Source organism: Chenopodium quinoa, unplaced genomic scaffold (genome assembly GCF_001683475.1).
Source record: "Chenopodium quinoa cultivar QQ74 unplaced genomic scaffold, ASM168347v1, whole genome shotgun sequence".
Classification (NCBI taxonomy): domain Eukaryota; kingdom Viridiplantae; phylum Streptophyta; class Magnoliopsida; order Caryophyllales; family Amaranthaceae; genus Chenopodium; species Chenopodium quinoa.
In genome coordinates this window covers 909,244-980,770 of record NW_018743697.1, presented here as the reverse complement: position 1 = coordinate 980,770, position 71,527 = coordinate 909,244, and the positions used below count along the sequence as shown (strand labels likewise).

General features: G+C 35.3%; 7 protein-coding genes, 1 long non-coding RNA gene, 1 other non-coding gene and 1 pseudogene across 9 annotated transcripts; 9 read left to right on the top strand and 1 right to left on the bottom strand.

Moving 5' to 3' along the window:
• The first annotated feature begins 7,704 nt into the window (after nt 1-7,704).
• LOC110684037 (scarecrow-like protein 33) lies at nt 7,705-10,975 on the top strand. Its single transcript, XM_021860430.1, has one exon. The coding sequence runs from the start codon at nt 8,223-8,225 to the stop codon at nt 10,491-10,493; it is 2,271 nt and encodes a 756-aa protein (XP_021716122.1). The 5' UTR covers nt 7,705-8,222; the 3' UTR covers nt 10,494-10,975.
• A 140-nt stretch (nt 10,976-11,115) lies between these two features.
• TRNAP-AGG lies at nt 11,116-11,187 on the bottom strand. The gene has a single exon. It is a non-coding gene; the product is annotated as a tRNA-Pro (tRNA).
• Nucleotides 11,188-12,161: 974 nt separating this feature from the next.
• On the top strand, nt 12,162-16,292 carry LOC110684041. The gene is made up of 4 exons (XM_021860433.1): nt 12,162-12,650; nt 13,077-14,526; nt 14,614-14,790; nt 15,707-16,292. Exons 2-4 carry the CDS (start codon nt 13,732-13,734, stop codon nt 15,914-15,916), a joined length of 1,182 nt encoding a protein of 393 aa, XP_021716125.1. The 5' UTR covers nt 12,162-12,650; nt 13,077-13,731; the 3' UTR covers nt 15,917-16,292.
• Nucleotides 16,293-19,033: 2,741 nt separating this feature from the next.
• On the top strand, nt 19,034-21,502 carry LOC110684452 (scarecrow-like protein 30). The gene is made up of 3 exons (XM_021860910.1): nt 19,034-19,421; nt 19,784-19,977; nt 20,064-21,502. Exons 1-3 carry the CDS (start codon nt 19,034-19,036, stop codon nt 21,222-21,224), a joined length of 1,743 nt encoding a protein of 580 aa, XP_021716602.1. The 3' UTR covers nt 21,225-21,502.
• Nucleotides 21,503-27,036: 5,534 nt separating this feature from the next.
• LOC110684040 lies at nt 27,037-34,189 on the top strand (annotated as a pseudogene).
• An 11,412-nt stretch (nt 34,190-45,601) lies between these two features.
• Nucleotides 45,602-48,529, top strand: LOC110684038 (scarecrow-like protein 30). The gene has a single exon (XM_021860431.1). The coding sequence runs from the start codon at nt 46,063-46,065 to the stop codon at nt 48,127-48,129; it is 2,067 nt and encodes a 688-aa protein (XP_021716123.1). The 5' UTR covers nt 45,602-46,062; the 3' UTR covers nt 48,130-48,529.
• Nucleotides 48,530-48,960: 431 nt separating this feature from the next.
• LOC110684042 lies at nt 48,961-50,773 on the top strand. The gene is made up of 2 exons (XR_002503723.1): nt 48,961-49,496; nt 49,786-50,773. It is a non-coding gene; the product is annotated as an uncharacterized LOC110684042 (long non-coding RNA).
• A 5,108-nt stretch (nt 50,774-55,881) lies between these two features.
• LOC110684039 (scarecrow-like protein 30) lies at nt 55,882-58,713 on the top strand. The gene has a single exon (XM_021860432.1). It carries the CDS (start codon nt 56,358-56,360, stop codon nt 58,395-58,397), a length of 2,040 nt encoding a protein of 679 aa, XP_021716124.1. The 5' UTR covers nt 55,882-56,357; the 3' UTR covers nt 58,398-58,713.
• Nucleotides 58,714-60,021: 1,308 nt separating this feature from the next.
• Nucleotides 60,022-60,795, top strand: LOC110684036 (ABC transporter G family member 31-like). The gene has a single exon (XM_021860428.1). It carries the CDS (start codon nt 60,325-60,327, stop codon nt 60,691-60,693), a length of 369 nt encoding a protein of 122 aa, XP_021716120.1. The 5' UTR covers nt 60,022-60,324; the 3' UTR covers nt 60,694-60,795.
• Nucleotides 60,796-61,634: 839 nt separating this feature from the next.
• Nucleotides 61,635-69,352, top strand: LOC110684035 (ABC transporter G family member 31-like). Its single transcript, XM_021860427.1, has 22 exons — nt 61,635-62,190; nt 62,359-62,443; nt 62,927-63,089; nt 63,367-63,443; nt 63,541-63,685; nt 63,794-64,095; nt 64,184-64,465; nt 64,693-65,009; nt 65,112-65,272; nt 65,355-65,458; nt 65,553-65,703; nt 65,837-65,899; nt 65,992-66,104; nt 66,199-66,531; nt 66,622-66,912; nt 67,000-67,083; nt 67,225-67,358; nt 67,465-67,692; nt 67,935-68,106; nt 68,254-68,341; nt 68,517-68,683; nt 68,786-69,352. The coding sequence occupies exons 1-22, from the start codon at nt 62,165-62,167 to the stop codon at nt 69,050-69,052; spliced, it is 3,753 nt and encodes a 1,250-aa protein (XP_021716119.1). The 5' UTR covers nt 61,635-62,164; the 3' UTR covers nt 69,053-69,352.
• Nucleotides 69,353-71,527: the final 2,175 nt, after the last annotated feature.

Genomic DNA, 71,527 nt, shown 5'->3' with positions numbered 1-71,527 from the left:
TCGATTTAAGTCAATAATTTGCGGGTTAGAATCAGGTCAGGTCATTCTCGGGTTTGAGTCGAGTTCGGTTCAAGTCAATAATTCACTAGTAGAATAAATGTAATGAGAAGTCCCAAATGGCAAGCGGTTATGCAATTCCGCTTCCAAAATTATAAATGGCAAGCGGTTTGGGCTGAACCGCTTGCATAATTGTAAATGGCAAGCGGTTTGGGCTGAACCGCTTGCAAAAGCCCAAATGGCAAGCGGTTCGTACCGTGAACCGCTTGCCTTTTAAAAAAAAAACCTACCCATTTTAAATACCAACTCCAGCCGCTTTCTCTCTTCCTCTCCCTCCTCTCTTTCTCGGTTCTCACTCTCCCCTCTGCCCTCTCAATCTCTTTCGTTCTCACTCCTCCCTCAATCTCTTTCGTTCTCACTCCTCCCTCAATCTCTTTCGTTCTCACTCCTCCCTCCATTTCTCACTCCCTTCATTTCACTCTCCTCTTTCAATCTCTATTTCTCATTCTCCTCGACCAAAACCCGCATAAATTTCAAACAAATTCGACCAAAACCCATATAATTTCGACTAAAATTCCGAGCAGCTTTGGAGCAAAATTTCGAGCAATTTTTGAGCAAAATCGTGCAAATCGTGTGGGTTTTCAAGTTTTTTAGGTCAAATTCGACCATGAAAACTCTAGATCTAGTGTTTTTCATTGTCGAATTTGACCTTTAAAACCAAATTTTCAAGTCAAAATTGGTGTTTTCTTGGGTGGGTTGCGGGTTAGGGACGGTGGAGGTGTGGGGTGGTGGGTGGGTACGGGCTGGCTGGAGGTGTGGGGTGGTGGGTGGGTTACGGTTTGGGTGGAGATGTGGGTTTTGTTTGGGTGGGTTGTGGGTTACGGAGGGTGGAGGTGTGGGGTGGTGGCTAGGTACGGGTTGGGTCAGGGTCAGGGCTTCTGGTGTTAGTGAGGGTCGTGGTGGGTGGTGGTGCTGATATTTGTGGGGGTCATGGTGTGGATTGTGGTGGGTCGGTGGTGTTGGTGGTCGTGGCTGGTGTTTTTTTTTTTGAAAGTATTTTTTTTATTTATTTTTATATAGAGCTAATTTTATTAGTTGTATTAATTTTATTGTTGTATTTTTTTTTTTTTTGATGTAAATGTAATATTACAACAAATAATTAATAAAAATATTAATGTTTTTACATATATTTGGTTTGTGTATCAATTTATGTGAAAAAAACAAAAAAAAAATTAATTTTGTATACCCATAATGGGCAGCGGTTTGGCGCCAAAACCGCTGCCCTTTCTCTAGTAATGGCAAGCGGTTCTGAACCACTTGCCATTTAAATGGCTATTGGCAAGCCCCCTAAGCGCATGCGGTTCAAAACCGCTTGCCAATACGTTTATTCTACTAGTGATTTGTGGGTTATAATCAGGTAGGGTCATTCTCGGGTTCAAGTCAATAATTTGCGGGTTATAATCTGTTGTGTCATTTCCAAGTTGGGTCATTCTCGGATTCAAGTCGGTTATATTCAAGTCAATAATTTGCAGGTTACAATCAGGTCGAGTCATTTCCAATTCAGGTCATATTCGGGTTCCACTAACTATAAAATAGATAATTATCATTTTTATCAAGCTAATTATTTCCTTTGAATATAATATATATGGCAATATAATAGGGAACTATAGTTTATAATTTAGGAAGATAATTATCTCCTTGGACCATACAACATATATATACTACTATATTTAACTCTTAAATTGGAGGATGAAGCTCCTTTTTTTTTTGTTGGCCTGGACCGACTTGGTCACCCTAGACAAAATGCTTTGATAGACAATAATAAGGTGGTCTAAATTGCATTTAAGGTGATTTGAAATCGGATCAGGAACAATTTGGGTTGAATTTTTGTCGGGTCAATAACAAGTCGTGTTGATTTCGAGTCGGATTAGTAACAAATCGGGTTGAATTTATTATTCGGGTTAGTAATAGGTCTGATAAAATTTGGGTCAAATTAATAACAAGTCGGGTTGAATTAGGTTCAGGTTTATAACAAGTCGGGTTGATTTCGAGTTTGGTTTGTAACGGGTTGGCTTAAATACGGGTCGGGTTAGGAACGGGTCGGGTTGAATTCAGGTTAGGTTAGTAACAAATCGGGTTAAATTCGGATTTTGACGGGTTAAAACGGGTTTAAGTCAATTTCGGTTCAATTCGGGTTCAGTGCAAGTTAGTTAAATTGGTCGTTGTAAACCGGTAAATCGGTGCAAGTTGTAAACTGAAAAATTGGCCGTTTAAAAGAAAATTGAATGGTTCAACACACCCAATTGGACTCACAGAGGGTATTAGGGACCATGGTAAATATTTCGGGAATTTTTATTTTCAGGCGAAAAAAAGTCAAAAAAAATCCAAAATTAAAGGCTAATATTCACGCTTTTTGAGAAATTTTGAAGGTTTCGGGGCCCGATGTCCAAAAAGTCTTGAATTTCTATGGGACACATCTTGGGGGTCATATAATGCCGTTTAGAACCATATATGATCATTATTTGTTGTCATAAATGTTCGTGGTAGGCTTGAATTAATGAAATCGATTCAAGTTGTAAACTGGTAAATTGGTTGTTTAAAGGTAAATTGGATGGTTCCACCCACCCAATTGGACTCCCGAAGGGTATTAGGGACCATGATAAACATTTCGGCAATTTTTTTTTTCGGGCGAAAAAAATCAAAAAATTTCAAAATTGAAGGCCAATATCCGCGCTTTTTGAAAAATTTTAGAGGTTTCGGGGCCCGTTGTAGAAAAGTATTAATATTTTAGGGGATACATCTCGGGGTCATATATAACGTTTGGAACCATATATGATCATTATATGTTGTCATAAATGTTTGTTGTAGGCTTGAGTTAATGAAATCCGTGCTAGTTGTAAACCGGTAATTAAATTGGCCGTTTAAAGGAAAATTGGATGGTTCCACCAACCCAATTAGACTCTTGGAGGGTATTAGGGACCATGGTAAACATTTCGGAAATTCTTATTTCTGGGCGAAAAAAGTCAAAAAATTCCAAAATTGAAGACTAATATCCACGTTTTTTGAGAAATTTTGGAGGTTTCGGGGCCTGGTGTCGAAAAGTCTTGAAATTCTAGTGGATACATCTCGGGATCATTTAATGCCATTTGGAACCATATTTGATCATTATTTGTTGTCATAAATGTTCGTGGTGGACTTGAGTTTATGAAATCGGTGCAAATTATAAACCGGTAAATAGACCGTTTAAAAACAAATTGGATGGTTTCATCCACCCAATTGGACTCCCGAAAGGTATTGGGGACCATGGTAAACATTTCGACCATTATTATCTCTGGACGAAAAAAGTCTAAAAATTCCAAAATCAAAGGCTATTATCCACGTTTTTTGAGAAATTTTAGAGGTTTCAAGGGCCTGGTGTCGAAAAGCTTTTAGATTTTAGGGGATACATCCCGGGGTCATATAATGCCGTTTGGAACCATATATGATCATTATATGTTGTCATAAATGTTTGTGGTAGGCTTGATTTAATGAAATCGACGCAAGTTGTAAACTAGTAAATTGGCCTTTAAAGGCAAATTGGATGGTTCTAGCCACCCAATTGGACTCTCAGAGAGTATTAGGGACCATGTTAAACATTTATGCAATTTTTATTTCTGGGCGAAAAAAGGTCAAATATTTCCAAAATTAAAGGCTAATATCCACGCTTTTTGAGAAATTTTGAAGGTTTCGGGGCCTAGTGGGTTGAGATTTTAGGGGATACATCTCGGGGTCATATAATGCCGTTGGGAATCATAAAGGATCATTATATGTTGTCATGAATGTTCGTGGTAGGCTTGAGTTAATGAAATCGGTGCAAGTTTAAACTGGTAAATTCGCCGTTTAAGGGAAAATTAGATGGTTCCACCCACCCAATTAAAAATCTCGAAGGGTATTAGGTACCATGGTAAACATTTCGGCAATTTTTATTTCTGGGCAAAAACAAGTCAAAAAATTCCAAAATTACAGGCTAATATCCACACTTTTTGAGAGATTTTAGAGGTTTCGGGGCCCGGTGTCGGAAAGTCTTGAAATTCTAGGGTATATATCTCGGGGTCATATAATGCCGTTTGGAACCATATATGATCATCATTTGTTGTTATAAATGTTTGTGGTAGGCTTGAGTTAATGAAATCGGTAAAAAATTGTAAACCGGTAAATTGATCGCTTAAAGGTAAATTGGATGGTTCCACTCACCAAATTGGACTCCCGAATGATATTAGAGACCATGGTAAACATTTCGGCAATTTTTATTTCTAGGCGAAAAAAGTAATAAAATTCCAAAATTGAATTCCTCACTTTTTGATAAATTTGGGATGTTTCGAGGCCCGGTATCGAAAAGTTTTGAGATTTTAGAAGATACATCTCGGGGTCATATAATGTCGTTTGGAACTATGTATGATCATTATAAGTTGTCATAAATGTTCGTAGTAGGATTGTGTTAATTTAATCGGTGTAAGTTTTAAACCGGTAAATTGGTCGTTCGAAGGCTAATAGGATGGTTCCACCCACCTAATTGGACTCCCGGAGGATATTAGGGACCACGGTAAATATTTCGGAAAATTTTATTTGCGGGCGAAGAAAATATAAAAAAAATTCCAAGATTGAAGGCTAATATCCACGCTTATTGAGAATTTTTGGAGTTTTCGGGGCACGGTGTCGAAAAGTCTTGAAATTCTAGGGAATACATCTTGGGGTCATATAATGTCGTTTGGAACCATATATGATCATTATTTGTTGTCATAAATGTTTGTGGTAGGCTTGAATTAATGAAATCAGTGTAAGATGTAAACCGGTGTATTGGTCGTTAAAGGCAAATTGGATGGTTCTACCCACCCAATTGGACTCCCGGAGGGTATTTGGGACCATGGTAAACATTTCGGAAACTTTTATATCTGGGTGAAAAAAAGTAGAAAAAATTCCAGAATTGAAGGCTAATGTCCATGTTTTTTGAGAAATTTCGAATGTTTCGGGGCCTAGTGTCTAAAAGCATTGAGATTTTAGGGGATACATCTCGGGGTCATATAATGCCGTTTGGATTCATATATGATCATTATATGTTGTCATTAATGTTCGTTGAAAGTTTGAGTTAATGAAATCGGTGCAAGTTGTAAACTGGTAAATTGGCCGTTTAAAGGCAAATTGGATGGTTCTACCTAGCCAATTGGAGTCCCGGAGAGTATTAGGGACCATGGTAAACATTTCGATAATTTTTATTTTCGGGTGAAAAAAAAGTAAAAAAATTCCAAAAATAAAGGCTAATATCCACGCTTTTTGAGAAATTTTGGAGGTATCGGGTAGAGTTGTTAGTTCGGGTAAATGGGTTGGGTTTTGTTAGGGTAAGAGTGGGTCGGGTCAACTCGGGTCGAGTTAATTCAGATTAATTCCATAACCTATGCGGGTTGGGTTTGGGTTGGGTCATGCTTGAGTCGGGTCATACTTCTTATCGGGTTTAGGTCGGGTTAATAACAGGTTGGGTTACAATCGGGTCGGGTGAACAATAGGTCAGGTTTAATTCGGGTTTTCACGGGTTAGGATAATTCTCAGGTTTGAGTCGGGTTCGGTTTAAGTCAATAATTTGCGGGTTACATTCGGGTCGGGTCATCTCCATATCAGTTCATGTTCGGGTTCGGGTCTCACATACTCGGGTCAACTCGGGTCTAGGGTTGGTTTTTGGTCGGGTCAGGTCGGGTTTGGGTCACCATTTTTTCGGGTTCAGATGGATCGGTTAATAATCGGATTTGAGTCGGTATTTCGGGTCGGGTCAAGTTTTGACAACTCTACTCGTATGAATAGGGTTTTAATCGTTCCATCGTGAAAATGACAGGCTTTGATTAACGGCTCAGAAAATCACATGTAAGGTGGTTTTAGACTTCTAATTCAAAGGTAATTTTAACAACTACGGGATATTTACAAAACCGCTATAAATAATAAAACTATATAATTACCAACTACGTTGGCCAAGTTTTGTTAAGGATATATATAGATTGTCAAAGATAAGTTTCTAGCACATTGTTTTACGTAGAAGTACTATATCTCTAGTGTTAAAAGTTGATTAGTTTCGAGATTAAACAATGGTAAATTGATTACTAAATTTCAACGATGTTTATTGATTTTCACCATGTGCTCTGTACCTTTTCTTTATAAACAGTGGACGTTAATTATTATGTCAAAGAAAATCTGGTACAGTATAGTCAAAATACTGGAACACATTGTACAGTAGCGATTAATCATGAATGCATGATTGTGATAATTGATTAATATACTCCAAGTACAATTTGATATTCCTCAAATATCAAATATTCATTGGCTTACAATCAAAGTACTAGTATATCAATTAGATGGAAACATTAGTAGATTTTAATCATAAATTTGTAGACAATATATTGTATATTAACAAATAAAATTAGCCATTTCTTGATTCAAACATATTATTTTCCGCAAAATAGCAGGACATGTTTCTATTCTTCATAGTTTATTGATAATCAATCAAATCTAAATTTAAGATTATGTGCAGTAATGATGGTACCAGAATATCGCAAAGAATGACATCGATTCCTTCAAGGGGGATGAGGCTTGGGTGGTTGTCAAAGAAGTGAGGTTTGGACTTAGTTCAGGTTTGACCTGAGCATGGGCCCTGTTGACCAAGCCCTGTCAATTCTTTTGGACTTTTGGTATTTACTAAAACTAAAAACTAATCAATAATTTGCTCATGGCCTGCTTTAAAGATCTAATGTTGTCGTAATAACCTGTTTTGCAGGCGGTAATAAATGACGATAATGAGATCGAAGTTCAATTGTAATTTGAGATTTTGAGAATGAAGTTATCATCTTAATGTCTTTGGTAATGAACCATATCTTTAGCTAGACATGTTTTTAAAAGGATATTTATAACTTTATAAGGCTTTAATTCTTTTTTCATTTAAAACACTCTGTAAAATGATGAGATTGTATCAAATAACTATGAGTAGATAAGTTCTTACTTTTCATTTTAAAAGTCGCAATGAGAGTACTACGTTTTCTGTCGCATTCTCCTTATATATGAGTGCCAAGGACTGAGCTTAGTGGTGACGACTATATTTAGAATGGTCATTGGTGTTATCGCCTAGGGCTCAAGTATATTAAACAACGGTGCTTCCTATAAATTTCATGTCTTTGATTATGTAGCATAAGTGACCTAAGATTAAATCTTAAATAATGCATTTTTAAGGTTCATATTCAATGTCATGCACAATAAGACGAAACTTGATGACAAAAAAGCATAGGATTATCGTGCCTTATGAAAATGATTCCTCCTAATACTTTGACCAAGCAAGTGCATGCATCCAAGCAATTTTTGCAGTAGTTAATTTCTAATCTCATCAAATCACAAGAGAAATTAATTAAAGCAGAGGCCTAATCCCCTTGACTATGACAATAATATACTCGATCGTAATAATAATTAACTAAAGAGAGCTAATTCTAAGCTTCTTATGTAAGATTACTATCCTTAATTACAGAGATTAACTAGTTTTAGTCAAAGATGCTTATTTTTAATTATCAACAATGGTTACTAATCATGCCATTGGCAACCCCACAAAATTAAAATCAAATCAGAGGGAGATGGACAAGTTTGTCAATAACTAGAAACAAAAGGAGTAGGGGTCAAAAAGATAGATAAGGTGGAGTGGAACCAAAGTGGAAGATTATGCTTGTGAAATCAACAGGAAGACTCAGAAGACCCACCCCTTTTCCTATCATATCTTTCCCTTTCTTCCTTTCTTCTTTGAACCTACCTAATCACAAAGGCGGGCTAGGGCCAACTCACACCTTAATTAAATCTTCCATTTTCTTTTTTAATCTTAACTTGATTTTCATAATTTATCTTTCTATCATCTTCCTCCTTTCTCTCTGTTGAGGTAATCTTTGTCTTTTTCCTCTTTGCTTTTATATAGTTATTGTTGTTTTCCATAAACAATTTGAGTTTATTTTATTCATTTTCCACCATTTTTTACTTTAATCTGAACTGGGTATTAGTTATATATGCTGATTGTTTGAGAAAGTTGGTTTCTTGAATTGGGTTTGTTTTTTTTTTGCCTTGGATGTTCTTTTATGGGTTAGGGTTTTGGAATTTGTCCTGTTTCTTTTGATTATTGATTGATTTAGGATTATTTTGATTTTGATTTTAATTTTTCAAGCAAGACAATATTCATGGGTTCTCAATATGGGGAAATTTCTGATAGTTTTGTTAGTGAAATTGGGAACCAACCTGTTAATGGAATGATGTCCCCTGATTATGATGAATCTCTAAACTATGCCAATTTGTTCAATTACAAAGACCCTTCTCAAGACCTCTCTTCCTTGAACCTCCTAAACCCTTTAGCTAACCCAGATGCACTCAACTTCAGCTCGTTTTCGGTGGCGAGCCAAGGGGGGGTTGAATTATCGGATGATAGTGATTCGGATGATGTTCTTAAGTACATTAGCCAAATGCTTATGGAAGAGGACATGGAGCAGAAACCCTGTATGTTCCATGATCCTTTAGCCCTTCAAGCTACTGAAAAACCTTTTTATGATGCATTGGGTCAGAAATACCCCTCTTCCCCTAATCAACACCCTCTCATTGATCATGGTGTTGATAGCCCGGATGACCGGCCTTGGAGCTCATCTACTGATACTAGTGGCAGCACTTGTACTTCTAGTTCAAATTCAACCAATTTTGTGGAAACAACTATGGTTACTGATTTGAGTGATCATAGTAAGCCTTTGGTAACTCAATCTCATCCGATTAGATCATATTCCCAGCCATCAACTCTTCCTCAGTGGTCATTTAGCTCATCAAGCTCCTTTGGTGGAAGCATCTCTAATGGTTCAACATTGTCCGCTTTTGGTTTGCCAGTAGATATGAATTTCTTTAGTGAGAAAGAATCCATAATTCAGTTTCAGAAGGGGATGGAGGAGGCTAGTAAGTTTCTTCCGAAAAACAATAATATTGTCATTGATCTTGACAACATTAACTTTCCTAATGAGTCAAAGCATGATGCTTCAGCTGTAGTTGTTAAGAAGGAGAAGGATGAAAATTCGCCTGATGGGTCAAGAACAAGTAAGGTTCACTATCGTGAGGATGAGGATCCAGATGAAGGCAGGAGAAGTAGCAAGCAGACAGCTGTTTCCATAGATGAGGCGGAGTTGTCTGAAATGTTTGATAAGGTTTTGCTATGCCATAACCCTGGGCAAAGTTGTGGCATCAATAAAGACTCTGAGAAGAGCTTACCATCACCGGCTAGCCAACCACAGGGACCAGAGGTAGGGAAGGTTCGTCCTAGGAAACAGGGTAATATAAAGAGTACAGTGGATCTAAGGACTTTGTTAACACTCTGTGCGCAATCTACTGCATCAGATGACCGTAGAACGGCTGATGAATTGCTGAAGCAGATTAGGCAGCACTCTTCTGCTGGAGGGGATGGTTCGCAAAGGTTGGCCCATTATTTTGCTAATGCTCTCGAGGCCCGCTTGGCTGGAACCGGGTCACAGATCTACACCGCCCAGAGTTCCACAAAGACATCTGCTGCTGACATGTTGAAAGCATATCAGTTCTTCATTCGCACATGTCCGTTGAAGAAGATATCTATTGGGTTTGCTAACCATACAATTATTAAAGCAGCTGAAAAAGCTTCAAAGCTTCACATCATAGATTTTGGCATCCTTTATGGTTTCCAATGGCCTGCTCTTATTCAAGGCTTGTCAAATCGAGATGGTGGCCCTCCCAAACTGTGTATTACTGGGATTGATCTTCCCCAGCCTGGATTTCGTCCAGCTGAAAGAGTTGAGGCAACAGGACGTCGCTTGGCTAAGTATTGTGAACGGTTTAATGTGCCGTTTGAGTATCATGCAATTGCACAAAAATGGGAAACAATTAGAGTTGAGGACTTGAAGATAGAAAGTGATGGGGTTGTCGCAATTAACTGCCTATACCGGTTCAAGTACCTCCTTGATGAGACAATAGTGGTTGATAGTCCAAGGAGTGCAGTTCTGAAGTTGGTGAGGAATATAAAGCCTAATGTGTTTGTGCAAGGTGTTGTGAACGGGTCCTACAATGCTCCCTTTTTTGTCACGCGTTTCAGAGAGGCTCTGTTTCATTTCTCCACCCTATTTGATATGTTTGATACCAATGCCTCCCGGGAGGATCCAGAGAGATTGATGTTTGAGAAGGAATTTTATGGGCGAGAGATCATGAATGTTGTGGCTTGTGAGGGCACAGAGAGAGTTGAAAGGCCAGAGACATACAAGCAGTGGCAGGCCAGGAATATCAGGGCGGGGTTCAGGCAGATGGCGTTAGATCAGGAGCTCATCAACATGCTAAGGTGCAAGGTTAAGGGACATTACCACCGAGACTTTGTCATTGATGTTGATGGGCAGTGGACATTGCACGGATGGAAGGGGCGGATAACCCGTGCCATCACTGCATGGGTTCCAGCTTAGGTTAGGTCTTTCAGAGCTTAATCCATGGATGAAAAACTGCAGATGATACTTGGGTGTGGCTGCAAGATGTCAGTGTTAAGAAGGCTTAGTTTAGTAGGAATGAGTTAGGTGAAGCTAATTCGCAGAAACTTGTAATTTTGCTGCTATCAGAAAATCTCGACGTGATGATAACCAAACAGTGTGAACTTGCTGCAGCCCAGTCAATCAAATGGACACTGCTTCGGATATTATTTCTATTTGGTGAGCTTTCGTATTGTCAACTTTGGGATGTAGATATCATACAAATATAGCATCAACTTTGGATATTATTTCTATTTGGTGAGCTTTCGTATGTTAGATTTGTGTTGTAATTGCTAGACCTTAGCTTTTAGAATGGGTGAATTAGAGCAGTAATTGATTATGTTGTAATTTTTTGCTAGTAGCAAATACATATAATTCGATCAATCAAGTATTGTATACTAATTTCGCACAAATTTGATTTACTTCTTTGTTACTGGTTTCAGATTCTAATGTCGAAACTGGCTCAGGCTAAAAATAAAGATTTAGGGAAATTTATAAAAATTTAATATTTGGCCGTTGTACTCAGAGCGAAGTGAGATTTACCATAAAAATCACGGAGTATGGGGCATTCCGAGAATTGAACTCGGGACCTCTCGCACCCTAAGCGAGAATCATACCACTAGACCAAATGCCCATTTTTTACTTCTTCACGTCTCACGTAAATACAAAGCAATCCTAGATTTGCATTTTGTGTTTTTTTTTTTTTTTAATTTTTATTATTGTTTAGCATTTTGTGCTCATACAGCTCTTCTTGTTTTTTTTGTAAATTTTTTTTATCTCTGATGTACTTCGTATATTATTACTAGACCAGCATATCAAATATTTAGGGAAATGAATCAATGATACTATCAAATTGTATGACTTGGAGGGATTTGTATATATTCTAGTTGAACGAAGAAAGGAATATATTACTCCGTACGATTTACATATAAAGCACAATAAAATAAATAGATACTTCTTCCAAAAAAAAAAAAAAAAGATGTGGTTTTAAAAGATAAAATTAAAAAAGATACGTGTCTTCAAAAAGATATTTTTTTGACAGTCTTCAGAAAGTTACAAATTTGTTGAAAGCTAAACGGGCCCTCGAATCTCTAACTAACGTCCGCAAAATAAACTAAAATTACAAATTTACCCATTTTATCAAAAAAATTACCCCCTCAATTTACCCCCTCTTCATACTACTATACCCACCACCACCACCTCCTCCTCCTCTTTTAACCACCAACTCTTTACCTCCGGTTTTACGATCTACACAGTCGCGGTAATGACAAGTAAGGACAAAGGAAAGTCGGCCGCCGATGGAGAAAATGTTTTTTTTTTTTTTTAATTTGCGGCAAACGCCTAGATTTTTCGTACGTCCTAGGCTCAAACGTCTAGTTCTTGTGAACAACCGTGTGGTTGTATGAAAAATATGGGCGTTTGAGGTGAAACGCCTAGTTTTTTCGAATAGCCTAGGATGTTTCGAAAAAACTAGGCGTTTCAGCCTAGGGTATTCTAAAAAACTAGGCATTTCAGCCTAGAGTATTCTAAAAAACTAGGCGTTTCAGCCTAGGGTATTCTAAAAAACTAGGCGTTTTCTAGGTTTTGAATCTTTTTAAAAAATTTATCGCGACGTACCGATTTCATACGGTTTGACGAGCCTTCTACAAGCGTCTAAGGTTGTGTTTCATGTATTTCGTCGTTGTCCATAAGATCTAACGAAATTGATTTTGTAAAATTTTAAAAATTTGTTTGATTTTGAAACTCACGGTGGTTTGGGTGGTTGTTCGATGAGCGTTGGTGGCCGTTGACCACTAGAGAGAACGGTAAAAAATTTTGTGTATAGTAAAAGTGTGAAATTGAGGTAAAATTAATTATTTTTTATAATCATTATTATAAGGATAAATACGTAATTTTATTTTATTTTGCGGGCGTTAGTTAGATATTTGAGAGCGATATTTAACAACCCTTTTTTTTTTGTTTTTTAATATTTGGTCGTCTTAAAAAATATACGGTTTGTTTTTAAAAAAATAAATAAAAACTGTCAAACTGTTTCTCTGAGTGCCCATTGAAGCGCGACTTCACATATTTGTATCCTCCATTGATGCAGCTTCTGAGGTAAGATGGTTTTCTTTTTGTAATCATCGAATATCAATTTACATTCTATGGTTTATTGTTAATTTTTTTTTAGTATGCTCAATTTAAATTCGATTATTGAACTATTGGTATTTTTCTGATAGATCATAACGATTAATTTTGTTGCTAGAGAACCAAATTATGGGTCTTTTCGAGATTAATCTCAAATTTAGCTTTGATGTTTTTGGATGAAACTATGAAATTGGACTTTTTTCTCTTACCTAAAATTATACTTGTTTGATTTTTGGATAGAAGTGTGTAATTGGATTTACGAGTATGTTTTTACTTAAAATTATATGATTTTTTGATCCTAATTTGATAAAGGAATTAAATTTACATGTGATGTTTGAATGGAAGTGTCTAATTGTACCTTTTTGGAGCCTAATTTGACAATGGAATTAAATTTAGGTTTGGTGTTTGGATGAAACTATGAAAATGGTGACCTAATTTATTTTTCCAAAGAAAACGAGATGGAAAAGAGAGAAGATCGGGTAGCTTTAAGGTTATGTGAGAAGAGGATGTGCGTTATGAGCAAGAATGAAAGTGTGGATCGGATCTCGTGGTTGCCGGAACACGTTCTCCATGTTATACTTGATAAGCTTGATCCATTGAAAGATGTAGGTCGAAGTTCCGTATTGTCCAAGACCTGGAAAAGTGTATGCAGTTCATACCCCATGGCCCCCTTTGTAAATTTGGATCATAACTTATTCGGACTGAAATTGCTCCAAAGCAGGCAACAGCCTGATAATGATGAAATAAGGGTGAATTTCATGGATTTTGTGGATCATCAATTGTCCCAACTCATACAAAATAAATTACGCGTACATAAGTTAGCATTGTATGTGGCAGTCAGTGATCCCATATGTTTCTCCCGCGTTGATCACTTGATTGAGTTGGTCACCAAACTAAGTATGGTTGAGGAGCTGTGCTTGTTTGTACAGACACAACACACCGGGTGGAATGAAATCGATGATAATTTTGTTTTTACAATATTCCCTTCTCTGTTCTGGCTTCAAAAGGATTGCGTTCCCTTAATGTACATGGATGCAAGTTTTCTAGCAACATGTCCATTGCCTTTTCCTCTCTGCAGCACTTGTCCTTATTGTATGCTGTGATTGAGGACGATGATGTAATGAATCTAACGCACTCTTGTCCTGCAATTGAAACTTTAGAGTTTGATCATTGCACGTTTTGGATTAATACCCTGGAGCTTTCAGTGTTTCCTAGGCTAAAGAAAGCTACTTTTCTTGATCGTTATGATTATCTCATTGATACTGTTCTTGATCACACTGGTCTTGAGAGTTTCACATATAAAGCTGGTGCAAGATGTGTGTTCGCTGCAGCTGTTTATGCTAGTATCAAAGAGCTGACCTTGTCCTATGATTGCACTATAAGCGCGCTTAATCTTTTTGTAGACCTTACAGACACTTTCCCATTCCTTGAGGAAGCTGATCTTACTTTAAGATTGCAATACGTGGATGGTGGAGATACTTTTAAAACTTTTAGAGCAGCTAATCATCATCTCAGCAAATTATCTATTTCCATTCCAAATGCTGTTCAAGTGGAGGAGATCAATATTAGTTGTCCAAATTTAGAGTGGTTCAAGTTTCATGGTTGCGGTCTGAAACAGATTTGCATTAACTGTCCCAGCCTAAGGCAGTTCCACTACGTTGGGAATGAAATCCCTGTGTTGCCTTTATTAAACGCATCACCTACTGGTATGGAGGATATATATTTCCAACTTGGTAAAATTTATGATTTCAGCAATCTATGGTTCATCCAGATGAGGGGATTAATTGAACAGATGGCTCGAGTAGGACGTGTGTTTCGTCTGAGTCTAGATTATGATGTAAAGATGGTGAGTAGTGTGTTTGAAATCCTCTGTTTCTTAACATTTTTACAACCAGTGGTTTATTTGTTTCTACTTTTATTTTGATTTTGCAAGGTTGATTTTGTTCCAAAGCAATATGGACCTATTGAGGCTATACAACAGCCCAATGTTCACTTAGAAATAAAATTTGAGGAGCTTATGAATCCAGCTGCACTCGTTGATGGCTTGATTTGGAGCACTCGTCCAACCACTATAACTATATACAGTTTTCATCAGCATGATATTGTCAAGGTAATAGTTTTCGTCCATTTATTTAAAGCGTGTAAAGCAAGTTAGTGGTTATCCACTTAATATTGTCATTCTTATGTTTATTGTTATATCTCGATAAATTATTTATTTGAATATTCACGTTCATTGTCACATAATGCTCTTGCTTGGTTGAAAAACTGAAAATGTGAAATGTTATTTGAATTGATTTTTTTGAATGAATTTGAATTGATTTTTTTGAATGAACCACACAAGTTAATATTATATAAGGTTCATTACATGATAGTATTATGTTCTCTATTAATATTATACGAAGTATTTTTTTTTAAAATGTGAAATTCAATCATTAACAGGTTCCAAAAGAATGTCGTCATATACCTCAATGATCCTGCTATTTCAAAGTAAAATGTAACAATTTTTAAGGACTTTTGTCAATAATAAACCTAAAATTTATGAAAAACTACTGAATAAAAATAATTTTGTAAAAAAACTACCTATTAAAAGATTATATATGGATGGGTTTGCATCGTTGACCTAATTTTTTGACATTGTCACACCATAAATCACCCCTAAAACCACCCGCTTTCATCCTATAATGAACACGACCCGCTTTGATGGTCAATGTTATATCTCGGCAAATGTGTTGGTTAAACTGATTCATTTTAAAAAAATACAGGGGAAGTATAATGGAGATTGATATAGAATATAAATAACAAATCAATCATTTAATTAAAGAAAAATTCGTTTGATTTTTTTTTGTTGGCACATGTACTTTATATTTTGTATACAATATTTATTTATTTTTTTGTACCAAAATATTCTTTTCGTTTTTTTTATGCGTTTTAGTAATTAATAATTACGTGTATCATGCACGTGGTACACTCGAGTTTATGATTACATAATATATTAGCTGTGTAGCTAATTATGTTTCAATTTTTAGGAAATTTGTCAAAAATTAGCCAAGAGATCTCCAGAAAAAACTTGTGAGAGAAGTTGCAACAAATGTTGGAGGCATCACTTACAAGATTTTGAAGTTGAGAGCTCCATCAAAGATGAAGAAATTATGTGTCATTTGGCAACTTTTGTAGAGAGGGATCCATATAGGCCATATAGAACTAAGTCTTCATTTAAATTATGCTGGCGAAAATAAATGTAGTTCGGACCAAGCTAAGCTTGGTTTAGGGGGAAAGATTGTACCCTTGAGGTTGGGGGTTCAATCCTCACTAGATGCACTTTGAGGGTGGAGATCTCTTACCCTTCCCCCTCACTCTCAAAGTGTTTAACCCGTAAATACCGGACCAAAAAAACCATGAAGATTGAGATTCAATTCGGTAAGGGTCCTTCTCCTTACCGTAAAAAAAAAAAAAAAAAAATGTAGTCCGGGGTGTACCGCGGTACGCTGTTTGGTTTGTTGCAATTTGGCACTTTAATCAACCCAAACTGCAATAGTGCAGTCAACCGCACCAACGAGATTGTATCCTAAATTTATATACTCCATAATATATGATAAAGCAAACTTAATTTAATGATTACACAATATTAAATAATTGTATTGTAAATTTGTAATGCTAGTTCTTTATAAACCTTTGATTTTATAAAACAAAATTATATAGTGAATACGGTTTATGCTTTGCAATTTGCTGTTTAAATCACAAACCATTAATATTCCATTTTCCTATGATCCTAATTTTGGTAATAATGATAACTTTGGGTCTACTTTTGTTAGAAGTTTACCTATGAATGAATCAATATCCCATGGGGCGGGAATGGCCCTAGGGAATTTGATTGGGGGAGGAGAGTCGGTCCACTTAAATGAGGCCGGTTTTGGATTTATAATAAATGACAGTAATTACCTTTTGCCAAGTGATTGGTCATAGTACAAGTAAGGTGGGGAATTCGGAAGCACCAATTTGTGAAAAAGGTGATCAAAGTTATACTCATAGTAGGGGAAGGAAGCATGATAATGAAGAAAATGATGATCAGAGAAAGAACAAGAATATAACACCTTGTAATGATGGAAGTTATTGAGCAAATTGAGCAATATGGTGATTTGGAGCACTCGTCCAACTACTATAACTATATACAATTATCATCAGCATGATTTTGTTAAGGTAATATATTTTCCATTAAATGATTGAAATGTATACATATTGCTCTTGATCATATACGGAGTAATGTTCCTTGACTGGTACTACGTATTATGGGAAAGGAGATAGATCAATTTTTATTTCCGAAACCAGGATATTGCTTTGCAACTTATCTTTGCCTCTTTGGGGAATTGATCAAGTTTAACTTTGTCATAGACTCATAGCTAACCATACAAAATGACACCAACTTGAGTCATCCTTTAAATGAGGTGCACAGCTACTGACTTGCAAGTTGCAACTTATGTATGTATATTTATTGCATGACTGCATCAAACTTTGTTTAACACATATGTTAACAAGTGTTTCGGTATAAACAATGTGGACTAGAAAGGGTCCTTATTCTAATAGGCTGAGGACGGGTCTCGGTCCAAAGATTTTGGGTTGAGGGTTTCCTGCACAACAAAGTCCATTAACTAGCCTCAAGGGTTGTCTTTTCCATGCCTAAGTCAGTCCTTTTAATGTCAAGAAAAAGTATTAAGAACTGTGCAACTGTTTAAGAGAGTAATTGCTTCTGTTTTTTTTTAGAGAGAGAGGAGAGAGTAATTGCTTGAAGCTAATAGCGACATCTGATTATGGTAGAAATTGGACTATTTATACCTATGGGGTAGTGAATAGCACGGGCCCTTATGACACGTGTCAAGCCCTAAGCGTGTGAGCTACTTTGATGGTCTTATCTTATGCCTTTTGGACTTGATTAGCTTGCATTAGCCCTGACTTCAGCCCATTGGGCAAGGTGGCCCAATTCCATTTTGGCATCCAAACAACAACTAAGGGTATATTCTCATAGACTGAACTGAGCTGAACTGAACTGAAATGAATATTTTATAAGAGAAGGACATTAGAAGCTAAACTGAGTTGAGCGAACTAAACTGAACTGAAAATAAACGTATGAGAACAGACCTTAATTGTATAATGGGAGGGGGTAAATTGTTGTTTGGTTCAAGACTACAACGACATCCACACATCAATCAATGGCTCGCTAGTTGCCACCAAAATCAACCCGTTTTTGTTCAAATTAAATTTAATAAATATGGAGAAGAAGCCACGCATTATTCCCAAGCAAAAAGTAGTAAAATATTGGAGAAGTGGGTTAGAGTCTTTGATAACATAGAGAATTAGAGATTGTGGTATTGCCATTATAGAGGTAGTGAGGTCGGATCCCTTGATATTAATTGGTTTAACCCATTCTTTATGTTTGCTATTTTGGATTCACCATTTACTCTAATTTGTTCTTGTCATGATAAGTCATGATTTGCATCATTCAAGAACCAAAGATAAGAGATTGAACTTCGAAAACTTCGCCAATTAAATTTTTATTATTTATATAATGTAATAACACTTGCAATTATTAAAGAGATTAATGACTTTGCAATTCAATGAAACTTAATATAAGCAAGATCTCGTTATAAATTTATTTAAAAAATAATAAAATGAAGCAAGCTGTTGTCCATTTCCCCCTACGTGTTCATTTGGATAGAATAATGAATCTTAAATTACTATATAAGGTATAGGAATTATTATTTGAAGGGAAAATTGCTTTATTAGGGAGCATAAATGATAAATTTAACTTATAAAAGGTTCTTTTAAAAGTAATTGTTCCTATTCCTATTCTTCATGAGTTGGTACCGACTGTCAAATCAAATCCGCTTTAATTTAATATAATATACTACCTCTGTTAAGATTATGTGCAACAATTATATATTTTTTCCCTTTATTATATGTCAAATCGTTGCACATAACCTGTAACGGAGGTAGTTTTTTTCTGTTTTTTTAATACTATTATTTTAATATCTACTTCATTTCATACCTACGTGTTTGGAGAACAAAATTAGTTACCAACTCAATACAAATTATGGAGCATATATCTGTACAAAGCTAAAGTTGAGATATGGGGCAAATATTAAGGGACGGAATGGAGGGAGTAACCTTTTGTAATCTGATTCCCACTTCACACACCCAAACATTCCAGTAAAGTGCCCACCCTTTTTACTTTACACCTTTATGCTGCTCCCATTTTTCCTCCCACTAAATTTCTCCATTTAGACCTGTTTTGACCTCAATATTCTTCCTTTCTTCAATATCTTTCTGATTCAATCCACCAACAAAACATCAGAAAAAATATGAATCTTTATGGTTTTAACCCAGAAATATCATACCCTTTTCTGGGTGATGAAGAAAATGCTGAACCATTATTTTCAAGTTACAATCACCAATTTGGAAATAATATTACTGACAATAGTAGCAACAATATTTCTGGTCAATTTCATGAGCATACTTCCTTTGATGAATGTCAAATAAATGTCCCAAATAATTTGGGAAATTTACTACCAAATGACCCAACAGAAATCCCTGCAATCCCAGATACTTGTTTTAATTACATAAATGATCTTTTAAGGGAAGAATATTGCTCCCCAGATGATCAATTTCAAACCCCAAATTCAACCCTTGAAGATTATATGGCTGCTCAATTGTCCTACAACAAGTCCTTAGATGCTGCCCTTCATCTTGGTGAGAATTTTTCATTTTCATTTTCAGCTAATAATCATGATAATAATAATAATCATGATTATATTATTAATCAATGCCCACCTCCTGATATTTGTCAGACATCTCGCCATTGCTTAGATGATTACCTTGATATGTTTTCTAGCAATAATAACATTAATATTCCATTTTCCTATGCCCCTTATTTTGGTAACAATGATAATTTTGGGTCTACTTTTGCTAGAAGTTTACCTGTGAATGAATCAATATCCCATGGGGCCAGATTACCGGCCCAGGGGATTTGATTGGGGGAGGAGGAGAGTCGGTCCACTTTAATGAGGCCGGTTTCGGATTTATAATAAATGACAATAATTACCTTTTGCAAGACCAAGTGATTGGTCATAGTGTAAGCAGGGTGGGGAATTTGGAGGCACCAATTTGTGAAAAAGGTGATCAGAGTTATTCTGATAATACTAGGAGAAGGAAGCATGATAATGAAGAAAATGGTGATCAGAGAAAGAACAAGAATATAACACCTTGTAATGATGAAGTTATTGAGCAAATTGAGCAATATGGTGATGTGATACTCTGCCCTGAAGGAAGAAGTAAGCCAGGTGCACTGTGTAATAGCAGTAGCAGGACAACTTAACTGGTGCTTATGACAAGGGCTCGAAGAAACGAGGCAATAACAAGGTACAGGTTCCTGATTTGAGGGGGCTTTTTACGCGGTGTGCTCAATGTGTAGCGCAGGTCAACTTAACTGGTGCTTATGACATGCTTAAGCAGATTAGGGAACATTCACCACCTTATGGAGATTTTCTCCAAAGGGTGGCTCATTATCTTGCTAATGGCCTTGAGGCGCGGCTAGAGGGAAAAGAGTTGAAATTGACTCATGCTAATGAGGAGGTTTCTCCGTCTGAGGTGCTTAAAGCTAATCGGATTTATGTTGCATCAGTACCGTTTCAGATAATGTCTTATTACACTATGAACAAGACAATTGCAAGACTAGTTGAGGAAGCACCAAGTATTCACATAGTTGATTTTGGGATTTATTATGGACTTCAGTGGCCTTGTATTATTCAGAACCTCTCCAAGAGGCCTAATGGTCCTCCAAGGATACGAATCACCGGGATTGATTTCCCTCAACGTGGTTTCCGGCCTGCAGAAAGGGTTGAGGAGACAGGGAGGTGTTTAGCCAAGTATTGTGAGAAGTACAATGTGCCCTTTGAGTATTATCCGATAGCAAAGAAATGGGAGGATGTACAACTTGAGGAGCTAAAGATTGAGAGAAATGAGCCTCTTGTGGTAAACTGCTTGTACAGGGCACACTTACTCTTTGATGAAAGTGTGGAGGAAAATAGCCCAAGGGATACATTTCTGAAATTGGTTAGGAAAATTAATCCTGATATCTTTATGCACGCGGTTGTCAATAGCACATCGAGTGTTCCATTCTTCCTAAATCGATTCAAGGAGGTCATGTTTCATTACTCAGCCTTGTTTGATATCTTTGAGTCTACAATGAGTAAGGAAGATAACGAGAGGTTGTTACTCGAGAGCAAGCTGTACGGACCTCAAGCATTGAATGTAATAGCATGTGAGGGTATGGAGAGGGTTGAGAGGCCTGAAAGCTATAAACAATGGCAAGTTCGGACTCAAAGGGCAGGGTTTGAGCAAGTAGGATTAGACCGCGAATTATTGAGAAGAGCAAGGGCTATGGTTAAGAGGAGCTTTAGAGAAGAATTTAGTTATGATGTAGATGGAAATTGGGTGGTCCAAGGATGGAAAGGGAGGATCTTGTATGCCATTTCTTGTTGGAAACCTACTTAAAAGAGTTATTGTTTTTGTATGTTTTTAGCTGAGTTTATTGTCATATTACTGACCATTTTGTACAACTGTATTGTGTAGATGGTAGATCTTAAGCTTTTCATAGATGATATGATATTGTTATTTGTTAGTATGTTGTATATGTACTAATGCTTCCTCACTATTTTGTAATAAATGAACAATTGAAGACTATCACAAATTTTTAGCCGGTCTACTTTCTCCAATTCAGCCCAAGTTTGGTTTGTTAGTGGTCCTAGCCCGATTAGTTGGGCCATTTTTGTAGGTATGACTAGACTTATTATATGAAATCATCTTAACTTACGTAGTACTTGTATTGTTTTTGAAATAAAGATAAATTAAGTTAAAAATAGATGAGACAAACAAACTCTTAATTGATTTCCTATTTTATTTTACTATGATATTTGGAAATTATAAGTAGTTGTTAATAATTTAATCTATACATTAAAGAAAATAATTATTAATTTTTATATGTAACAACTACTTTATCGAACACTCACACTTTAAAATTATTTATTTTCACGGTTAATAGCTAACAATTACTAGCACCGCTACAACTAACTCTCCAATTATATTTTGCCAAACATACTAATTGTGTTATATTTTGGGAGTTGCATTTTTTTTTTTGGTGGAAACGAGGGGCAAGCCCCAAAAACAAAGAGAAGGCTAAAACTAGAAAAAAAAAAAAGCAAAATAAACGAAAGAGTAAAATAAAAAATCAAAACAACAAACAACTAAAACTATTCTCTACTAGCTACCCTCCTCGGCATAGCTACTCCCCTTAGATCCTCCAATAAAACGGCACGACGCGAAGATCCTCCGAGACCGCCTCAAAGATGATCAAAGATTGTTCCAAAGTCACTCCATAGTTAGCCAACCAATCGGCTACTCTATTAGCTTCCCGGTAACAATGACCGATAGTGATTTCCCAACCAATTCTATCGATTAGAGACTTGCACTTTCGGAGAATATGAATACACGGAGAGTTAGAAGGAACATGATCTTCTAACATACGAACCACCACCTCTGAGTCCACTCTAACTTAAAAGAGTTGCATTATTAACAGGAAAAGAAAAATAGTTGCAACTTTATATATATTATTACATATATATACAACAAATTTTTTGTTAGTCTAGGGTTGCACATTTGAATGACTTGTTTTTCAAAATTGCCAATCTTGAACTTCAATCAAGTTTTATCACTTTCGCGACTATACACAATGGAGTTAGTTTCATAAAAACGATACAAAGACATCTAAACTTATACGGGAGTCGTTGTTCAATAAAAGCAATGTCATTAGTTAGTTTAAGGGTGTTTAGTACGAGGTATTTATATTGAAAATTTACATCTCATAAAGGATGATTGTAAGTGTTGAATGACAATCAAGTCACCTCTCCCTATTCATTCAAAAAAAGAAAAAAAAAACATGGATATAGAAATAACTAGTTCTGATATTCACAGGGGAAAAAAATTATATTTTTTTTTAATATTTTATTTATTTAAATTTGTTGTTATTGACCTTATTGTTCTATTATTTAGGTTGTACATATATATTTTTTTTTTGAAATAAGGTTGTACATTTTTTTTTTTTTTTAAAATTATCTTTTTATTTGCTAAGAAAATAATACGGAGTAAAAAAAAATTAAAAGTATTTTAGCAGGAATTGTTTTTTTTTTTTTTTAAAACAGCGGGAATTGTTTTTAATGTAAACGTGACACGTGTAATTCTACAATATTCCTGATGATTACTTTAGGGGTCGTTTGGTTGGGGGTAATCAGGAAAGGGAATGAGAATCAACTGGCCCGATTCCCTTTGTTGATGTTTGTTTAGCACTTTTATTCATTCTCTTTACCCTCCCCATTACCCCAAATCCTTCCAACTTCATTCCCCACCCCCCCTAGGTGTTTCCATTCCCATTCTCTACCCTCCTTCACACCACCACATCACCACCGGAAAACCATCCCAGACCACCGCCGCCCCTACCCAGACCACCGCCGCCCCTCCTCGACCACCGCCCTCCCCTCCCCCGAGCCTCGCCGACCTCCCCTCCCCCGAAAAACCTCCCCTAGCACCGCAAAACCCTAGCCCCGATCTCCCTTGACCCCGAAAACCGCCGCTCAGCCCTCCCACCACCCTCGAAACCCTAGCGGCTAGGGGAGGTTTTCGGGGTCAAGGGAGATCGGGGCTAGGGTTTTGCGGGGGTAGGGGAGGTTTTTTCGGGGGAGGGGAGGTCGTGGCTCACGCGACCAGCGGCGATGAGGGGAGGGGAAGGGCGGCGAGGGGAGGGGGAGAGCCGGCGAGGGGCAGGGAAGGGCCGACGAGGAGTTTGGTGGCTGAGAAAGATGAAATGTGTGGTGGCCTGGTGTGGTGGTGTAGTGGTGGGATTGATTCCCTTTGTTTTAAAAACAAATAACAAAGCAAAAAAAAAGAGTATTTTCATTCCATTCTTCTCCTTTTCCTTTGTTCATTCCATTGCGATTCCCTCGTGCGAACCAAACAGCCCCTTAGTATATAGTATTGATTGATTTATATCAATACGGAGTATGTTATCTTTGTATACTCCTTGTAAAAAAAAAAATCTTTGTATACTCTCTCCGTTTTTTAAAGTAGGTATGTTTTTCCTAAGATCAAGTAGATATAATGTCCTTAGGTTTTTTTTATTTTTTTATTTTTTATTTTTTTTAATAATGCCTTTAAATTGTGCACCATGACTCCTTGAGTTGAAAACTATGTGGGACGGCGGCTAAAGTTGTCATTTGTTTAGGTCAGAACTTCAATTAGTTTGTTAATCTAATTATTTGTAAACTAATTATAGAATTACTGAATTATAGAGACTGCAAGATTCCAAGTATCTAACAACTGCAATTTATAGCACTCAATTTTTAATATTGCGATTGCGAGTTTATTCATTGAAGATGGTTTGATACTCCTTATTAATTTCTTTTTTTTTTTCTTTAAAAAAAATCCTTATTAATTAAATCATAAATTCATAATGCATTGGCTTAATATATATATGTTACGTTAGCTAAATTTGACCACTATCAAGATGTATGTTTGACCGCCAAATACAATCAAATAAAATATACTCTTATTTTTTGTTATCATCTCACTATATTCAACAAAAGTTGAGCATACTTATTTTTGATAAGTTTCAATACATTTATTTGTGCATGTACAACCATGCTCCCTTCAGCCCTTCTCAACAAGTTCAATAATTGGAGCGTGCGACATATCAACCGAGAGACAAATTGAACTATGGATTTCATTATATTGTTAGTGTTAGTCATTATTTATACAGTGGTACGTAGTATGAAATTATGAATTACAACAGAACATACATGTATATAGGAATTGAGAGAGTAAAACTAATAGTATCGCACCTTAAAGGTGTAACTTGCTTGTATTATCCACTTTATGCTAACCCAATAAGGCCAAATACATGCACCATAATAGGAGTAGTTAATTAAACCACTTGAATGAGACCTAGAGCTTAATAAGAAAGTAGTACTTGTATTAGATTATTCTAAGTGTAGATGGTTAATGGTTATGTTTCAAGAAAATTAAAATTAAAAAAAGTGTACGAGGGTAGCTACCAGATTAGCATTAATTAAAACAAAGAACTAACATTCATGTCTAGAGATACATAGTCTGGAAGCAAAGGTGTTGGATTTAGATGTCATACATTATAATTTTTTTTTGTTTTGTACTGCTTTTCTTTTGGACATAAGCTCTCTGGTCTTTAGGATCACCATTATTAATTCTTTTTCGTACAATTTATTCATAAAAAATTTACAAAATACACTCACATACATTGAGCAGGTACCTTTATAATCCAACATAAGGCTTATAGATTTTCTTCTAATTATTATGAGATTTTTTTTTTTTTGTTTTTTTTTTTTGAGGAATACTATGAGAAATTATTATGAGAGATATTTATAACCAAATTAGGCCTTTTTTTTTTCTTGGTTAGGTAATTAGGCTCTCTTTCTTCACCTCATTCTCATGAAAATCATATAAAAAAGCTTAGATCAAACCAAACTAGATTGATTCTTCTTAATTTTATTTTCTTACCGTTGTAACCCCTCGATTTTTTTTAAATGCAACACTTTGATTTGAGGTAGACAAAAGCCAAATTTGTAAAAATATTATGACGTATTTCGTGCGTGAGGTTTGTTGAATAATATTAATTTAAAATAGACAAATTTTTGTATGGGTTGGCCACATTGTACAACAGGGATTACCTGAGTTACTCGGTCAGGTGCTACTTGAGGGGCTCAGTCAGGGATTATTATTCAAGAGGTTACTCAGTCAGGGGTTACTTAAGGAGTTATTCGGTCAAAGGTTATTCGAGTTACTCGTTCATGGATTACTTGAGGGGTTTGGTCAGGGGTTACTCGGTCAGAGGTTACTTGAGTTGTTACCCAGCCAGGAGTAACTAAAGTAACCCCTGACCAAGTAACTCGAATAACCTTGGCCACACGGTGTGACCAACCACACAGAATAATCCCCCTTTAAAAAAAAAAGAGATACTGCCTCTATTTATTATTGTATGTGGAATCTTGAGATATTCAAATACAAGTATTTTTTTTATTAAATTAAGACTAATTTTGTTGAACTAGACTTATTTTTATTGAAGTGAAAGTATTTTTACTAAATACATTACTTTAAAGTAAAGAGAACAGGTCAACAGGGTCTTATAAATTTTTTTCATGTTTGTCAATGTATAAATTCAATTGTATTTTTTTTATAATAAATTCGTAAAAATTATGTAAGTTAGATATTAATAAATTAAGTAGAAACTTTGATGAATTTAACAAAATGGATCTCATATAACTATGTTTTTTCTACATATGTGTTTCAATGTTTCATGAAAGATAATTTAAGTTGAGCATGGAAATAGTGTAACCATTGAATTGTTGCAAATGAAAAATGTACACGTTGTGACAAATCAAATAAAATTCCATTTGACAAAGTTTTTTCTTATACTAGTACATTGACATAAATTTAATTAAGGTTAAGGTTCATACAAAATCAGACGGTGGAAAATTCAATAAAAAAAAAAACACCTCATTTTCTGGTGAAGTGAACAAAGCCTATATATTGAAAGACATAACAATTATGAAAATCATTTTATTATATATGCCTTGCTTACTTGAATTGGCTGTAAGGAGATAATACATCATATTCATAATAGATTGATAGATTTATAATTTTGTATAAAATAACTATCATATACGAAGTATTATAGAGTGCCATTCGACATGATTTTCGAGCCAAAAAGTGTCTACTTTGAGGGTTTTCGAGTTTACCTTCAAGATTTATGACAATATATTTATTAACAAGCTAAGATTAGGAAAAAGCTAACGAACGTGTTAGGTGCGTTGAATAAGATAACTAAAAATAGAAAGATTGAATTAAAATAAAAATTAATTACATTGATCAACGCATAATTTCAAAATTAATACTCATACTAGAGTATACGTTATAAAACTTATATAAAGACTAACGCCCCACATTCCTTAGCAAGATCCTTAAGATTATTAGATCAACTACTATACTTATGGAATTTGTCCTCATATAGTCATATATATGCAAATCAGATAAAACCTAGGATTTAGCCCATTTAGGAAGTGTGGGTTAAAAAAATTAAATAATTTTATATACTCCAATTTGCCATTCTTCTTTGTCATATTGACCATATTTAAATGTCTCGATTTCTATTTGTAGCTCCTTCCATGAAACTTCATACTACGTACTACAGTTCAGTTTCATATTTCATAATACTATCTATAAATCTATAATCCATAAATCATATACCGGTTTAAATGAGATCATACCCACATTCTTCAGTACATGTTCATTATTATCCTCATAATTTTTCTTCGGCTATTTGGTCACCACTCTTCTAATTACATTTCAATTTGTTAATTTATCACTTGATTTCTTGTTTCCTTGATTGATTTTTTTGCTATTTTTGTTGCTGTGTTACTGGGTTTGGGTTTTCTGTGATACCCACCACCTGTTTGATCATTTGCTTGTGTGAAAAAACATTCATACTCTGTTTTTCTTTTTCCATATTTTTTTTTATTTTTTTATTACACCATGAATTCTGTCCTTGTTGATACTCATCCCATGAACTGTGTCTTCAAATTATATACAGAAATGGGTTCAAACCCAGCTTATGAAAATTTCTTTCAAAACCCTGAATTTGAGAAAAATGAGAGTCAAGTAAGCTTTGAAGCTCCTCATTTTATTAGTGAAGATTTTTCTCCACTTGATCAAAATGAGAGCAATAATAGTTATTTGAAAAAACCCAATAATCGCCTTAAATACATTAGTGATATTCTCTTAAAAGAAGATTTGGATGAAAATCCTGCTTCTGCACAAGAGCATTGGGCTCTCCAAGCCACTGAGAAATCATTATATGATGCCCTTGGGGAGTCATACCCTTTTCAACATTTATACACTTCTTCACCTGATTGTTTCCCGTCATCTTCGGATCGAAACACTATATCCCTAGATGATAGCTCTTCCGGAAATACTTTTAGCTCTTTCGAGTCGCAATTGGGGTCACAGCCCACCTCAATTAGACCTCACTACTGTTAATGATGGGGATGATTTTGTTCAATCCTTCTTGCAGTTGAATCCTCAATCCTTTGGCTCGAGCTCTAAGGATGGTGATGATGAGGAAGTAAATGATGTTGTTGTCCCTAAGAAGCCCTTATCGACTGCTTCCAAGAAAGGGGAGAAGCCGGTTAAGGGCTCGAGGAGGAAGAAAAGTCGTCAAAGGGATGATGATGTTGATTATGAAGGAGGAAGGTGTAACAAACTTCAAGCCTCTAGTAGTGAAGATTATGCTGAGTTGGAGCAGTATGATGATATATTGCTTTGTAGTGAAAACAAGGAGGATGCCTCTTTAAGTCCCAAAGAATGTTTAATTGTCGAGGCAAGTGGTAAATTTTTGAAGACAAAGGGTCATGGAAGTAGAGGTGTACGAGGGAAGAAGCAAAACATCGAGGTAGATGAAGTGGATTTAAGGAAACTTTTGATTGAATGTGCACAAGCGATTTCAAAGTTTGATCGTAGGACGTCTAATGAGCTGCTTAAGCAAATTAGACAGTATTCCTCACCACATGGTGATAGCACGCAAAGGGTTGCCCATCATGTTGCCAATGGTCTAGAGGCGCGTTTAGCAGGCACTGGCTCAACCATCTCTACAGATATTTGTGATATGAAAATCTCATCATTTGATTTCTTAAACTCCTACCGGCTTTATGTCTCAGCCATTCCTTTCAAAAGAATGTCTTATATTCAGGCTAACAACACTATTTTAAAGTTGGCTGTGAAAGCAACCAAAATCCATATCATTGATTTTGGTATATTTTTGGGTTTACAGTGGCCCTCCTTCATACAAACCCTCTCAAAAAGACCAAATGGTCCACCAGAACTTCGTATTACAGGAATAGACTTTCCTCAGCAGGGATTTCGGCCAACAGAGAGGGTTGATGCTACAGGGCACCGGCTAGCTGGTTATTGTAGAAGATTTGGTGTGCCCTTCAAGTATCAGGGCATAGCTGAGAAATGGGAAACTATACAACTACAAGACTTGAAGATTGAGAACGACGAAATGGTGATTGTGAACTGTATGTTCAGGTCTGGAACACTACATGATGAGACAGTTGAACAAAATAGTCCGAAAGATGCATTCTTAAGGTTGATAAGAAATATTAACCCCAATCTTTTCATACATGGAATTGTGAATGGTACATTCACTACTCCATTCTGTTGGCAGATAATTAAGAAACATAAAGAAAAAAAATAAATGGTTATTAAATAACCATGCATTACCATTGAAAATTAAAGGTGTTTCCAAATATAGGGAAAAATAACTAATGGTAATAAATATTGCAGGCTAAATTTTAAATGGCTTAGGTTGTTTTAGGAAAACTATAAATTGAGCATTTCCTTCATTTGTATGTAATAATTTCAAGAGAAAATCTGAGAGAAGAAAAATAACTCAGAGAAAAGAGGGGTTGTGTTTTTGCACTTTGGTATAAATAGACATTTTGTTTATGTAATTTATTTCTCCCTCAAATTAGATTAAATAGAAAATTTGCATTATTTTCTTAACAATTGGTATCAGAGCTTGGTTGACAATTAGTCCACATTACGATAAAAATAAAAACGATCCTAAAAGAAAAAGTCAAATTTGAGTGGGAGAAATGGCTGCAGACAAAGGAGAATTTAAACTTGAAAAATTCGATGGTAAAGATTTCGGATTTTGGAAAATGCAGATTGAAGATTATTTATACCAGAAAAAACTCTATCAACCTCTGGAAGAGAAAAAGCCAGATGGCATGCAAGAAGCAGAATGGAAGCTTTTAGATAGACAAGCACTCGGAGTTATTCGATTGACGTTATCACGCAATGTGGCGTTTAACATTGCAAAGGAAACCACAATGGCAGGTCTCATGAAAGCTCTCTCTAATATGTATGAGAAACCATCAGCCTCCAATAAAGTTCATTTGATGAGGCGGTTGTTTAGTTTGAGGATGTCGGAAGGTGGATCGGTAGCTCAACACCTTAATGAACTCAATTCTGTCACAACTCAATTGAGTTCTGTTGAAATCAAATTTGATGATGAAGTATTAGCGTTAATACTTTTATCTTCCCTGCCAGATAGTTGGAATGCTACAGTCACAACTGTGAGTAGCTCATCGGGAAATAACAAGTTGAAGTTTGATGACGTTCGTGATCTGGTTCTTAGTGAGGAGATTTGACGAAGAGAATCAGGTGAATCTTCATCCTCTTCAGTATTGCATACAGAGTCAAGAGGAAGAAATTTAATCAGAAGGAATGAACGCGGAAGATCAAACTATCGAGGACAATCCAGAGATAGGAGGTCAAAATCCAGGAATCCAAATAATTTCCAAAACTCAAAGACTGTGGAGTGTTGGAATTGTGGAAAGATTGGGCACTATAAAAATCAGTGCAAGGGAACACCAAAAGGCAAAGAAGTGAAGGCAGAGGCAAATGTCACTTCTACCGGAGAAGGTGATGATGCGTTGATATGCTCATTAGAGAGCAAAGAAGAGTCTTGGGTATTAGACTCTGGAGCATCGTTCCATGCTACTTCTAATAAAAACTTTTTTGAGAAGTATGTCCATAGAAACCTTGGACAGGTATACCTTGGTGATGACCAACCTTGTGATATTGTTGGTCAAGGTAATGTCAAAATTAAGTTAAATGGGTCAGCTTGGGAGCTGAAGGATGTCAAACATGTTCCCGACCTAAGAAAGAACTTGATCTCAGTTGGGCAGTTGGCTCGTGAAGGTTACACTATAATCTTTCAAGGTGATAATTGGAAGATTTCAAAGGGAGCAATGATAGTTGCTCATGGTAAAAAGAATGGTACTCTCTATTTGACAGCTGGAGCGTGTTATTCGATTGCAGTTGCAACAGAGAATGAAAATTCCAAGTTATGGCACCAAAGACTTGGTCACATGAGTGAGAAAGGAATGAAGATCATGCATTCAATTGGAAAACTCCCTAGTCTAAAATCTGTGAATTTAGACATGTGTGAAGAATGCATACTTGGAAAGTAGAAGAGGGTAAGCTTTCAGACATATGGAAGAACTCCAATGAAAGAAAAATTGGAGCTTGTTCATTCTGATGTGTGGGGACCAACAACCACCCAGTCTATAGGTGGAAAACAATACTTTGTGACTTTTATTGATGATCACTCTAGGAAAGTATGGGTTTACTTTCTAAAATACAAGTCCGAAGTGTTTGAAGTTTTCAGGATATGGAAAGCTAGGGTTGAAAATGAATCAGGTCTGAAGATCAAAAGATTCAGGTCCGACAATGGCGGAGAATATGAGGACACCAAATTCAAGAAGTTTTGCTACGAGCATGGTATTAAGATGGAAAGAACTGTGCCAGGTACGCCTCAGCATAATGGCATAGCTGAGCGGATGAAACGAACATTGACAGAAAGAGCCAGAAGCATTCGTATACAGTCAGGTCTACCAAAACAATTCTGGGCAGAAGCAGTCAATACAGCAGCTTACTTGATCAATCGAGGACCATCAACCCCATTGGAGTACAAATTACCAAAGGAGGTATGGAGCGGCAAAGACATCAAATTGTCGCACTTAAAGGTATTTGGTTGTGTAGCTTATGTGCACATTAGTGATCAAGGCAGAAATAAGCTTGATCCTAAATCAAAAGTTTGCACTTTTATCGGTTATGGCGAAGATGAGTTCGAATACCGCATTTGGGATGATGAAAGCAAAAAGATTATTCGTTCAAGAAATGTAATTTTCAATGAGAGAGTCATGTACAAAGATAGGCATAAAATTGAGAGTTATGAAACAAATCAAAAACAATCTACATTCATTGATGAAGATTATGTCCCAGACAGTACGATGCAAGAGTACACTATCATAAGTACTCCGCAACAAGAAGAACAGACTGTACAGGGCAGTACATCGCAATCAAATGACATACAACAACCTTCTTGTCCAACTCCTACACTAAGAAGGAGTACTCGACCACATGTGCCTAATAGAAAATATATGAATTATTTGTTATTAACTGATGATGGGGAACCAGAAGATTATTATGAAGCATCCCAGACCAGAGATGCTAGCAAGTGGGGGCTTGCAATGAAAGATGAAATGCAATCCCTGATTTCAAACCAGACATGGGAACTAACTGAGTTACCCATAGGTAAGAAGGCCCTTCATAACAAATGGATATATCGAGCAAAAAAGGAGCACAATGATTCCAAGAGGTATAAGGCTCGACTAGTTGTCAAAGGTTTTCAACAGAAAGAGGGAGTTGATTATAATGAGATATTCGCTCCTGTTGTGAAACTCAATACCATTAGAACAGTGTTGAGTATTGTTGCAATTGAAGATCTTTATCTCGAGCAGTTAGATGTGAAGACTGCATTTCTTCATGGAGATCTTGATGAAGAAATATACATGCACCAGCCAGAAGGTTTTATAAAAAGTGGAAAAGAGCAGATGGTATGCAAACTTAAGAAAAGTTTATACGGGCTAAAACAAGCCCCAAGACAATGGTACAAAAAGTTTGATAACTTCATGCACAAGGAAGATTTCCAGAAGTGCAACGCTGACCACTGTTGCTACTTCAAGAGATATCAATCCAGTTATATCATCCTATTACTTTATGTTGATGATATGTTAATAGCAGGTTCTGATATGAATGATATTATAAAGTTGAAGCATCAATTGTCAAAGGAATTTGACATGAAGGACTTGGGTCCAGCAAAGAAGATTTTAGGAATGCGAATCACAAGAGATAAGCAGAGAGGCACTTTGCAGTTATCACAATCAGAGTACATCAAACGTGTTCTTCAGAAATTTAATATGGGTGATGCTAAGCCTGTTAGTACACCGTTGGCGAGTCATTTTCGTCTATCAAAGGATCAGTCCCCTCAGACAGATGAAGATAAAGAATATATGGCCAAGGTTCCTTATGCCTCGGCTATTGGAAGTTTGATGTATGCAATGGTTTGTACAAGACCAGATATTGGACATGTAGTGGGAGTTGTAACCAGGTTTATGTCCAATCCAGGAAAAGTCCATTGGGAAGCTGTTAAATGGATTTTGAGGTATTTACAAGGTACAATTAATAAGTGTTTGTACTTTGGTAAAGGTGAATTGAAAATACAAGGTTACGTTGATGCAAACTTTGGCGGTGAAGTCGATAATAGAAAGAGCACAACGGGTTATGTATTTACAGTTGGAAATACAGCCGTAAGTTGGATGTCCCAACTACAAAATATTGTTGCTTTATCCACTACAGAAGCTGAGTATGTGGCAGTGACCGAAGCTAGTAAAGAGATGATATGGCTTCAAGGTTTGTTAGATGAGCTGGGGTTCAAACAAGTGAATAATATTTTGTATAGCGATAGTCAGAGTGCTATACATTTAGCAAAGAATTCGGCGTTTCACTCAAGAACAAAGCACATCGGTATTCATTATCACTTTATCAGGTCTCTTCTAGAAGATGAAGTGTTAACTCTTAAAAAGATTCTTGGCAGTAAGTCCAGCAGACATGTTAACGAAAACAGTGACGATTGACAAGTTGAAATTGTGCTCAACATCAATTGGTCTTAAAATGACAAAAGACTAGTTGAGGTTCTACTCCTTAGTGTGAAGACAGATTGAAATCAGTCTTCAAGTGGGAGATTGTTGGCAGATAATTAAGAAACATAAAGAAAAAAAATAAATGGTTATTAAATAACCATGCATTACCATTGAAAATTAAAGGTGTTTCCAAATATAGGGAAAAATAACTAATGGTAATAAATATTGCAGGCTAAATTTTAAATGGCTTAGGTTGTTTTAGGAAAACTATAAATTGAGCATTTCCTTCATTTGTATGTAATAATTTCAAGAGAAAATCTGAGAGAAGAAAAATAACTCAGAGAAAAGAGGGGTTGTGTTTTTGCACTTGGTATAAATAGACTTTTTGTTTATGTAATTTATTTCTCCCTCAAATTAGATTAAATAGAAAATTTGCATTATTTTCTTAACACATTCTTCATCAATCGATTTAAGGAGGCGCTCTATCACTATTCTTCTGCATTTGAAGTGTTTGATGCAACTTTACCTCGCAATGCACATGAAAGACTGTTAATTGAGAGTGAGATGTATGGTAAAGAAATCATAAATGTTGTAGCGTGCGAGGGTGTGGAGAGAGTACAAAGGCCCGAAACATACAAAAAGTGGCAGGAGCATTCATCAAGAGCAGGACTACAGCAGGTGCCATTAGACAGGGAGCTTGTGAGTAAAACAAAGGCAATGGTAAAGGCAAATTATCTTAAAGACTTTTTCGTGGACGAAGACAAGCATTGGATGCTCCAAGGTTGGAAGGGAAGAACCTTTTGTGCCCTCTCCTTATGGAAACCCTGTTAATATATAAGAGTGATAATTATTTTCGTGTTCTAATTGTAATATCGATCTGTATGATGTATACTTACTCCATTTCATATTAATATGCAAATATTTTCGTTCTAATTTGGCCTAACTCGATTTCAGTAACATTAATGTACATTATTTGTTATTGATCATCCTATTGATCCTCATGTTCGTGTAGCATGATCACACGGATGCAGGATACTATCATGCAGAGGTGTTGGATTCAGGCTGATATGCTGAGCTGGCTAACTGAAGTTCCTAGAAGCTTCTAGAGTTCTTGGTGTGATAACAGAATATGGCTACTGTGATAAACTACGAAATTAGTTACTAGTATCCTAACAAACTCAGGGAGTTGGTTAGTTTGTTAATGCAAGTTGTTAGAGCATTTCTATTCTTTTGTAATGATGAGCTTAGCTTAGTATAAATAGCTCAACCTCGAAATAATTTGTAATTATCAATTTATTTATTTAGTGTTACACTTAGATCGGTACGTGATGTAAAATTATGAATTACATAAGGTTGAGCATAATTTTACTTATTTTACGTAATATGTATTTTCATAATATGTAATTCTCTTAATTTTTTTCATCACGAAATTAAAGATATTTAGCGATAAAAAACTGAATATAAATCAATGATATGAACTTTTTTTTTTTTGAATTAAGTAAAAATAAGTTAAACTAAATAAGGCTTAAGTGGATAACACTACTACTAAAAAAACGGCCGCATTAATAAGTGTTACACTTTAAAAAATCAGAGAAGTATTGTCAGTTGTGCACAAGTAAGAAATATGGTGCGATGCTAATTGGGTTGTCTTGGTTGAACTACTAAGGAAAAACAATTGCTAACTTTCTAATTAAGACCTAAGGATTGCTGATGCAGTCATATTTTGGTCAGTCAAAGAATCAAGTAATGCAGAAACAGGGGAATAAAAGGAAGCTGAAAAAGTTTTAAAGGATGAGAATTGAGACTTGTAATTATACGCCATAACACTTGGATATACGGACTACTTTTATTTGACTAATGCGCAGCTTTGTGTGACAAGTATAGTGAGAAACTATAAGTCCCGCCGCATCTTGGTGTCTTCAATGCTTCATTTATAAGATTTTGGGTTTGAAAGCTTTTACTCCCTATTCATCTACCAAACTTGTAATCATAAGCTCAAGTTCTCAACATCCAAAACCTTAATTTTCAACTTATTAGTCTAAAAGGTACGTCAATATTATTCTACTTCTCGTGTCTCTAAAAGCTCTTCTCATTTCAAGTCGATTTTGCAATTAAGTATTACGATAAAGGCTTGAATTCACGAAATCGTTGCAAGTTGTGAACAGGTAAATTGACCGTTTTAAGGTAAATTGGATGGTTGCACCCACCTAATTGTACTCCCGAAGGGTATTAGGGATCATGGTAAACTTCTCCACAATTTTTATTTTCGGGAGAAAAAAGGTCCAAAAATTCCAAAATTGAAGGCTATTATCCATGTTTTTTGAGGAATTTCGGAGGTTACAGGGCCCGTTGGCGAAAATTCTTTAGGCCCTATGGGATACATCTCAGGGTCATATAATTCCATTTAGAACCATATATGACCATTAAATGTTGTCGTAAATGTCCGTGGTAGGTTTGAGTTCACGAAAACGGTGCAAGTTGTGAACGGGTAAATTATCCGTTTTAAGGCAAATTGGATGGTTTTACCCACCTAATTGAACTCCCGGAGGGGTAATAGGGACCATGGTAAACATCTCGGAAATTTTTATTTCCGGGCTATAAAAGGTCAAAAAATTCCAATATTAAAGGCTATTATCCACGCTTTTTGAGGAATTTCGGAGGTTATGGAGCCCGATGGCGAAAAGTATTGAGGCCCTAGGGGATATATCCCAGGGTCATATGATGCCATTTTGAACCATATATGACCATTAAATGTTGTCGTAAATGTTCGTGGTAGGTTTAAGTTCTCGAAATTGGTGCAAGTTGTGAACGGGTATATTGACCGTTTTAAGGCAAATTGGATGGTACCACCCACTTAATTGTACTCCTAGAGGGTAGTAGGGACCATGGTAAACTTCTCGTCATTTTTCATTTTCGGGTGAAAAAAGGTCAAAAAATTCCAAAATTGAAGGCTATTATCCACGCTTTTGAGTAATTTCAGAGGTTACAGAGTCCGGTGGCGAAACGACTTGAGGCCTAGGGGATACCTCTCAAGATCATATAATGCCGTTTGTAACCATATATGACAATTATATGTTTTCATAAATGTCCGTGGTAGGCTTGAGTTCACGAAATCGGTGCAAGTTGTGAAATGGTAAATTGACCGATTTAAGGGAAATTGGATGGTTCCACCCACCTAATTAGACTCCTGGAGGGCATTTGGGACCATGCTAAACATCTCGTCAATTTTTATTTCCAGGCGAAAAAAGGTCAGAAAAATCCAAAATTAAACGCTTTTGAGGAATTTCGGAGGTCACGGGGCCCAGTGGCGAAAAGTCTTGAGGCCCTAGGAGATATCAGGGTCATATAATGCCATTTGAAACCGTATACGACCATTAAATGTTGTCGTAAATGTCCGTGGTAGGTTTGAGTTCACGAAGTCGGTGCAAGTTGTGAACTGGTAAATTGACCGTTTTAAGGCAAATTGGATGGTTCCGCCCACCTAATTGGACTTCTGGAGGGTTTTAGGACCATGCTTAACATCTCGATAATTTTAATTTTAGCACAAAAAGGGTAAAAAAATTCTAAAATTGAAAGCTTTATCCACGTTTTTTAAGGAATTCCGGAGGTTACGGGGCCTGGTAGCGAAAAGTTATGAGGCCCTAGGGGATACATTTAAGGGTCATATAATGTCGTTTGGAACTACATATGACCATTATATGTTTTCATAAATATTCGTGGTAGCTTAGGCTTGAGTTCACGAGATACATCTCAGGTTATATGTTATTATGCACGCGTTTTGATAAATTTTGGAGGTTACGGGGTCTAGTGGCAAAAAGTCTTGAGGCACTAGGAGATACATCTCAGGGTCATATAATATTTTTTGAAACCATTATATGTTGTAACAAATGTCAAAGGTAGGCTTGAATTCACGACATCGCTGCAAGTTGTGAACGGGTAAATTGACCATTTTAAGGCAAATTGGATGGTTGCACCCACCTAATTGTACCCTCGAAGGGTTTTAGGGATCATGGTAAACTTCTCTATAATTTTTATTTTCGGGAGAAAAATGGTCAAAAAATTCCAAAATTAAAGCTATTATCCACGCTTTTTGAGGAATTTCGGAGGTTATAGGGCCCGATGGCGAAAATTCTTAAGGCTTTAGGGGATACATCTCAGGGTTATATAATGTCATTTAGAACCATATATGACCATTAAATGTTGTCGTAAATGTCCGTGGTACGTTTGAGTTCACGAAATCGGTGCAAGTTATGAACGGGTAAATTGATCGTTTTAAGTCAAATTGGATGGTTTCACCCACCTAATTGGACTCCCGGAGGGTAATAGGGACCATGGTAAACATATCGGCAATTTTTATTTTCGAGCTAAAAAAGGTCAAAAAATTCCAATATTAAAGGCTATTATATCCACGTTTTTTGAGGAATTTCGGAGGTTACGGGGCCCGGTGGCGAAAAATCATGAGGCCCTAGGGGATACATCTCAAGGTCATATAATGTCATTTGGAACCATATATGACCATTAAATGTTGTCGTAAATGTCCATGGTAGGTTTGAGTTCACGAAATCGATGCAAGTTGTGAACGGGTAAATTGACCGTTTTAAGACAAATTGGATGGTACCACCCACCTAATTGTACTACCCGAGGGTATTAGGGATCATGGTAAACTTCTCGGCATTTTTTATTTCCGGGAGAAAAAAGATAAAAAAAATTCCAAAATTGAAGGCTATTATCCACGTTTTTTGAGGAATTTCGTAGGTTACGGGGCCTGGTGGCGAAAAGTCTTGAGGCCCTAGGAGATACATCTCAGGGTCATATAATGCCATTTGGAACCAAATATGACCATTAAATGTTGTCGTAAATGTCCGTGCTAGGTTTGAGTTCACGAAATCTGTGCAAGTTGTGAACGGGTAAATTGGCCGTTTTAAGGAAAATTGGATGGTACCAGCCACCTAATTGTACTCTCGGAGGGTATTAGGGATTATGGTAAAGTTCTCGGCAATTTTTATTTTCTGGCGAAAAAAGGTCAAAAAATTCCAAAATTGAAGGCTATTATCCATGTTTTTTGAGGAATTTCGGAGGTTATGGGCCCGGTGGCGAAAAGTCTTGAGGCCCAAGGGGATACATCTCACGGTCATATAATGCCATTTGGATACATATATGACCATTAAATGTTGTCGCAAATGTCCGTGGCAGGTTTGAGTTCACGAAATCGGTTCAAGTTGTAAACGGGTAAATTGATCGTTTTAAGGCAAATTGGATGGTTTCACCCACCTAATTGGACTCCCGGAGGGTATTAGGGATCATGGTAAACATCTCGACAATTTTTATTTCCGGGCGATAAAAGGTCAAAAAATTCCAAAATTGAAGGCTATTATTCACGCTTTTTGAGGAATTTCGGAGGTTACGGGACCCGGTGGCGAAAAGTCTTGAGGCCGTAGGGGATACATCTCAAGGTCATATAATGCCATTTGGAACCATATATGACCATTAAATGTTGTCGTAAATGTCCGTGGTAGGTTTGAGTTCACGAAATCGGTGCAAGTTGTGAACGGGTAAATAGATCGTTTTAAGGAAAATTTGATGGTTTTATCCACCTAATTGAACTCCCTGAGGTTATTAGGGACCATGGTAAACATCTCGGCAATTTTTATTTCCCTACGAAAAAAGGTCATAAAATTCCAAAATTGAAGGCTATTATCCATACTTTTTGAGGAATTTCAGAGGTTATTTTGAACAAATAAGCAAAGCTTTAGTTGCTCATTTCTCAAATGAGCAAAGATTTAGCTGCTTATTTGTCAAATGAGCAAACATTTCATTAATCATTCATTAAATCAACAAACATTTCATTGCCCATTTGTGAACTTAAGCGAACATTTCTTTGATCATTTTGCAAATGAGCAATCAATTTTTTTTTCACATTTAGCAAATGAACAAATGTTAAGTTGTTCATTTGTCAAATGAACAAACAATTTTTTGATCATTTGAAAAATAAGCAATCAATTTTTTGCTCATTTCGCAAATGAGCAAATATTTAGCCGTTCATTTGTCAAATGAGCAATTGCTTAGTTATCAATTTAACAAAGGAAAAATTGTCAGGAATATTACGACCTTTCAGAGGTCTTCCATAAATATAACAACCTTTGGATTATCTCGGAATATTACGACCTTTGACCCTGATCTTCCATAAATAGGACGTAACCGGTTGGTGACCTGTTAAAAGGGTTAAGTGTGACACGTGTCACTTTTTAATTGGCCAAATACTTTTTTTGTTTAATTTTACAATTTTTTTTATTTTAATAAATGATTTTAATATAAAATGTTGATTTGAATAATTAAAAGAAATAATTTTAATTTTAAAAAAATTCCCTTAGCACCCCCTGCCCCCCATACCCCCGTGAAACACCCTACAACCACCACCCCTATGAAACCCACCATGGCCGCGAGCCCCACCCACCCCCGTGAAACCCCCACCGTAATTCTCGCTTCTCCGTCCTCTATCCATTGATGCAAGCAAGTATATAGTGTCAGGGTCGAAAATGAAAGGGTTGGGTAGAATTTTAGATGAAGTGGTCGGAAGTCGATTTTAATGGCGGTGGGATTTAGGTGAAGTGGGCGGTTTCCTGTTTAGGGGTTGGCCGGAATTTCAGAACCGATGAGAATATAAACTCAGCCACTCAGGGATTCGAAAATGAAAAGGAAAAGGTGAGGGCTGCTAGAGTTCGAATTTGGGAGGGGAATGAGGTAGGGTGGTCGAAAAGGAGAGGGGAATGGGGTGACGTGGTCGGAAAAGGGAAGTGAAGGGCATGGGGTGGTTGCCGGTCGTCGAGGCTAGTCGGAAGGGGAGGGGAAGGTGGCTGTCGGAAAACCCATTGTGCTGCTGGAATGGTTGGGGAAGAACAGGGTGGGTTTTACATTTTTCTTTCTTTTTTTTATTTGTATATTTTCTAAATTAAAAATCATTTTCTTGAAAAAGAAAAATATAAAATCAAATTAAAATTTCTAACCTATCACAATGCAACACGTGTCTTGGGTAACCTTTTAAAAAGGTTACCGATTTTTTATCCTATTTATGGAAGATCAGGGTCAAAGGTCATAATATTACGGGATAATCCAAAGTTCGTTATATTTATGGAAGACCGCTGAAAGGTCGTAATATTCCTGACAATTTTTCCTTTAACAAATGAGCAAAAACTTACTTGTTCATTTGTCAAATTAGCAAACAATTTTTTGATTTTGAAAAATAAGCAATCAATTTTTTGCTCATTTCGCAAATGAGCAAATATTTAGCCGCTCATTTGTCAAATGAGCAATTACTTAGTTATCAATTTAACAAATGAGCAAAAACTTACTTGTTCATTTGTCAAATGAGCAAACATTTATTTAATCATTCATTAAATCAACAAATATTTCTTTGTTTATATGTGAAATGAGCAACCATTAGTTTGCTCATTTGTGAAATGAGCAACCATTAGATTGCTCATTTGTCAAATACGCAAATAATTAGTTACTCATTTGTAAAATAAGGAAACATTTCTTTGATCATTTGGAAAATGAGCAATTAATTTTTTTATCATTTGAAAAATGAGCAATTAACTTTTTGTTTATTAAGCAAATAAGCAAATACTTAATTACTAATTTAACAATAAACAAACACTTCTATATTCATTTATCAAATGAGCAAATTATTAGTTACTCATTTGAAAAATAAACAAACATTTTTTTGACCATTTGGTAAATGATCAATCCATTTTTTGCTCATGTAGCAAATGAGCAAATACTTAATTGCTCATTTGTCAAATGAGCAAATACTTAGTCTTTATTTTAACAAATGAACAAATTCTTAGTTGCTCATTTAATGAACAAACATTTCTTTAATCATTCATTAAATCAACAAACATTTCTTTTCTCATTTGTGAAATGACCAAACATTTGTCAAATAAGCGAAATGACCAAAAATTTGTCAAATAAGCGAACGTTTCTTTGATCATTTGGCAAATGAGCAATCAATTTTTTGCTCATTTAGCAAATGAGCAAATGGTTACTCGTTCATTTGTCAAATGAGCAAATAATTTTTTTTGATCATTTGTAAAATAAACAATCAATTTTTTTGCACATATAGCAAATGAGCAAATACTTAGCCGCTCATTTGTCAAATGAGCAAATACTTAGTTGTCAATTAACCATTAGTTTCCTCATTTGTGAAATAAGCAACCATTATTTTGCTCATTTGTCAAATACGCAAATAATTAATTACTCATTTGTTAAATAAGCAAACATTTCTTTGATTATTTGGAAAATGAACAATTAATTTTTTGATCATTTGGGAAATGAGCAATTAACTTTTTGCTTATTTAGCAAATGAGCAAATACTTTGTTGCTCATTTGTCAAATGAGCAAATACTTAATTGCTAATTTAACAATAAACAAACACTTCTTTATTCATTTATCAAATGAGCAAATTATTAGTTACTCATTTGTAAATAAACAAACATTTCTTTGACCATTTGGGAATTGATCAATCCATTTTTTGCTCATGTAGCAAATGAGCAAATAATTAGTTGCTCATTTGTCAAATGAGCAAATACTTAGTCTCTAATTTACAAATGAGCAAAAACTTAGTCTAGACTAATTTTAATGGAATCATTGCATACTCATCTCATACATATATTTTCTAAGATTTAGCATGTCCATTGTAAAAAAAAAAAAAAAAAAAATTATATACTTGGTATATTCAAGTGCATATTATGTGAATTTATTATGGAGTATTTTTTACTCATTTTAAAATTAAAATAAATAAATAAAATGTACAGCAGGTGTTGTGTCCCTTTAATCCTTGCTCGTGCACTATGACTTTATGAATTACTCCGTAGAAAAAAATGTGGGGTCGGCGGCTAAGTTGCCATCTTTGTTTTGGTCATAAATTCAATTAGTTTATCTTTAGTTTTGTAAGTTTGTAACTAATTATCGAGACTGCTAGAGTCCAAGTGTCCAACAACTTCAATATATATACCCAATCAATTTTTATTAAAGATGCTCTTTCATCAATTAATCTTTTCTATGTTTTCTTTTAGCCAATTATAATGCATTGGCTAAATTTGACCATTATTAAACATTACACTGACTCTGATTGGGTGTAATTTTGAATCAAATTATCTCAATGCACCGAGTAATTTATACCTTTTGGGGTGACAGAAAAACACAAACAGGTTTTTTATTTGTAACCCTATTCCTCTCACTATAATTAAGCCGCACTACTTCAAAAGTTGCAACAGATTTGTTAGTGCATATAATGTACAATTACTCATTTGATCAAAATTATTCAGCTTCTTGTTTGACCATCGTAATTTTACCTTCGCTATATCCCACCCAACCTTAATTAGATGTGTTATCGTGTAAATGTTAAAGTGTGTAACCTACAATAAATATGAAACTATTATGTGAGTTGCTCCATATAGTATTATATATTGGACAAACATCAATTGGTCTTGTATGGACCCGGTTTACAATAAATTATTGTAGACCCAAACTTTGATACTTTCAAATAATATAATCACATTCTGGATAATATAATCACTTTTTTAGATGATATAATTATCTTTTTATGAGTCATATTTTGATCTCATATTAAACCATTTAATGAGATTATATAATTATCTTTAGGATGATAAAATTTAATAATCATCTTTTGAATGATGTAATTTACTATTTGATACTTTTTATAATGATAAATTCACTTTTTGAGCGATACATTTACATAACAGTTTCAAGATGATATAATCACTTTTGTAATAATATAATCACAATTCCTATGACATAATCACATTCGTATGGTATACTAGAAGGTTGGGTCTACAATAAGTTATTGTAGACCGGGTCTATTATAGTCTTTATACGTCTTATAAATGGACTGAATTCTCCTTCTTGTTTGAATTGCTCAGGGTAACTTAACATTTCATCACTTCAATTAAAGAATTAATTGAAGTCACTAATAAATTTAATGAACAAAACTAATTGTCTCTTTCTCTTTTAGAAGGCAACTTGCTTATGTAAAATATGAAGCTAGTTTCATAATCATATATCCACTTTATGCTAGGCCAATGAGGACAATGACATACAACATAGGAGTAGTTAATTCAACCACTTAAATGAAACCTTGACCATAGTTTAGGAGGTTAGCTTTAAGGAAAAGATCATGCATGTCCAGATACATACTCTGGAAAGTGGAAACAAAGAAGTTGGGATTAGGATGTCATTTGTTTGCCTCATTTTTAATAAAGTCCCTCTAATCTATACTATATATTAAAAGGCGTTCCTTTTAAAGGAACGGTGTCATGTGACACTCTTCAAAGTATGTGTGCTATGTCTTAATGTCACATCATCATCCAAAGTATATGTGCCACATAAGCTAGCCACTTCAATTAACAAAATAAAATATGTTTTGAACAAGATTTGAACCCATAACTTCCAATAAATATAGGTAATATATTTACCATCTCAACCAACTATATTAATATTTTAAGTTTGACATAATATTATATATTCATTTCAATTATTAAGTAAATTAGAGGTAATATAATCCATTTATTTTTCAGAAGATTAATACAGATGTAAAAAAAAATGACATTTGAAGCAACGCCCGAAACACTACACACTAATTATACAAATAGTCGAACATAATTAAGTACACAAGCTAGCAACCCGGGGCATCGCCCGGAGTACACACTAGTTACTCTATAAAATACTTCATCCGAATCTATATAATTTTGTTTCCTCTAGCTTTTTTAGAATCAACATTGACCAAATATTATTGGTTTTTCTTACTTGTAAAATATACTGCATTAATATTATATTTCATACAACAACATACATGTATATATGATGTTTTAAGAGGTACTTTTACGATATGAATTTGTAAAAGTTTTCCTCTATATACAATGAGAGATATTTGTACTACTCTATAATCAAAGTTGGATTTTATAAGATAAAACAGTCGTTAAAGACTAAGGAGACGTTTGGTTTGCGAAATATAGGTATGAAGTATGAGTTTGGAATGATTAAAGCCCATGCCATATGTTTGGTTGTAAGAAAATATGAATTTTAAATTCATACCTCAAATCTATGAGGTATGGGGTTTAGGGGGGGTGGGTTTGGCTCATTCCAACCTCTTAGATATCAAATACATGGTATTCAAGGGATGAAATTCTATTCCAGAATTGAATCAAACACAAGATATTAAGTATCAAGTTCCAACCCAATACCACCTTAACCCTATTCCTGATTCCAATCGCATACCACTCTGCGAACCAAACACCCCCTTAGAGTTATTCTAATATGCTTCTTATATATATCATTGGTTGAAAGAAGATTAATACTTTGTAATAGATTAGACAATCCATAAAACACAACTATCATATTTATATGAAGTGAAATATAGAGCAAAGCTTATTAATGATCCTCCTGTGTTAGAAAGACATAGAAATAATTTTGAATCGAAATGTAGATACTTTACTTTAGTGTTGATTTAAATCTAATAAGGATTATAGACATAGGAGCTGAGGAAACGTGGAGACTACTTAACTAAGATCTTGTTTAATTCTCCTAATATTCACTTACTTTTCAAGAAAAATAATTATTTGGAATAGGGTTAAAAATTCAAGTAAGTGTAAATAAAATATGTTCAATAAAATAAGTTCTTTTATGGGTAATTAATAAAGATCACTCAAGTTCAATTTATAGCTAAAATAAGTTATAATATGACCAGATTAATTCGATCACCGTAAGTGATTAAGTAAAAATCAGCCGAATAAAACGCACACTAATTGTGTAGAAATTAAAGGCTTGTCATGCATGCTTTACACATCATTATGGGTGTACTATGCAACAAGCTATAAGAATTATGAGTTGTTACAACATATGTATTTTGAGTCAAAAATGTTGTTATCAAATTACATATATACTACTGAAATATTACGAGTATATCGATAAAACGATATTCAACAAACGTATCCTCTTAACCATTAAGCAAATCAATAAAAACAACTTTCGTAATGACATGTAGCCATCTAATTGGTCTCAATTTGTCATAACTACAAGAAATAACAATCATGCAACAACTATCATCCTATAATTAATATATAATCTAAATTTAGCAAACCCTTCAAAATATTAACGACTATTCCTCTAGACTTTATCCTCACATATGAATACTTCGTATATCATAGTCACATGCAAATAATTAGGATTTATGAACTTGGGCAGCAAGAAAGAAAAGTACTCGAGCAACTTATTTCTCAAATTTGCCTTTTTTTTTTTCTTGGTTCACTAAACATTCTACTAATGCTGTCTTTATCACATTGACCATATTTAATTATCTTGAAGCTCCTTCCATGAAGCTTCATACTAATACTACTACAGTACAATTTCAATCCTACTTATAAGGGTTATAAACAAATCAAAGTTACAAACTTGAGTTCATTAGTTTCCTCATTTTTCTTCAGGTACTTTATCATCACTCTTCTCACTACATCAAAATTTCAATTAAAGCTTGCTTCTTTCTTTCAATTTGTTCATTTATCCCTTGATTCCTTGTTTTTTCATTGATTTTTAGCTGATTTTGTTGGTGGGTTTTGGGTTTTCTGTAACACCCACCACCTGTTTGATCATTTGCTTGTGTCAAAAAACATAAATACTCTGTTTTTTCTGCCATGAATTCTGTACTTGTTGATTCTGATCTCATGAACTCTGCCTTCAAATTCTACCCAGCTGAAATGGGTTCAATTTATCTAAAGAACCCAACTTTTGGAGATTTCTTTCAAACCCCTGAAATTGTTGAACCTCAAACCCTTGAATATGAAGAAAATGAGAGCAAAATCAGCTTAGAAGCTCCTGATTCGATTGATTTGGATACTCTTTCAATTGATCAAAATGAGAGCAATAGTCGTTGTTTGAAAATACCTGATTTTCCTGATCATTGCCTTAAATTCATTAGTGATATTCTTTTAGAAGAAGATTTGGATGAGAAGCCTGCCTCTGAACAAGAGCATTGGGCTCTCCAAGCCACTGAAAAATCTTTGTATGATGCTCTTGGGGAGTCATACCCATTCCAAAATCAATACCCTCCTTCATCTCATTATTCCCCGTCATCTCCTGATCCAAACACTATATCCCTAGATGATAGTTCTTCTGGTAAGAGTTTTAGCTCTTTTGAGTCCAATTTGAGTCATACACAACCTCAATTAGACCTCAATGTGGATGATTTTGTTCAATCCTTTTTGGAACTGAATCCACAATCCTCTGGCTCGAGCTCCGATGATGGCGATGATGGGGTAGTAAATGATGTTGTTTTCCCTAAGAAGCCCTTATCGACTGCTCCCAAGAAAGGGGAGAAGCCGGTTAAGGGCTCAAGGAGGAAGAAAAGTCGCCAAAGGGATGATGGTGATCATGAAGGAGGGAGAAGTAACAAACTTCATGCAGCTAGTAGTGAAGATTATGCTGAGTTGGAGCAGTATGATGATATATTGCTTTGTAGTGAAAACAAGGAGGAGGATGCCTCTCTAAGTCCCAAAGAATGTTTATCGACGACAAAGGGTCATGGAAGTAGAGGAGCGCGTGGGAAGAAGCAAAGCATCAAGGTGGATGAAGTTGATTTAAGGAATCTTTTGGTTCAATGTGCACAAGCAGTTTCAAGTTTTGATCTTAGGTTGGCAAATGAGCTGCTTAAGCAAATTAGACAGTATTCTTCGCCATATGGTGATAGCATACAAAGGATTGCCCATCATGTTGCTACTGGTCTAGAGGCGCGTTTAGCAGGCACTGGTTCGACAATCTCTACTGATATCTGTGATATGAAAATCTCATCATCCGATTTCTTAAAAGCCTACCGGCTCTATGTCTCAGCCATTCCTTTCAAAAGAATGTCTTATTTTCTAGCCAACAATACCATTAAAAAGTTGACCGAGAAAGCAACCAAGATCCACATTATTGATTTTGGTATATTTTTGGGTCTACAGTGGCCCTGCTTCATACAAGCACTTTCAAAAAGACCAGGAGGTCCACCAGAACTTCGTATTACAGGAATAGACTTTCCTCAGCAGGGTTTCCGGCCAGCAGATAGGGTTAATGCTACAGGACGCCGGCTATCAGGTTATTGTGAAAGATTTGGAGTGCCCTTCAAGTATCAGGGCATAGCTGAGAAATGGGAAAATATAAAGCTAGAAGACCTCAAGATTGAGAGTGATGAAATGGTGATTGTCAACTGTATGTTCAGGTCTGGAACACTACTTGATGAGACAGTTGAACCAAATAGTCCGAAAGATGCTTTCTTAAGGTTGATAAAAAGTATGAATCCTGATCTTTTCATACATGGAATTGTGAATGGTACATTCACTGCTCCATTCTTCATCAATCGATTTAAGGAGGCTCTCTTTCACTATTCTTCTGCATTCGAAGTGTTTGATGCAACTTTACCTCGCGATGCACATGAGAGATTGCTGATAGAGAGCGAGATGTATGGGAAAGAAATTGTTAATGTTGTAGCATGTGAAGGTGCGGAGAGAGTACAAAGGCCTGAAACATACAAAAAGTGGCAGGAGCGTGCATTAAGGGCAGGATTACGGCAGGTACCATTAGACAGGGAGTTTGTGAGTAAAACAAAGGCAATGGTGAAGGCAAATTATCTTAAAGACTTTCTCGTGGATGAAGACAGACATTGGATGCTCCAAGGTTGGAAGGGAAGAATCTTCTGTGCCCTCTCCTTTTGGAAACCCTCCTGATTAGAGTTATAACTATTCTCATGATCATATGTTTGTGATGTATGTCAATCTGTAATATTGTAATCATTATGGAACGTATTATTCAGTTTTTCATCTGTTTCGTGGTCTACGATTTCAAGTCGACTTTGAGCCTAGAAGAGCTTAGATTCAAATATTTCAGAAAGGGCAAGGTGCAATGTCACATCTGACATTTTGACTATACCACGCTCAGTCACTATACTATTGCAGATCACTTTCTACTTGATCTTATTGGAAGGTCATTTAGAAGGTTTTTCGTGTGATATATCTGGGAAAGTATTGTAGATGGTCTTAATCTATGTTGTAAAAGAGAGGCCTTTCTGTATACCGCCTTCCTGTAAATCTGCAGAGAAGCTTCTTATTGATTGATGATTGTAATACATGTACTGGAGCACATGTTTATAAATTATAATGAAGCTTCTTTCAAGTCAAGTACTTCGTATGATATAGAATACTATTCAAAAAAAAAAAAAAAAAAAGGTATGATATAGAAATATAGAATACATAATTATGAATTCAGATCATGTTGTTTTTGGGGTGACTTGCAGAATCAGTCTATTTCACAGCATCATTTTCAAGTTTTAGGCTGAAAAATCTTAAATAAAAATAAGTTTTGATAGAGACCATAAAGCAACACATTACACATGCATTGATGTAGTATCACACGGGTGCACCGTGCACATACAATGAAGTTTAAAACAGAAATATAAATAACATTCTCAAGAATCTCAACAATAGAATTATTGATTTATATTCCGTAGTTCACATTGTTAAGGTAGTCTCTTGATTGGCCTGAATATAGTCCCCAAACTACTCAGAGTTGCCAACTTTGAGTTGGTCAAAAGTTATACTATTAGTTTTCGTTGAAAGTTATTGGGGAAGTTAGTAGGGATAAATAGTTATTTATGGAGTAAATAATTTTGTATTTTTAAGAGGGTGTAGGATTTTGGAGCAACTTTGTTGAAATTGACGTTATTATTATTAGGGAAATTCTACACTACACCCCTCAGGTGTTGGCTTTTCCAAGCTGTGCCCCTCACTTTGAAAAGTTCCACGCTGTAACCTGTAGGTCCCACAAGTGATTACGCTGTAACATTACTTAGTCACCATAAATGATGGACGTCAGAGATAGTTAATGCCGTCACCTAACTTTTGTACTTTCCCTCTATTTTCATTTAATTCCCTCCCATTTTGTTTCATTCATTCATTCTGATCAAAAAAAAAAAAACCCTAAATTCGAAAATTCGAAGAGTGATTTGCGAACTGGAGAAACTTTGCTGGGTAAATTCGAAGAGCGATTTTGAAGTGGGTGAAGTTTCTGGTGATTTCTGCGTAAAAGGACTTCGAAGGTAACCCATTGCATCCCAAATTTTCCCTCTTTATAGTTGTTGAATTATGTATAAAGATGTTAAATTTAGGGTTTAGATGTTGTAATTTGTTGAAATTAGTTACATATGTGCTTGAATGAATGGTTTGGATGCATTAATTTGGTGGGTGGGGTTATAAACCTTGTTTCCATGCGTGTTGGGGGTAATTTTTGTCCTAGGTTGTTGTATTTGCAATGTTATTGCTGTAGTGTTTTTGGTAATTGGTGTAACTGTCAGTGGTTTGAGAATGCTTGCATGTTTTATGTTGCAGATGGATGAGAGAATTCTAAAAATCCATTATGGTGCTAATTGTGTTCGTGTAAAGGTTGATGATATAGATAGATGTTTGTTAATTGATGTGATTAATGAGATGTGTGAGGAGTTTAAAAAGAGTAAATTTGAGTTGCCAACATACCCTGGGTTGCACTATGTGGAAAACAGAGTTGAAGAAGGGTTATTTAAGGAGGAAGGGTTATTTAAGTTGCCAAAAAAAATTTACTCTTTGAAGAAGGGTTATTTAAGGAGGAAGGTGGAGTACTCTGTTTGTGGAGGGTAATTTTCCCACCAAAATTAACCCCTTCCAACGTTATTTTGTTGGAAAGGGAAAACTAACGGAAAGTTGTAACGGAGAGATAACGGCAAGGGTACAGCGTAATCACTTGTGTGACCTACAGGTTACAGCGTGGAACTTTTCAAAGTGAGGGGCACAGCTTGGAAAAGCCAACACCTGAGGGGTATAGTATAGAATTTCCCTTATTATTAATACTCCTTATTTGTTTGAGCACGAGGGGGACAACACTGGTCAAAGGTTTTCTTGATCAGCAATTCAACATATACAAGTATAAACTTTTTTGTTTCTACTACTCCGTACTTTTTTAAAGCAACTCCAATGGTAAGTTAATTGTGAAATTAGCTTGCCATGCCACCTAGGATTGCAAAGCTAATCTACCTTGTAGCTAATTAATCCCACAATAGTTAAGCTCATTTTTAATAATTTTTTTTATGTATTTAATTTTTTTTAATTCCCACAATTTGCTAAGCTAATTAGCTTAGCTAAGCGAATAGCTTTGCCCAACTAATTTGGTAATGCAATTCCAATGATTAAGCTAATTATTTATTAGTTTCATAAATTGCAAGCTAGTCCTAATTTTACAGCTCACAGCTCGGATCGAAGTGGACCTGTAAGAGATTCTAATCCGATAGGACCTTTCTCCTTGACCCAAAAAAAAAAAAAAAAATAGTAAGACTTTGACTACTTTAGAAGATTCAAGATCAGATACTACCCCTATAAATTAGGATGAGGGTCATCAATATCATCATTTAGTTTTATTCCCCGTATCTTTATAATTTTAATTAAACTTTTAATCGATGTTTGGTCAAGTTACTCAAGTATCATAAGACATGTTAGTGATGTTACACATCCTAAAATATTACAAGTATTTTTGACTTTAAATTGTAAGAGCCTACACGTTAATGTGAGCTTATCCACCATTCAACCATAATGTGATTGGATTATTATTTTTTTTATTTTAGTTGGTAAGAAGAAGGACCTAACCGGATCGGAACCTCTTACAGGTCCTTCTGGCGCGGGTTAGCGAGGTATACAATTTGGAAGAGTGGAGGGAAGATAAGGGAATCCCACTCACCAAATTGTTCCTAGTGGAGATTGAATCCTCAACCTCATGGTTGAAATGTATTCTCCTTTTCACTAAACCAAGCTTGGCTTAGTTAATGTGATTGGATTTTGGATTATGAATAAAAACTTTTTTTTTTACAAGTGTTGGAGAGTTTAGAGAAGCATACATCATAATAACAAAAGTTCTTATATTATTAATTTATCTATATGTTATTTACGGCTGACAACAATATATATGACCGCTTATAAAATAACAAAGTAACTTTTATAAGTTCAGAAAAGCAAACATCATAACAAGGTACGGAGTAATTTTTATAATGCTAACAAAATAACCATGTAGCATTGGTCGAGTAAACCCTTAAACACAAACGAAATAACTTTCATAATAACTAGCCATCCCACGTAGCCTACAACTAGTCATTTAAAAAAAAAAAAATTGGTGTTAATTTATTACGTACTCCGTAGTAGTTTAATTTACTTCATTTGATTAATAATTTAATACGAAAATGGAAGGAAAGTAAGGGTTGACTGTTGAATATTCAAACAGTATGTAGTATTCAACTGTTTGCTTGCTACATTCGTTGACACTAGACAGTTCTATCCGCAACTTGGAGAGCAAGAAATAACCAAATCATGATGATCTTACTTTTACCATTTTATCTAAAAAATATTTCATAATCACACGGTTGATAATGACATTTAATTTGTGTGAACCCGACCCGTCGGATTTGATTTTTGTCCTAGTCTAATTCAACATCTTTTGGTTAGACTGAAAATAGAATTACCAGATTATCATTTTTGTTCAATAGAGTTTCCAATCTTTATAAATTATGAAGTAGGTCAATAAATAGAGTATGCATGACCTGTTCTCTCCGGCTTAGTTTTAGTTAAGTTCAGTTCAGTTTAACTTCAATCAGTTCAGTATAGCTCAGTTCAACTCTTAATTTCCTTCTCTCATAAACAATTCATTTCAGCTCTATACAGTTCAGTTTAGTTCAGTTCAGCTCCGTTCAGTAAATCAGAATAAGCTCGTACTCCATATTAAAAACCTAATGCAATAATTTAATGATACACCGGTTGTAAAGTTTATAACATTTCATACTACTTCATGATATTGTGTATTGGAGTATTATTAAGGAATCGTTAGTTAATTAGTTGTACAAGAATGATTGAATAAAGGTTAATTGGAAAAATATTTACTCTTTCATAAATAAAAATTTTGTAACCCTAAAAACTGTATATATCATTACCTCAAAACTGAAACGGAGTATAAAACAGCTTTTAAAACCTGTGGAAAAAAAGTTGAAAAATCCATATTCAAAAAGTGAGTGCATGGACTATGATGAGTAAAGTAGGAAGAACAAATTAATAGATTAATGATCCTAATTACCAATAATTCATGCAACTTTAATCATCCAAACCTTAAACTGAGGTTTCTGGGCTACTTCCTATTAATAATATTTTAATGAATAAAATGTCCAGATACATCTATCTCAAGTTTTAGTGGAGCCCAACATTTTGCTCCAGTCCACTATAAAAATGCCGGCAGACAAAGTTATGCCAGAACACGTTTACGATTTCCTTTAATTATTTTGTAATGATCTTTTTTTTTTTTTTTTTTTTTTTTTTTAAATATGGTAATCAGTGATTAATTTTATACCATTACGTAAGCGCACTGGTAATATAACGTACGAAGTAATGAAGTATGAATGTATGATACATCTAGCTAAAGAAGTTTGCTCATACGCCCACATCATTAATTCATTATTATACCTTTATACGGAATTACGGAGTACTTCGTACAAATCTTACATCTCAATTCTCAAATACTCCATCCATTTTTAACTATTTGCTTTATTTCTACATTTTGCACTATTTATTTATTTACATAAGAAAAAATAGCCTTATGATCTAGTTATTGAAATTGTCTCAATTAATAGATTTTTAATTATTAGTCGTTAGAATTATATTAATTAATAATCAAAGATATTATTGATTAAAAATTAATAACGGCATAGGTGTCCAAAAAAAACGGAGTAACTATTAAAAAATGAAGGGAGTAGTATTTTTTTCTTTCTAATAAGAGTAATGGACAAATCTATTCATGTACTGTACTTGTTTGAGATTTCAAAGTAGTAGTACTCTCTTCAAATTTTCTTGTTATATTCAATTGAAATCCTTTTGTGAGGAAATAAAATCAAAAGGAATATAAAATGTTTTTTTTTTTGAAGTATATTAAATTCCGGTCGATCATTTAATAATCTAATATATATATATATAAAGGGGAGTTTTTTCCCGAGTTTTTAGAGAGCCACGTAGGATCTAATTTTCTCAGCGCGCCATGTAGGATTATAAATCTTAGTAGTAGCCAATTAAATAAGATATTATTAATTTCTTTTAGAATTAAATAATTTAAATGCCATGTAAGCAAAATTGGCGAATGAGATTTTTAAGTTTAAATTAATTAAATATTATATATTATCTTTTAATATTAGGAATTTAATCTAAATATATAACAAATTTTAGGCTCGTAAATAAAAAAATACATTATTTTAAAAAAATCAAACAAACCGTGCATCGCACGGGTTTCATCTAGTTAATATATAAAGTTAAACTTTTAGTCAGATCACGAGACAGCGACACTTGACGTTCTAACTTTTCATCATATGTCGTGTCACATTTGACAGATTTAAATAGACTTCATAAGATAAAAAAAAAAGTTTAGAATTCTATTTGGATAGAATTACAAAACTAGTCTTAATAAATACGCATTTAGTATTTTTAATGCATATAAAAAGGGTCTTAACAGTTAACATGCATAGTAATATTTAACACAAATCTACTTGATGAAGAACTCACTTTGTGACTTTTTATAATTTTATTCTAGCCCTGTTAAGTACATTTGCTCGGAGGAGGGAATTTCCTTACCTCTCCTCTCTACTCTCAAGCATTGTTATGTGTAATTACATTGGCTTAATCTTCTATAAGAGGTGTTTCTATGCAAATGTTCTTGCTTTCAAAAGATAAGTAAGGGACGGGGAGTTTCAAACCTGGAATAAGAAAATATACCGTCGTTTAAGGACCAAGGACGCTTTCATAAAATTCTTTATCTAATCCACAAAAAAATAAATACAAAAAATTCTACAAAAAAAAAAAATAAAAAAAAAATAAAATAAAAAAATCTAGTGTTGTGCTAAAATGTTATAGAGGAGGAAGTATAAGATTTTGTAACAACTCGTCCATTACGTTGTAGTTTTAGAAAATGTTATAGAGGAGGAAGTATAAGAATTTTCGATAAACAATTGATGAAGTATACCACGTATTACGGAGTACATAATTACTTGGACAAATCTAAGCCGCATCCCGCATTCACACTATCTCAAGTTCCTCAACGACCGACGTCCATTCAATCAAGCAAAAGTCAACAACATAATTCTAGACTTCCTTAGTCAATTGAAACCTTCTAGACCACTTTGGCCCATGTCTCACCATATTCGACATTGTCAATTGACAATTGTAAATAATTTCTTCATTTCAATATTATGGTAGGGAGTAACATTTAACTTAATACAGTTTATATTATAATATACTCAATCCATTTTTAAATACCTACTCCAATCTACTTTTTACACTATTCATTTGACATGTTTTAACTAATGTTTGTGATTTATATATAAGAAAAAATATAATCTCGTGGTTACTTGTTAGAATAGTCTCAATAAATAGATTATTAATTTTCAATTGTTAAAATTTATACTTATTGATAATTAAACATATTATAATAAAATATTGCCATTAGCATACGTGCCCAAGAGAAATAAAATAAGTATTTAAAAACAAGGGAGTACATAGTATAGAGATAAATTATAGGAATTTGATATGCTAGAAAAATTTAACATGTGATCAAAATGACGAGTAGCCGAGCAATGCTTATATCATGGTCGTGCTCTTAGAGTTAGGTCATTTAAGCTCATATATCGTGACACTAAGACTTGGGCTTTAGTAAGTTGTACCTTAAATCAGGTCAGTTAAAGAAAATTCATACCTAGTTGAGCTTGTGTGGATTACTCATAAGTTGGGTTATATAGATGGCTAAACCCATGTATCATGTTGTACTAGTAAACTCTAGGATAATATCTTATTATTTTATCGATTAAATAGAAATAATCAGGTCAACACACATGTTTGTATGCTAGACTCGTGTTAGATTCAAGGCAAATGTTGAAAATCGATGGTAATGTAAATCATATGGTCTACTACACTAGCATGCCTTTCGTGTTATGTTTGTCTAATGACAAGCTTAGCCAGGCTCATATCGAACCCAAGCAGCCCACAATTTTAGCATGCCCAACTCTATGCAACTTCAAAATTGAAATACATCAAAGAAAACACCTTTCTTAGTGATTTTTTTTTAGTGTTCTACCCAATTTATTCTTTAGGATAATTCAGATTAGGGACCCCGTTATGAGTAGTTAGGTTTCAATCCCTTCTAATTGTTGTTGTAGGAAATCAAGCATACAATTTCTCTTTATCAAGTGGAGGCGTGCAGTCCCAATCACCACTGTACGTCTGTACTAACAACCAATTAATACCATTCTCAATGATCCGTTTGAAATTATATCATGCCCCACGGGGCCACGGGACCACATGACCCAATTTTATTTTTTTATGGGACACTATTCTAGAAAAGAGTTGATTTTTGCTTTTAAATAAATAAAGAGTTGATTTATTTTTGTCTAACATATTCAATTGTTCCTTGAAGGATCTCTAACTCATTTTTTAAAACATCGTCTAACTCATCTGATTTTAAAACAAAAATGAAATCGGCTTTTGAGTGATTGCTGGTCATCCCCTTTGACTATTGATCTTGAAATCATTTTCAACAATTCTCTGTTACTGCAGGTACTCCTCCTCGCAATTCTTATCCTTTTTTTTTTCTTCACTAAATTAGTACTAGTAACTTCCATAGTTACCCAGAAAACCAAAGTTTCAATTTTTATGATGTTTTGTTAATTTCTGCTTTTATTGCTTGTTCCTACATCTAAATAATTGATCTATCAATCATATAGCTGGTGGGGTTTGATTGATTTCATTAATTTGTTGTAAATCTGTATTTCAAGGCGATTACACTTTCACACCCACCACTTGTTTGATCTTTTGTCTGAGAGAAAAAACAACCAAAACCTGGTTTTTTTGGGTTTCATTTGATGTATCCTGTTCTTGTTGATCCTGAATTAGTGAGTCATGAATTCAAATTTAACCCAGATTTGATTTCAAACATTAACACCCATCAAAACTTTGGAAACACCCATCAAAACTTTGGAAATGGGATCACCCAAGGTGAAATCTTTGGAAACGATGATTTGGTTGATCAAAAACCCCCATTAGTTGATTACAATAAGAATTTCATAAGCTCAGATATACCTGATTTTTCTGATGCTTGCCTCAAGTTTTTAAGTGATATTCTCTTGGAAGAGAATTTGGATGAAATTCCTGCTACTGTACAAGATTATAGGGCTCTCCAAGCTACTGAGAAATCTTTATATGATGCTCTAGGAGAGGAATATTCACCTTCTGATAAACCTACATCATGTTTAGATCAAAGTATTGAAAACCCAGATGATGTTTTAGGTAGATGTTGGGATAATAGTTTTGGTGTTGAGTCCAATTGGGTGCAAAGTCAAACACCATCTGAACCTTTTCTGAGCTTAGATGATCTTTCCCAATCGTTCTTGGAGCTAAATTCGCAATCATCGGGGTCGAGTAATAGTGATGATTGTAAAGATGGGGCAGCAACTTCTCCTACCAGCACAATTTCATCACTTGCCCCAGAGAAAGGAGATAAGGTGGTGAGTAAACCCAGGAGGAAGAAAAACCATCAAAGAGATGATGGTTCGTATGGAGGAGGAAGGAGTAATAAGCAGCAAGCTTCGTCTAATGAAGATTATGTTGAGATGAAGCAGTATGATGATATACTTCTATGCAAGGAAGATAAAGATGGTCTTGCTGTTGGTAATAAAGAATCCTCAGCAACTGATGTGAGCAAGAAGATGCAGGAAAAAGGAGTGAAGGGTAAAACAACGCGTGGTAAGAAGCAGGATATTATAGGGGAAGAGGTGGATCTGAGGACACTCCTCACCCAATGTGCTCAAGCAGTTGCAAGTTTTGATCTTAGAAGTGCAAATGAGCGGCTTAAGCAAATAAGGCAGCATTCTTCTCCATATGGTGATAACATCCAAAGGCTTGCTCATTACTTTGCTAATGGTCTTGAGGCACGTTTGGCTGGTACCGGCTCAACAATGTCTGCCAATATTGTTGATGCACGCATCTCATCATCGGGTTTCTTGAAAGCTTACAGGGCTTATGTTACCGCTGTTCCTGCTAAAAGGATGTCATTTTTTCTGGCTAACAATACAATCTTAAAGTTGGCCGAGAAAGCAACAACAATACACATAATTGATTTTGGTGTGTTGCTAGGTTTGCAATGGCCCTGCCTCATACAGAATCTAGCAAAAAGACCTGGTGGGCCGCCTAAACTTCGCATTACTGGAATAGACTACCCTCAGCAAGGATTCCGACCTGCAGAAAGAGTCGAGGCAACAGGGCGTCGTTTGGCAGGTTATTGTGAGAGATTTGATGTGCCTTTCCAGTATCAGTCCATTGCACAGAAGTGGAACACCATACGACTAGAGGATGTTAAAATTAGGGGTGATGAGCTGGTAATTGTCAACTGTATGTTCCGGTCTGTATCATTACTAGATGAAACTGTTGAGGCAGACAGTCAAAAGGATGCTTTCTTGAAGTTAGTCAAACAGATAAATCCTCGCCTTTTCATTCATGGGGTTGTCAATGGGACTTACAATGCTCCATTCTTCATCACTCGATTTAGAGAGGCACTCTTCCATTATTCTGCTATATTTGATGTATTCGAAGAAACTCTTCCTCGAGATGATCATGAAAGGCTGCTGGTTGAGAGTGAGGTGTATGGAAAAGAAGCTTTTAATGTCATAGCATGTGAAGGCGTTGAGAGGACTCATAGGCCAGAAACATACAAGCAGTGGCAGGTGAGAACAGTGAGGGCCGGATTTAAGCAGCTGCCATTAGACAAGGAGCTTGTGGGTAGAGCAAAGGCCATGGTGAAAGCTAATTACCACAAAGACTTTGTAGTGGATGAGGATAGAAATTGGATGTTGCAAGGTTGGAAAGGAAGAACCATATGTGGTCTTTCAATTTGGCAAACTTGCTGAAACTTCGTCTGCTTCATAATTTTTATGTAATATGTAGCACCCCCCCCCCACCCCCCTCTTCTTCTCTTTCCTTTTCTTTTTTTGCAATTTCTCTCGAATTTTGTGGTTAAGATTTCATTTATTTGTAATGAAAACATCTGGAAACTTTGTTTTTTTTAAGTCTGTTGCTCTTTTATACACTCTGTTCTTTGTATATATCCTGTTTCTGCCTAAATATGATGAACTTTTGTAGTTTGATCCAGGGCTGATCAATTGCTTGAATCAGATTTTGGGTGTAATTTATGTTATGACAGGAACAGCAATGATCTTTGTGCTCTGTTATGGATTAAATAAGTGACTTGTTCTTTTAGCCGTCTATGTAGTTGATTCATCAGGAAATTTTAGCTGCAAGTAAAGCATTGATCACCATTGCTATAAATTGTGGCATTGTTTTTGAGCTGTATTTGTTGTTCATAGAGATTCATTCTGCTGGGAACTTGTTTAGTTTGGTTAACATTCATGTAAATGCTGGATGTTAATTTTTATACGAGTATGCACTTTGTATGATGCTAAGTACTTTGTACTTCGTGTTAGTTTAAGTAATGTTATATGCGGTTCCTGCTCCCTGAATTTGTGATTTGCACAGTTGCTCAATTTACTGGAAAATGATTTGTTTGAGAGGGGACATCAGTAGATCCACCTTCCATGGATCTGTTGCACTTTCATGGGTTCAACAAACCTACTGATGAACAACGTGACATTGCACACTCCATACTAGGAACACCATTGCAGGCTTTGCAGCTCTGAATTACAAGCGCCAGAGGATGATCTGCATCACTCTCGACAGTATGGGCATGCTGCATGAGCAATGGAGCATCCCCTTATCCAGAAATGGTACTCGTCCCAGTAATCAAAACAGTATAAACATCTAAAGTCTAAGCACTTAAACAAGCCTAGCAGTTTAAACAGTATGAAATACACATATACAATGATCACACACAACCTGCCAAGTTTTTCCTACTCCGTATGCATAAAGCTTATGGAGTGAAGCTTTGCCGGAAAGGTATTAATGACCTCTTATAAAGCTTATGGAGTGAAGCTTTGCCGGAAAGGTATTAATGAACCTCTAAAGAGTCGTAGACATATTAGCATATACAGATATACTCCGACACTCCGTAGCACTCACTTGATGCGGCTTTCATGCAGGCTTGCCAATATCATTTTCTGCATTAGTTTCCATGGTTAAATTATTTTGTAAATATCATATTCTTAATTTCCCTATGATGAGATTATTACTCTTAAGTCCACAAATTGACACAGTACAGTTAAGGCTTCATCTATAACAGTATAAATCAGCAAATGTATACTCGTAAAACCCTGAATTTAATAATCGATCCCTCACAATATACAGTCAATCGATCAATCAAATACAATATCATTATTCGTATGCTCTTATACTACTCACACAGTCACATACACATTGCGTGTGTTTCTAACCTTACTAGTAATGATAAATTAAAACTTGCAACCCAATGACCAAGACCAAACACAAAATCTTCTTTGCGTGGTGTGGTCTCATCAGCTCATTACTCTACAATGTTGCAGTATATCAAGCATAATTTACGGGCATATATTTAATTTTCTTTTGAAAGGATAAAAATAGGTTAAGCAAAAAAAACTTCTAGAAACACAATTTTATTAAAAAATAAATCTAGAAGAATAGAAAAGGCTGTATATTGCTAAGAGATTTAATTTTAAAAATATTAACAAAACAAAAGATAATTACACAGAAATAGAATTTAACTCAGCTTCAACTACATACACTCTTCAAACATTCCGTACAACATTACATATACAAAAACCCTTTATTTTTTTCCTCATAAAAATTGTAACCTCATACAATAATTCTCACGTAAAAAAGTGAGAAAGATCACACGAAGGTGTTTCCATGGCGGCCTCGAATGGCAGCGAATACTTCGAATTAGACGTTAACGACTTAGAGTCTTCTTTCCCTAAGGCTTCAAACGCCGAAACAGTTGCTAAAGACGAAGATGACCTTATTTGGGCTGCTATCGAACGACTTCCTTCGTTTAAACGATCCAAATTTGCCCTTATTCGTCGAGACGATGATGGTGAGGGTGTAGGAGCGGGAGTTTCTGCCATTGATGTCACTAAGCTTGATCGAAATCATCGTGAATTAGTTGTAAAGAGTGCTCTTCAAACTTCTGAACAAGATAATTATAATCTTGTTTCGGGTATTAAAGAACGGTTTACAAGGTATTTAATTTGTGGTAATAAACTTTGGATTATAAATTAGCATGCATGAATTGAATTTGTTAGGCAAATCTTGGATATTTTTATTTTTAACGTGAGATTTATTTGATTTCCTTGCACTTTTCTTGATTTCTTGACGTCATAATTGTTGTACACATAACATTGAGTTGAACCATGTTAAATGTGATCATATAAAAAAGTTTTGCAATCGTTTTATTTTAATTTTTATGTAAACTTATTGTAGAGTTGGATTGGAATTACCAAAGGTAGAAGTGAGATTCGAGAACTTGAATATTACCGCAGAAGTTCAAACGGGGAAACGTGCGTTACCTACATTGATTAATTTTACTCGTGATAAGATTGAGGTTTAATTTCGATCTAAGCTCGTTATATTGTTGCAATCAAATAGATTATCTTATGAAGTTTGATTTGGATTAATTAATTTTCGTAAAATTTACAGGGTATATTAAAATTTTTGAGGATATCTCGACCTCAAAGGCATACATTAACTATCTTGAATAATGTCAGTGCATATGTCAAGCCTGGAAGGTAATTTTCATGCATTACATGTAGAAGTATTGTATAAGATGTAGAATGTTTGGGCAAGTTAAGTAACTCCGTATGTGTTAATAGTACTAAATACTAATTGTTATTTAGTCAAACAAATTGCATTTCACGTTAAAACGACTGAAATCTTGGATGGTTGGATTTTGTGTGAGTCCATGTGAAATTAGGTTTCTTTGCTGATGGATTTATATTACGGATATAATGAAATTGTAAAGTTTGTACACCAAAACATATACTACTTACCCCGTTTCATATTATTTGCAACGATCAAAATGTCTAATTGTTGCAAATAATATGAAACAAAAGTAGTATAAAAAAATTGATCTAAGGTATGTATTGAGATGAGTACAAAGGTAAGCATGACTATATTTTAAGTACATATAAATTAAACCTTATAGATGAAAGTTTGCGAATAATGCTAAAATTTAATTTAAAGAATGATAATTTTTTGTAAAACAAAAGGAGTACTTTTGTAGAATTAACAAATTCAAGATTTATGATAGGTTTAAATTAGAAAAAATAAGTTTAAATCAGATCTATTTCATCATTTTATATGTGATTTCTTATTACTAATTACAACAGTATAATTATTTCAAAAAAAAAAAAATACAACACTATAATGAAAAAATTATGAAAATATACATTGACACAAATGTAGCAAGACCTTATTTACATTAGTATACCTATAATTTCAAAGTTTAATTAAAAAAAAATTAAGTTTATGTTAATCATGTATCCAACAAAAATAAATATAGGTGATTTTTATCTCCAAAAGAATAAAAAGCTTACCCTTTTTGCTTTCCGTCATTAAAACCCAAAATAGAAATAAAAACCTAACCCCCTTTTTTCCCCTCTTAATTCCGATTGCCGGCAACTTTCGACAACTCCGCTGAAGTACGGCGGCGATTTCTATCTCCGGCAATCGCATATCTCCGACGACATTTTCGATGGGCATTTTTGGTCGAATTCGACTGTAAAAATTCCATTTTTTGAAGCTTTTATTGTCGAATTCGGTCACTAAAACCCATAATTCAATCCAGAAAAATTGTCATACTAACAATAATTCGGAATTGAAATTGATTTTGGTATTAATTATCTATCATATTTGATTATTTAATTGATTACTTTTGGTATATTTCAGGATGACATTGCTTTTGGGGCCTCCTGGATCAGGCAAATCTACCCTGCTACTAGCTCTTGCTGGAAAGCTTGACAATTCTTTAAAGGTCAACATTACTTCTTTAATCATATTCTATGATTTTCAACTTTTATTATAATACTGTAATTATTATATTTGTGTTCAGTATGATTTAAATACTGTTTAGTATGACTGTACATGCTTAGGTAAGAAATGGAAGCATTTGATATTACTCATCAAATTTGCATAATCCTTTTAATGCGAATTACTCCCTCCGTCCCCTTTTGTTTTCCCCGAACCTCCTTTATGATTCGAGATTGGTTCATGAAGTAACTAATCCAAATGGGACAAATAAAAGAGGGCGGAGGTGTATTTCTTTTTACATTATTTAGTTTACTGCAATGCATGTGACTGCTAATCTATATCTTAGTTTGTTGTTTATAATTGTTATTGAAGTATTTATGTGGAATTGTGGATAAGTAAACTAATTGAGGTTTTCAGTATTTCTTGTTGCTTGATTAATTTTGTGAATTAGACTAATTTATGGCCTATTCGACTTTTTTGTATGCAGAAAAGTGGAAATATAACATATAATGGCCATGAGCTAAGTGAATTTTGTCCGCAAAGAACTTCAGCCTACATTAGTCAAACAGATAACCACATTGGTGAGTTAACAGTGAGAGAGACTTTCGATTTTGCTGCTAGATGTCAAGGTGCAAGCGAATCCGTTTCAGGTAAAGTCTGCAACTTCAAATCAGTGCATGGCAGTGGTGGTCGAAGTTATTTATGTTGAAAGTTACATGCTGTAACAATACTAATTAAGTTCAGAAAATTCTAACATGTGGTTGCAACCTATGTAGTGTTTAAATTCGTTTTACTTGCAGTGTTGTGTGTTCTTAGTGTCCTAGATGGTAAACAAAGAACAAAGTAACAAGTAGATGCTTGAGGTTTTGAGTCAATTATTTTATCCTCTCGCAATTGTAAGTATTGAGTATGGTATGTGATTTGCAGGATATATGGAGGAACTTATTCGATTGGAGAAAGAAACAAATATACATCCGAACCCAGAAATAGATGCGTATATGAAGGTTGTGTTTTAGAAATGACCTTGTTCTCTATCCCTTACATAGAGAGTAAGCTCAGGAGTTTACTAATAATGTAATTATTTGATGACATGTACTCCAGGCATTATCAGTTGGTGGAAAAAAGCACAGCATTGCGACAGATTACCTTCTCAAAGTTCTTGGCCTTGATATATGTGCTGATACAGTAGTTGGTGATGACATGAATCGAGGGGTTTCGGGTGGTCAAAGAAAGAGAGTTACTTCAGGTGTCTATTCTTTCATTCAACTGACTCTACTAGTTGTCAACATTTTTTTTTTTTTCCTAATTGCATGCATTGCTTTGCAATCTTTTGATGCTATCTCACCTAATGCAGGAGAACTGATTGTTGGGCCGAAAAAAACACTCTTCATGGATGAAATATCAACTGGATTAGATAGCTCGACTACATTCCAGATTGTTAAATGCATGGGGAATTTTGTCCACCAAATGGACGGGACGGTGCTCATGGCTCTACTTCAGCCAGCACCTGAGACATTTGACATTTTTGATGATCTGATGCTCTTGTCAGAAGGTCATATGGTCTATCATGGTCCTCGTGCAGATGTGTTGGATTTCTTTGAATCTTTAGGATTTCGCTTGCCCCCTCGTAAGGGTGTTGCAGACTTTTTACAGGAGGTTTGATTTTTATCAATTAATTGTCTTTAAAAATAACTTTGGCTTGTTCATTGAGTTATTTAACCCTTGAATTTGCCTTTCTTTTTAGGTTACCTCTAAGAAGGATCAAGAGCAATATTGGGCAGATCTTTCGAAGCCTTACCGATTTATTTCTGCTGAACAAATTGCTGAAGCATTTAGAAATTCTCGATTTGGGAAGATGGTAGGATATACTTTATCTGATCCGTATGACAAAACAAGGAGTCATCCTTTAGCTCTGTCCAAAACAAAGTTTGCATTACCAAAATGGGAGCTTTTTAAGGCATGTTTCTCCCGTGAAGTTCTACTGATACGCAGGCAAAGTTTCCTGTATATTTTCCGAACCATTCAGGTATAAATGCACATCTAAACTATTGCACCTTGATTACAATAGTTCATGATTTGCTTCATAATAAACATGGTAGTCATACATACTTATTAGTCAATAACAATTTTCCATAGTACTTTCAGTTTTCCACATAAGTCTTGTTTTTGTAATCAAATGTTTTGTTTTCATAGTGCATGTATCAAATGTTTCTTGCATAAATGACCAATTATCTTTCTATTGTCATTTGGCAGGTTATATTAGTGGGATTTATAACAGGAACAACTTTTTTAAAATCAAGGCTACTGACTACAGATGTGACTTATGGAAATGTCTATCTTGCATCCCTTTTCTATGGGATCACACATATGATGTTTAATGGATTTTCGGAGCTGGCTCTTATGATATTTCGACTCCCGGTCTTTTACAAGCAAAGAGACAATTGCTTCTATCCTGCATGGGCGTGGTCACTTTCAAGCTGGGTTCTGCGTGTTCCGTATTCTGTCATTGAATCTGTTGCATGGTCGTGTGTTGTATATTACCTGGTTGGATTTGCACCTGCAGCTGGAAGGTATGCCTGGCCAGTAAAACTTCATTGAGATACATAAGAAGCAAATAGTCTCATATAATAAGTCACACCAATTTACTCTTAATTTTTTCTTACTTTCTACAGCTTTTTTCGTTTTATGCTGCTGCTTTTTGTTATTCACCAAATGGCATTGGGTCTCTTCCGGATGGTGGCTACGCTGGCAAGAGATATGGTCATTGCGAATATATGCTCTACAGCTTCCTTGCTTGTTATACTCTGTCTATGTGGCTTTATTATTCCAAAAAGTAAGCCACTTGAATCTTAAAAGTTACATGAGATACTGTAAGTTTAAGGAAAGCTACCCTAACTGGCTTATCTACATTTCAGCTATGATAAAACCATGGTGGATTTGGGCATACTGGGTGTCACCCTTATCCTACGCTCAAACTGCAATATCTGTGAACGAATTCTCGGCGACAAGATGGATGAAGGTAATCTCTTTTTTTCTATCTCTGGCCTGCAGAGTATTTTTAAAATTCCCAGCAAGTAACAAATAAACTTATAAACTTAATATGTGCATTTCAGGCCTTAGGAAACACTACAGTTGGACAGAATGTTTTAGAGTTGCATGCTATACCAACAGATGGCCATTGGTACTGGATTGGAATTATTGCTTTATTAGCGTATGTATTTCTGTTCAACAACATTGTTACACTAGCCTTGGCCTATCTGAATCGTAAGCACCTAATGCTTTATTTCTTTTTCTTGAGTTGACTTTTATTTGAAGGAGCTGAAAACAAAGCCTTGCTTTCTTTTAGAATATAAATTAATTGTATTCGGGGTTGTTTTCTGTATGTACTTCATCACAGCACTAAAAAAAGCCCAAACCGTGATCCCAGATGATGTCTCAGATGATTCTGAACATGGTGAAGGTCAGTCATCTTCTCCTCTAGCGTAATAAGCATATATAATAACTGTTGAAAGTATTGCATTCTCTAAGAGTGTGTACTTAATACTTATGTAGGAAAAGATGTGGCGATTACTTTGAACAATGGTTCTAACAAGGGAATGATTCTTCCATTTCAACCTCTTAGTATGACATTTCATAATGTCAATTACTTTGTTGACATGCCAAAGGTAATGACACCTGTTTCATATGCTTTTATGTTAGATGTGAAATAATTGTTAATAGCTCAGGTTTATTTGATGTTGTTTCTCATGAATTGTATAGGCCATGAAGGCTAAAGGTCTACCAGAAAAGAAGTTACAGCTGCTGTCAAATGTGAGTGGAGTTTTCTCTCCAGGAGTTCTTACTGCTTTAGTTGGGTCAAGTGGAGCAGGAAAAACTACTATGATGGATGTGCTTGCTGGCAGGAAGACAGGAGGATATATAGAAGGTGACATTAGGATTTCAGGCTATCCAAAAGTGCAGCATACTTTTGCCAGGATCTCAGGATATGTTGAACAGAATGATATACATTCTCCTCAAGTAACAGTGGAAGAGTCGCTCTGGTTCTCTTCTTCACTTCGCCTTCCTAAAGAAATCAGTAAAGAAACTAAAAAAGTTAGTCCTGTTGCTGAACATTACTTGTTGACATGGCTCCCTAATTTTTTAGTTCCTGAATTTAATCAGTAAGCTACAATGATATTGCAGGAGTTTGTTGAAGAAGTAATGAGGCTGGTGGAACTTGACAATCTTAAACATGCTCTGGTGGGATTGCCTGGTACTACTGGCTTATCAACAGAGCAAAGGAAACGACTAACCATCGGTGTAGAGCTTGTTGCAAACCCCTCTATAATTTTCATGGATGAACCGACATCAGGGCTTGATGCACGAGCAGCAGCTATTGTTATGAGAACAGTCCGTAATACTGTTGATACAGGACGAACAGTAGTCTGCACTATACATCAACCAAGCATTGATATATTTGAAGCATTTGATGAGGTTAGGCTATACACGTGCTCTTATCTGCAAATAAAAAAAATCATGCATCTTTGAAACCCTTTATGACTTTCACATTTTGATGCACAGTTGCTTCTTATGAAACACGGTGGACAAGTCATATATGGTGGAAAGCTTGGAGTTCACTCTTGCTTAATGATAGACTATTTTCAGGTGAGATGATTGATTAAAAAACCTTGGAAGTGTCAGTACCTTCGAATTTGGGTTTATTATTCCAGTGACCCAAACTGGACATTAGTATGATAAGTATGTGTATATTCTAAATGAAAAATTGGGGTGCTTTTCCTTGCTCAGGGAATAAATGGAATCCCTCGAATTCCTGATGGTTATAATCCTGCAACTTGGATGCTTGAGATTACCACCCCTGCCGTTGAAGAGAGACTTGGTCAAGATTTTGCCAGCATTTACAGAAATTCCAGTCAGTTCAGGTAATTTTTTTGGGGTTGCTTCCTTTGTTTTGAAATAAGGTTGCTTCTTCCATATTTGTGTTCTCAATAACGTTTTTGTTTTATGTTCATTGTGTATCAACTACAGAGAGGTAGAAGCTCTCATAGAGCAAATGAGTATGCCACCACCTGGATCAGAACCATTACGATTTGATACGACATTCTCTCAAGATATCATATCACAATTTTGGCTTTGTCTTAAGAAGCAATTTCTTGTGTATTGGAGATCTCCTCAATATAATGCTGTGAGATTCCTATTCACTACATTTTGTGCCTTGGTACTTGGCTCTATATTTTGGGATGCTGGCTCAAAAAGGTAAGATACCTCTCTTGCTATAACATCTTTTCATAATAATAAATTTTCTCTTCTTGTATCTGATTTCTGCTGATTTTCTGATTCCAAAGAGTTCCTTATCCTTTATATAAGTTACCAAAGTTTCTGTATCAGTAATGATGATTCCTTTTTCATGTGGAATAAATTCATTCTATTATATTGAACCAATTTGTTACAATATGGATACCTATGTTGATTCCTTTTGAACCTGTTCTAATTTTAAGGGATTCAATCATTAACCTGATTACAATCATGGGAGCCCTTCATTCTGCATGTTTGTTCTTGGGCGTCAGCAATGCTTCTTCTGTACAACCAGTAGTTTCCACTGAGAGAACAGTTTTCTACAGAGAAAAGGCAGCTGGAATGTACACTCCACTTGCTTATGCAGCTGCTCAGGTGAATACTTTTCAATCAATATCTCTATTCTTTCATAAATGATATACTCATGTTCAGTCAGGTGCATGAGTATCAAACAACTGAACATGAGTATCTAACATATCAGGGAATATATCTATTTACATGCTTCCATTTGTTTCGAATCAGGCTCTTGTTGAAGTTCCATATATTGCTGCACAGACATTGGCGTATGGCATCATCACTTACTTCATGATTGGTTTTGAAAGGACATTAAGTAAGTTGACTGTTTTTGCATCATATAATTTTTTTTTTTTTTTTTTTTTTTAAATTGTTCACTGAATTTTAGCATTTGGTAAATGGCCTAAATATGCAGAGATTTAATATTTTGGTGATGTCTTCCCATGTATCAATCCTTCGGTTATAACTATAATTCATTGTTTGTTATGCAGGGAAATTTGTGCTCTATCTTCTCTTCACTTTCCTTACTTTCACTTACTTTACCTTTTATGGAATGATGTGTGTTGGCTTAACGCCAACACAGAGTATGTCAGCCGTCATATCTTCATCATTTTACTCACTTTGGAATCTGTATTCAGGTTTCCTCATTCCCAAAAGAGTAAGTTCTGTTTCCCCTTTTTGCTTGAATCATAATGTTCATGGAATCTAGAAAAATCTTAATGCAACTTGCACTTACCGTTTTTTGTTTCTCTATCTGTAGTTTATCCCTGGGTGGTGGATTTGGTTTTATTACATCTGTCCTGTAGCGTGGACACTGCGTGGAATTATATCTTCACAGCTTGGTGATGTTGAGACTATCATTGTTGGAGATGGGTTTCAGGGCTCAATTAAGGAGTATTTGGATGTTCATTATGGCTATGGCCCTGGAATGATTGGTGTCTCAGCTGTTGTACTTCTTGGCTTTACGCTCCTGTTTGCTGGTGCCTTCATTGCTTCTATCAGATTCCTCAATTTTCAGAGAAGATGAGATGATAGTACTGGTATTTCTGGCAATCAGATATATATTAGAAAGAGAAGTCTAAGAATTGATTATAGTTAGATTATGTAGGATCCAATTCCAATTTTGTTTTTACAACTGTTGTATAGTTTAAGACTAGAAGCTTTTGTCTAAAATTATAAGTAGGAATATGGCATTTTCAGGATTCATGTGAATAATGTGATTATGAGAAGTGTACTGACAGTGTTGATCATTTCTCATGCACGACTCGGATTTTCATCATTTCTTAAGCAAGTTAATTAATGCTAATTGCTAGCGTTTTCACTCTAAGTAGTCCAGGTTGGACAGAAATAATGTTCTAATTTGAATGACTTTGAAACTACGTTATTTCAAGACTTGGGCAATCATCCCTTTAAAAGAGTTGAAGTATCACCTGTTTTACCATCTCATATGTCAACAAGCTGTTTATTTTTCAATTGCATTTCAGATCTTTAGGGTAAGTTTATCCCTAGTCTTAAGATGAGTCTTTAGACAAGTCTTGAGCAAGATTCTAGCAATAATCTCTATCAAGACTACATATAGTCTTGAGATGAGTTTTGGATTCTAAAACCCATCTTGAGACTATACAAATGGACAAAAATAATTATGTTGTCCAATAGTGAGTTGCCAACTCACCATATTAAAATAATTAATAAATATATAAATAAATTAATGTTATAAATATTAATTGGATAAGTAAATCTGGAGTGGGTCTTGGAATAATGTGTGAAATTGGAGAAAGTCTTGTATAAGTCTGAATAATAAAAAAGTAATTAAAAGTTAGTGGAAATCTGATGTGGCAGAGTCTGAAGCATAAGTCTGAGTCTTGGGGATAAACTTACCCTTAGCATTTGTTGCAATAAAACAAGATGATTTACGGAATTTTGTTTGAATGCAAGTATGCCAAGTTTAGAAGATGTGCCAGAACATTCCTTGATAGCTGTAGGAAAACTTTTGTATACACCCGGTTTTCAGTAATTTACTGTACATCGGGTACACTATTGTCAGATTTAATGTCACTTTTGTCAAATTTAGTGTCACTTTTGTCAAATTTATCAATGAAGCATAAATAACTCATATATATCAGGGTAACTTTTATGCGTTTTAGTGTAACTTTTGCGTATTTTATTGTCACTTTATAACGGATGTTCAGTAATTTAAAAGTTTGTGATAGGTGTAAGGGTGGTGCACGCTACTGTACCAGAGATTGCCAAAGCTCTTGCCATCAGATTTAGGGTTCATTTGGCAAAAAGGCTCGGGTATGTTCGTATATACGAGTAGGTTGAAAGTGATGCCTCCAATGCTGTCCAAGCAATTAACAATCCGTGCAATGGAGTTACATATAGAGCTGTCAAAAACTGAACCGACCCGAGAACTCGACCTGAACCGGCAATGTTCCGAACCCAACTTGCACCCGGACAATGGGGTGAAACTAGTGACTTGTAACCTGACCATATGTTAACCGATAACCGATTTGATCCAATACTTTTTTACCTGAACCCAAACCTGCTCCCGACCTGAGAGTAACCGTCAACCGATTTAATCCGACCCAACAATAATCTGTGTTCGAACTAGTACCCGACCCAATTAGAACTTGTACCCTAGTCATGGAAGGTTTAATAAAATTTAGATGCCTTTTGTTTAACTTATATACTGGTACAAATCTGTAAACCCACAATCCGATTCAGCTTGATACCTTTTGTTCTCTATTACTCATATATAGGTTTAATAAAATCTTGATAAAACTAATCAAATTATGGAAGGCGTAATTATATAGGTTCAACTTGAGCACATCCATATTTATTGGAATTGAACTTCAACCAAAACCCAACTCAACACTAACTCGAACCTGAATATACCATCTATTAACCCACTCAAACCTGACTCATACACAACCCAAACCTGAAATTGAATCCGATCTGAATTTGGCTCGAATTGAACCCGACATATATCCGAAAAGGTGAACGGCCCTGAATAAACTCAAATGAAATTGACCCTACCCGAACTTGAACCTAATATGAGGCTAGATTGACCCGACATAACCAGATCCTAATTTAACCCGAGACATGATTTGACCCAACCAAAATCTGACTTGAATATCCGAATCGACAACTCTACTATAATACACGAAATCAGAGCGATTTAGGAGGTGTCGGGAGCTGGTGTTGGAATTTCACGGAACACTACGGGATGAATCCCGGGGTCATATAATATTGTGTAGACCCATATATGACCATTATCCGACAACGTAAAGGCCTCGTGAGAGCTTATAGCCAATACAGGAGGCATGTACGAAAATGGGTAAAATGATCATTTAAAGGCAAATTGGATGGTTCAACCCACCCAATTAAACTCTCGGAGGGTATTAGGGACCATGGTAAACATCTCAGCAATTTTTATTTCCGGGCGAAAAAAGGTCAAAAAATTACAAAATTAAAGGCTATATATAATCCACAGTTTTTGAGA

Bases quoted from the DNA above. Each gene is read 5' to 3' on its own strand.
- LOC110684035 (XM_021860427.1), top strand. From the start codon at position 62,165: ATGGGCATTTTTGGTCGAATTCGACT. The intron at 63,686-63,793 runs GTGTCTATTCTT...CACCTAATGCAG, and splicing joins AAGAAAGAGAGTTACTTCAG to GAGAACTGATTGTTGGGCCG. The intron at 68,107-68,253 runs GTGAATACTTTT...GTTTCGAATCAG, and splicing joins TTGCTTATGCAGCTGCTCAG to GCTCTTGTTGAAGTTCCATA.
- LOC110684037 (XM_021860430.1), top strand. From the start codon at position 8,223: ATGGGTTCTCAATATGGGGAAATTTCTGATAGTTTTGTTAGTGAAATT.
- LOC110684038 (XM_021860431.1), top strand. From the start codon at position 46,063: ATGAATTCTGTACTTGTTGATTCTGATCTCATGAACTCTGCCTTCAAA.
- LOC110684041 (XM_021860433.1), top strand. From the start codon at position 13,732: ATGTCCATTGCCTTTTCCTCTCTGCAGCACTTGTCCTTATTGTATGCT. The intron at 14,527-14,613 runs GTGAGTAGTGTG...TGATTTTGCAAG, and splicing joins TAGATTATGATGTAAAGATG to GTTGATTTTGTTCCAAAGCA. The intron at 14,791-15,706 runs GTAATAGTTTTC...TTCAATTTTTAG, and splicing joins ATCAGCATGATATTGTCAAG to GAAATTTGTCAAAAATTAGC.
- LOC110684036 (XM_021860428.1), top strand. From the start codon at position 60,325: ATGGCGGCCTCGAATGGCAGCGAATACTTCGAATTAGACGTTAACGAC.
- LOC110684039 (XM_021860432.1), top strand. From the start codon at position 56,358: ATGTATCCTGTTCTTGTTGATCCTGAATTAGTGAGTCATGAATTCAAA.
- LOC110684452 (XM_021860910.1), top strand. From the start codon at position 19,034: ATGAATCTTTATGGTTTTAACCCAGAAATATCATACCCTTTTCTGGGT. The intron at 19,422-19,783 runs GTGAGAATTTTT...ACCTTTTGCAAG, and splicing joins AGATGCTGCCCTTCATCTTG to ACCAAGTGATTGGTCATAGT. The intron at 19,978-20,063 runs GTGATACTCTGC...GCTTATGACAAG, and splicing joins AAATTGAGCAATATGGTGAT to GGCTCGAAGAAACGAGGCAA.